The sequence below is a fragment of the Rana temporaria genome, chromosome 9, assembly GCF_905171775.1.
Source record: "Rana temporaria chromosome 9, aRanTem1.1, whole genome shotgun sequence".
NCBI classification, from domain to species: Eukaryota; Metazoa; Chordata; class Amphibia; order Anura; family Ranidae; genus Rana; species Rana temporaria.
The window spans coordinates 10,965,887-11,037,975 of NC_053497.1; the positions used below are offsets into that span (position 1 = coordinate 10,965,887).

The 72,089-nt window shown below is 48.0% G+C and overlaps 1 protein-coding gene across 2 annotated transcripts; it reads right to left on the reverse strand.

Moving 5' to 3' along the window:
• Positions 1–1,790: 1,790 nt before the first annotated feature.
• LOC120913080 (cyclic nucleotide-gated olfactory channel-like) lies at positions 1,791–50,852 on the reverse strand. Of its 2 annotated transcripts, none has more exons than XM_040322774.1 (8): positions 50,740–50,852; positions 41,210–41,401; positions 38,768–38,878; positions 33,831–34,010; positions 25,458–25,568; positions 23,801–23,907; positions 17,297–18,060; positions 1,791–2,501 (listed from the first exon to the last, which is right to left on the reverse strand). In XM_040322774.1, exons 2-8 carry the CDS (start codon positions 41,323–41,325, stop codon positions 1,890–1,892), a joined length of 2,001 nt encoding a protein of 666 aa, XP_040178708.1. In that variant the 5' UTR covers positions 41,326–41,401; positions 50,740–50,852; the 3' UTR covers positions 1,791–1,889. The 2 variants fall into 2 exon arrangements, with proteins under 2 accessions (XP_040178708.1, XP_040178707.1); XM_040322773.1 differs by having other exon boundaries at positions 41,210–41,404.
• Positions 50,853–72,089: the final 21,237 nt, after the last annotated feature.

Sequence of the window (72,089 nt, forward strand, 5' to 3'; positions counted from 1 at the left end):
ATCGGCGTATCTTGCTCATTTGCATATTCTACGCCAAAATCAACGGAAGCGCCACCTAGCGGCCAGCGTAAATATGCAACTAAGATACGACGGCGTAAGAGACTTACGTCAGTCGTATCTTAGCAAAATTCCGGCGTATCTTGTTTTCTGAATACAGAAAAAAGATACGCCGGAGCATCCTAGAAGTTATCAACAAATACGCCGACGTAACTTCTTACTGAATCCGGCCCAATATATATTTTTTTTTCTAACACCCTAGAGCAGTGGTCTCCAAATTGCGGCCCGGGGGGCCAAATGTGGCCCTTTGCCTGCCTTTATCTGGCCCTTGGGGCACTATTCCACCAACTCACATCAGCGATGGAGCACGAGTCACGCAAGACCCCTTCGTCAGGCATGTCACATGCCTGACGAAGGGGTCCTGCGTGACTCCGAAACACTGCACTCTCCTTGTGTTGTGAGTCACAACTTGTAATCATGCAATAAATTATCCGTTTGGACGCTATTCACGCCGTTCCATGGTGTGCTGGCAAATATCTTCATTGTGACTTAAACCAGTATCCAGCTGTTTGTTGCCGCAGCACCCAAATTTGAGAGCTCATCCAGGAAAGTGTGCGATGGGAATATGAAGTATGAGTACTGAGGCCGGGCGCTGTGATGTTTTTTCCAAAAAGTTATGTACAGCAACTGCGTCTAAAAAAAAAAAAAATGTTTTTAATAAAAACAAAGGTCTTGTTAAAAAAAATGTCATTAGCATGTTTAACCACTTAAGGACCCCTTCACGCCGATATACGTCGGCAGAATGCCATGGCTGGGCACATCCACGTACATGTACGTTGCCTTTTAAGCCCAGCCGTGGGGTCGCACGCGCGCGCCGCCGGCGCGTGCACGCGACCCGGTCCGAAGCTCCGTGACCGTGGCCGCGGGACCCGATCGCCGCCGGTGCCCTGCGATCGCTCCCCGGAGCTGAAGAACGAGGAGAGGTGTGTGTAAACACAGCTTCCCCATTCTTCACTGTGGCGCTGACATCGATCGTGTGTTCCCTGTTATAGGGAAACACGATCAATGACGTCACACGTACAGCCCCGCCCCCCTACAGTTAGAAACACAGATGAGGTCACACTTAACCCCTTCAGCGCCCCCTAGTGGTTAACTCCCAAACTGCAATTGTCATTTTCACAGTAATCAGTGTATTTTTATAGAATTTTTTGCTGTAAAAATGACAATGGTCCCAAAAATGTGTCAAAATTGTCCGATGTGTCCGCCATAATGTCGCGGTCACGAAAAAAATCGCTGATCGCCGCCATTAGTAGTAAAAAAATATTTTTTTATAAAAATGCAATAAAACTATCTCATATTTTGTAAATGCTCTAACTTTTGCGCAAACCAATCGATAAACGCTTATTGCGGTTTTTTTTTACCAAAAATAGGTAGAAGAATACGTATTGGCATAAACTGAGGAAAAAAAATGTTTTTTTTATATATTTTTGGGGGTATTTATTATAGCAAAAAGTAAAAAATATAGATTTTTTTTCAAAATTGTCATTCTATTTTTGTTTATAGCGCAAAAAATAAAAACCGCAGAGGTGATCAAATACCACCAAAAGAAAGCTCTATTTGTGGGAAAAAAAGGACGCCAATTTTGTTTGGGAGCCACGCCGCACGACCGCGCAATTGTCAGTTAAATCGACGCAGTGCCGAATCGCAAAAACTGCCCAGGTCCTTTACCTGCATAAAGGTCCGGGTCTTAAGTGGTTAAGAAGGGATGTAGAGATGGACCATAGAAGGCAAAATATAAGCAGATTAAACTTTATTATAGATTCAAAATAAGTTTCACATAGGAAAAATTTTTATGCAGCAGGGATATAATTTTATTAGTCGATCCTTTTCCTTTACATCTCATCTGAGGACACGTCTCGCCCCTGAAAGTCCTTCAATCGCCCCTCTAGGAGGGTGACCGTCTGCTTGAGGCTTTGCTGATCAGAACTGTATTCTCGAAGTAGACGAGCGAAACGGGTGTGTAACAGGTCCACATTGGATTCCAGAAGCTCCAATTTTTCTTCTGGAGATTTACCCGTCATCACATTTGTCTCCTTGGTCTCATCAAGCAGGCCTTCCTTGGTCAGTATTTCTCTTCCTCTCTCTTCCAAGATCTTCTTGGCATCTGGATACTCTACCAAAGCTTCCATCAGGTCGCCCTTGGAAAGGCAGAAAAGGTCCGAGTACCCGAGGCTCCGAATACTGGCAGTCCTTCGATTTCCCATCTTACTCCCTTCGATATTGAGGATACTAATCTCACCAAAACAACTCCCTGAAGTGAGAACGGCGTACTGAGTTATTCCATCCTCCGCGACCACAGCGAGCTTCCCCTCCTTGATTATGTACATCTCTTTGCCGATGTCCCCTTTACGGCAAATGTAATCGCCGGGGCTGAAAACTTGAGGACAGAGCTTCAGGACCAACTCAACCAAGAGACCGGCTTCGCAGTTCTGGAAGATCCGAACCTGGGACATAAACATAGGGCGTAAGTCAGAGATGCTAACGAATCAGAAACTTAAACATATGGGGCCAGATTCAGAACGGAGATACGACGGCGTATCTCCGGATACGCCGTCGTATCTCTGAGTGTGCGGGGTCGTATCTATGCGCCTGATTCATAGAATCAGTTACGCATAGATTTCCCTAAGATCCGACCGGCGTAAGTGTCTTACACCGTCGTATCTTAGGCTGCATATTTACGCTGGCCGCTAGGTGGCGCTTCCGTATAGTTACGCAAGGAATATGCTAATTAGGTATTTACGCCGATTCAGAAACGTACGTCCGGCCGGCGAATTTTTTTACGTCGTTTACGTTAGGCTTTTTTCGGCGTATAGTTACCCCTGCTAAATGAGGCGTAGCTAATGTTAAGTATGGACGTCGTTCCCACGCCGAGTTTTGAAAATTTTACGTCGTTTGCGTAAGTCGTTCGCGAATAGGGCTGGACGTCATTTACGTTCACGTCGAAACCGATACGTAATTGCGGCGTACTTTGGAGCAATGCACACTGGGAAATTCCACAGACGGCGCATGCGCCGTTCGTGAAAAACGTCAAATACGTGGGGTCACAGTTAATTTGCATAAAACATGCCCACATCAAACGCATTTGAATTAGGCGGGCTCACGCCGCCACACATACGTTACGCCGTCGTAACTAAGGGCGCAAGTTGTTTCTGCATACGGAACTTGCGCCCTAAGTTACGGCAGCGTAACGTATCACAGATACGTTACGCCCGCCCATAGATAGAGCATTCTATCTGAATCCGGCCCCCAGATTTTATTTCATAGTTACATCGGTCCAGCTTGGACTATTGTATGTACAGGGCCGTGCAAAAGTATTCACCCCCTTGGCTTTTTACCTATTTTGTTACATTACAGCCTTTAGTTCAATGTATTTTTAATCTGAATTATATGTGATGGATCAGAACACAATAGTGTAAGTTGGTGAAGTAAAATTAGAAAAATATACCGTATATACTCAATGTAACGGTATGGCCCGTGGGACCCAGAGGCTCTTGAAGGATGCTGGGTACTCCTGGTTCAGCTTCACCAATGACTCTTGGGTCTAGGGTCATCATATGTCCACTAGGGGCATAGGATGACTGAGAAATTATATCTTGAATTACATGAGATGGGACAGTAAGGATAATTCACAATGTATTGCAGGATATCTTGAAATATTACAGGTGGTTAATTCTGAACCCAACAGGTCAATAATAGTGTGATTCATTCAATGGTGGGACACATACTGTTAAGATGTTAATTGATGTTAATCACCTCCAGCTACCTGGCTGTAGTGATGAAAGCTTGCTGTGATTGCATTCTATTGTCTATCGTGTTAATTAAGTCTGGCTCCTAAGATATTTCATTGTGCTATGCTAATTGACACTGTATTGTGTGAAAGTCTATTGATGATAATATGTGATGTGAATTAGCACAATCTAAAGGTCAGATGTCCGACTTATGTTTACTAAAGGAATGTGGATTGTATAGAAGGTGAGAAAAGCTTATCACGGAGTCACAATGTCTGGGTAAATGATAGTAATTATCTCATGTAGATTCGGTGCCAGAAAGTCTGACTAAAAATGTGTATTGAGTTCCTTGTGTAATTTTGTGGGTGGAGTTGATTCATTGTTCACTTGGTTACTGACTGTATAAAAAGAGTCTCCGTTTGTCATTAAAATCTATTCGTTTGGAACCAGAGAACAGAGCTGTGTGTCTCGTTTTCTGGGGGAAATCCAATGGGTCCTGTCTGCTGGATTGTGGAGTGTCGGAAGCTGTCTTGGGTTGGTGGAATGGAAGATCGTAACGGCGCTAACCCCTGACCGTTACACTCGTTTTCAGCCCTTTTTTTAGGGTTGAAAATACCCCCCTCGGCTTATACTTGAGTCAGTGTACCTTGTACCTTGCGAGCGTCCATTGTTTACAAGTCGCGGCTTCCCCCTGGTCCCTTTTGTGATAGGAATTTCCCAGCAGACACTGTGTTCCGCCAATCACGGACGTCTTTTCATCCTCGGACAAGAGAATGTCCATGATTGGTGGAACACTGAACACAGTGTCTGCTGGGAAAACAAGTCTGAGGATGAGAAGACGTCCATGATAGGCTGCTGGGAAATGCCTATACGGAACAGGACCAGGAGGAGACCACGACTTTTGAACAATGAATGGACGCCCGCAGCCTGTAAAAATTTCAGGTACACTGACTCGGGCACAGGGAGGCTGCAATGGGCACTATTCTGAATCGGCTACAAAGGCTATGAATGTATTTTTCAGTAGCACATGGAGCTCATTGCCCTGAAGAGATTATCCATCCCAAATCACCTTTCCAGATAGCTTACTCAGTCACAACTCACATGAAAGAAGATCTGGCGATGTTTATTCGTCGTATGATCCGTAGAATGCAAGTTACAACAGGTAAAAGAACGATTCTTACATGCAGGTAGAAGAAACATACAGGTCACATGAAGTACAGCATTGAAATGACTGATACAGAAAAGAGGGGGAGGAGACTGAGCAGCATGCAAACTAAGGAATGCCACAAGAGTCAAACTAGATAGGGATAAAAGAGACAGTACATAATAAAAATAATATCATGTAACATGACACTCCCCGCCTGAAATCTTTAGATTTCAAAGTCTATTACATATATAAAGATAAGTCCAACTTGAACCTGTAGGGGAAGAAACGTTAAAGGTAAAACTGGTGTGTAAACCATAGATACGAGATACCCGCAAACACAAGAAGGTACGCAGTAAATGAACAATGAAACATGACGTCCAAAAAACAGATGGCTTGAGCCCTGCAGTCTATCGTTTGTAATCGTGGGACTTCAACAGTAGCACAGTCAATAGTGATATTGATATTCTCCCCGCCATAGCGGGTATAGCCGGTACTCCTGCCTAAGTCACTCATTATGACTTCAGCTATTTCCACTGCTAGCACAGCTGCACAAAGTTCAAGTCTGGGTATGGTATGTGCGGGTTTTGGTGTTAGCTTTGTCTTGCCTAGAACAAAGTTGCAGTGTATGTCTCCATTAACTCCTGAGGTCTTCAAATAGGCCACTGCAGCTATAGCTTCAACTGATGCATCAGAGAAAATATGGATTTCCCTCTGGACAGCGGCTGAGATGGAGACTGGGGCATAGCAACGTGGAATTTGGAGCTGTTCTAAGGTCTTCAGAGAACCTCTCCATTTCTCCCATCTTTGTTGTTTCTCAATAGGTAACGGAGTGTCCCAATCTATGTTATCGGTAGTAAGCTGTCTTAATAACATCTTACCTTGGATGGTGACTGGGGCTATAAATCCCAGTGGGTCGTAGATGCTGTTCACTACGGACAAGACTCCTCTCTTGGTGAAGGGTTTGTCACAGGTTGACACCTGGAAGGTGAATGTGTCTGCCTTGATGTTCCACAGCAGACCTAGACTTCTCTGTATAGGGGGTGTGTCTGACCCAAGGTCAAGGTCTTTCACACTGGCGGCATAGTCCTCAGGGTGAAATGCATTCATTAGCTCTTGGCTGTTAGATATAATTTTGTGAAGTCTCAAGTTTGCTACAGCTAGCATCTCCTTTGTTCTGGTAAGAAGATTAATTGCTTCTTTAGCAGTAGGAAAGGATTTGAGCCCGTCATCTACGTAAAAGTTCCTTTCAACAAATTGACGAGCATCGGATCCATACTCAGCTTCTCCAAGCTGAGCTGTCTTTTTTAGTCCATAGATTGCTACAGCTGGGGAAGGGCTGTTCCCAAAGACATGTACCCTCATTCGGTAATCAATTACCTCTTTGTTGATGTCGTTGTCCTTGTGCCATAGAAACCTGAGGTAATTCCTGTTATCTTCCTTGACGATGAAGCAGTGGAACATTTGTTGAATGTCGGCCATCACCGCTACAGGTTCTTGACGAAAGCGAATTAGGACTCCAATGAGGTTGTTGTTCAAGTTGGGCCCTGTGAGGAGCATGTCGTTAAGTGAGAAGCCTTCATGTTGGGCACTGGAGTCAAAGACAACTCTGATTTGGTCTGGCTTTCGTGGGTGATACACACCGAAGGAAGGGAGGTACCAGCATTCTTCTCCTTCTTTCAATGGGGGTGCGGGTTCGGCATGACCCCCGTCAAAGATATTCTGTATGAAGTCCACAAAATGTCTTTCCATCTCTGGCTTCCTGCTTAAGGTACGCTTTAAGGAGGAGAATCTTTTGACTGCTTGATGTAGATTGTTTGGTAGCTTCTCTCTCGGGAGGCGAAAGGGTAGGGGTGCTACCCAGCTATTGGAATCTTCCTGAAAGAACTCATTGTCCATTACTTTAAGGAATTCTTTGTCTTCTGCCGAAGGAGCCAACTTGTCGTCTTCACTGCTTACGTTGAAAACTGTAGAACCAAAGCTGTCATCGTAGGTGCGGGAAAGGTTTGTGTTGCAATGTCGCAACTTGCAGCTAGTTACCTTCTCCTTTACCCAGTAGTGATGTGGGCATGGCTCAAAGTGAGTATTACGACCATTTGGCAATACATTTGTCTTGAATGAAGAAATGTTAGTAGGCCTTTTCATTTTGCCTATACAGACGTTGCCTATGATGACCCAGCCTAAGTCCAGGTACTGGGCGAATGGGGCCTCTGGAGGTCCGCTGACCTGCCTGTGTACCTTGTGGATCCTTAGAATATCTCTTCCCAGCAGAAGAAGGATTTTAGCATCTTTGTCAAGTGGTGGGATTTCACTGGCTATTGACCTTAGATGAGGGTGGTAGAAGGCAACTTCTGGTGTAGGTATTTCTTCTTTGTTGGCTGGTATCTGGTTACACTCTACAAGTGTAGGTAAGGGTAATTGTAGGTTATTTTCTAGGGAGGACACAATAAATCCATGAGCCCTTCTTCCAAAAACCTCTGTAGTTCCACTACAAGTGCCTAATGTGTAAGGGTGAACCTCTCCTTTTGTGCAAAATAGATCGAACAGTTCGGATCGTGCAAGCGATCGATTGCTTTGATCGTCTAAGATAGCATACACCCTTAAAGTCTTTTCTGGCTGATCCTTGTGATGAATATTCACTAGGCATATTTTAGCGCAAGATTTGTCACAGTGGTCTTCCCCACAGACTTCAGTGCACGAAGAAAATACCATGGTGGAATTAGGTACGTGATCTGTACTCTTCCCGCTGTGGTTCTGCCCAGGAGGAAGGTCTGCATGTTGTGAAGGATTGGACTCAAGGGGATGGAGTGCTTGCACATGGTCCTCGGAACCGCACTCTATGCACTTGATAGGAGTTTTACATTCCTTGGCAAAGTGATCGGTGGAAGCACAGCATCTATAACATACCCCAAAAGTCTTTAGGAGTTCCTTTCGTTCTTGTAGGGGCTTCTTTCTGAAACCGATACATTTTTTGAGGGGATGAGGCTTCTTGTGGATGGGACATAATCGGTTTGGGTTTTCGATCTTGCCACTCTTGTTTGGGGCGGGAGTGGGAATAATGTCTGTCTTCCTAACGGACACGGGACCTCTGCGGTTCCTGTAGCTAGTATGTAGGTTGTCACCTTTAGGTGAGGGAGTATTGAACTCGCTGAATGCAAAACTAGGATCGTTCTTGGTGTCAGCAATGTTCCTGACGAAATTGCAGAAGTAGGAGAACGGGGGAAAGGAAACCTTGTTTTCCCGTTTGTATGATGACCCAACTTGGATCCACTTTTCTTGTAGGCCATGCGGAAGCTTGCAAACGATAGGGTTAACTCCTCGAGCAGTGTCCAGGTAACTGAGGCCAGGTAGCTTAGGGTCAGTTTTGGCAAGCTGGACTTCGAGAAGAAGGTCGCTGAGTCTCTGGAACTCTATATTGTCCTTACCAGATATCCTTGGGAAATTTTCCAATCGTTTGAGCAATGCATTCTCTATGGCTTCAGGACTACCGTAAGTCTGTTCTAGACGCTCCCATGCTGCGGTGAGACCTGCAGTTGGATTGTCGATGTAAACTGACCTGAGGCTCTTGACACGTTCTGTTGACTGTGGGCCAAGCAACCCGATCAGCAGATCCAGCTCACGATCGGCAGTAAAACCGATACCGCCTAATGTAGTTTTGAAAGCGGCTTTCCAGCTTCTATAATTTTCAGGATGGTCGTCGAAGTTTACTAGGCCTGACTTGGCGAGCTCATGTCGAAGTAAGTACTTTACTACCTCTGTTGCCTCTGACTTTACATAGGAGGTTGCTGGTTGATTGTTGTGGATAGCATTGTTTATGGTATCGTTGCAAAGAGACGTGGGAAGATATGGTGCAGCAAGGGCATTCAGCTGAATTGTTGGGTGAAGGTCTGGAACAGTACTGTTAGCAGGAGGCTGGCGACTTGCTTGCGGATTAGTGTGCCGTTTTGTGACATATGCGGGATCAGCATGACAGTCGGGAGCTGCACTGGGGTGGGTTTGCATGTAGGAAGTGGCTGGAACAGCTTTTACCTGATGATGTGGTGAAGTCCTTGCGTTGCCGTGAAACGTGGAGGTAATTGAGTGTTCACTGCTGTGGTTTAGAACATAGTTCTTAGTGCGTTCAAAAGGATCTTCTACATCTGCCTTGACGCTGACCCTTTCGCTAGCATCTTCATCTGCACCGATAGCTTGTTCCAAAACCTTTAGTTTTGCTGCAGCTGCCTCGTAGTTGCTCTGTTCCTTTAAAGCTTCAATTGCTGCCCTTTGACGTGCCGTTTGAGCTTCTATTGCTGCCTTTTGATGCGCTGCCTCGGTTTCCATTACTGCCTTTTGATGCGCTGCCTCGGTTTCCATTTCTGCTCTCTTTTTTGCATATGCGGCCCGTACCTTGATAGCCTCTGCTTCGGCGCGGGCATTTATTAGCTGTTCACTAAGCGTTGAGTGCCTTGAACTTCGGGATCTAGAGGAACCTTTAGAACGTCTGGTGGATACAGATTTGTGAGATACAGTGTCCCGTGGCAGCATTAATTTTGCTTCTGCCTTTGCTTTAGTTCGCTGGATAAAGCTTTCTCTTTCCTCATTAAGAAGCTGGGCATTGTTAAGTTGCTCTAAGGACTCCTCAGTGTTGATGCTTTGCAGAATAGTTTTATATTTCTTGCTTGTAGTCTGGTACAGTTCGTATGAAGCAGAGAGATGCTTTATGGCGCCCTCTAGTTGCAGTACCTCATGGCTGGGACATGAAATCACATCAATGTGGGTGAGGATTTTATCCCAAATCTGCTTTAAACTGGTTGCTAGTTCAGTTCTCATGGATTCATAGTTCTCTTTAACCTTCCAAGTGGGTTTCACAGAGCGTTTGGTCAATGCAGTGGACTCTGGGTCCTCATCCTGGCTTTCTCTGTGTGAAGCATGCTGTGGTGTTTCATCACACACTGAGCCCTTTCCACTCATGATGGCCTGCAGTACACAGGCTTGACTGTAGCAGTGAAGAGTGTCTGTATACTGTGAGGAGCTGTAACGAGCTGTGCTGGGGTTGTATGCAGAATTCTCATGCAATACACACAGTTACACTTCACTATGATCTGTCCTGTGACGCAGTTATCTCTGTGCAGGCTGCTGGATACGTTCTTTTACTATTCTGAATCGGCTGCTAAGGCTATGAATGTGGTTTTCAGTAGCACATGGAGCTCATTGCCCTGAAGAGATTATCCATCCCAAATCACCTTTCCAGATAGCTTACTCAGTCACAACTCACATGAAAGAAGATCTGGCGATGTTTATTCGTCGTATGATCCGTAGAATGCAAGTTACAACAGGTAAAAGAACGATTCTTACATGCAGGTAGAAGAAACATACAGGTCACATGAAGTACAGCATTGAAATGACTGATACAGAAAAGAGGGGGAGGAGACTGAGCAGCATGCAAACTAAGGAATGCCACAAGAGTCAAACTAGATAGGGATAAAAGAGACAGTACATAATAAAAATAATATCATGTAACATGACAGGCACAGTTAGGTGGCAATGGGCACAGTGGCAATGGGCACAGTGGCAATGGGCACAGTGAGGTTGGGCACAGTGAGGTGGCAATTGGCACAATGAGGTTGGGCACAGTGAGGTTGTAATGGACATAGTGAGGTTGGGCACAGTGAGACTGCAATGGGCACAGTGAAGCGTGCAAATGGGCATTGTTGACCCTCTTTTCCGCTTACAGTAGCTGCTGCATTCTCACCCTAGGCTTACACTCGAGTCAATAAGTTTTCCCATTTTTTGTGGTAAAATTAGGTACCTCGGCTTATACTCGGGTCGGCTTATACTCGGGTCGGCTTATACTCGAGTACATACGGTATACATAAAACTATTTATCAGAAATAAAAAAATGGATAATTGGCATGTGCGTATGTATTCACCCCCTTTGTTATGAAGCCCATAAAAAGCTCTGGTGCCACCAATTACCTTCAGAAGTCACATAATTAGTGAAATGGTGTCCACCTGTGTGCAATCTAAGTGGCACATGATCTGTCATTACATAGACACACCTTTCTGAAAGGCCCCAGAGGCTGCAACACCTAAGCAAGAGGCACCACTAACCAAACACTGCCATGAAGACCAAGGAACTCACCAAAAGAGTAAAGCCCCGTACACACGATCGGACCTTTGTCCGACCAAAATCACATTGTAATTCTGACGGAATTCCATCAGAGTAAAATAGAACGTGTTCTCTATCTAAACTCCGATGGAGTTCATCTGAATTTTCCGATGGGGCATACACACCGTCGGAATTTCCGATGGAAAAAGTCCGTTTGTCTTTTTCCATCGGAAATTCCGACCGTGTTTACGGGGCTTAAGGCACAATGTTGTTGAGAAGTACAAGTCAGGGTTAGGTTATAAAAAAATATCCAAATCTTTTATTATCCCTAGGAACCCCATTAAATCTATCACAACTAAATGGAAAGAACATGGCACAACAGCAAACCTGCCAAGAGACGGCCGCACACCAAAACTCACAGACCGGGCAAGGAGGGCATTAATCAGAGAGGCCTAAGGTAACCCTGGAGGAGCTGCAGAGTTCCACAGCAGAGACTGGAGTATCTGTACATAGGGGGACAATAAGCCGTACGCTCCATAGAGTTAGGTTTTATGGCAGAGTGGTCAGAAGAAAGACATTACTTTCAGCAAAAAAACAAAATGGCGCATTTTGAGTTTGTGAAAAGGCATGTGGGAGACTCCCAAAATGTAAGGAGGAAGGTGCTCTGGTCTGATGAGACGAAAATTGAACTTTTTGGCCATCAAAGAAAACGCTATGTCTGGTGCAAACCCAACACATCACGTCGACCAAAGGACACCATCCCCACCGTGAAACATGGTGGTGGCAGCATCATGCTGTGGGGATGTTTTTCAGCAGTCGGGACTGAGAGACTGGTCAGGGTTGAGGGAAAGATGGATGGTGCTAAATACAGGGATATTCTTCCTGTGTGTGATTTGAGGCGAGGATGAAGGTTCCATCAGGACAATGACCCCAAACACACTGCTAAAGCAACACTTGAGGGGTTTAAGTGGAAACGTGTAAATGTGTTGGAATGGCCTAGTCAAAGCCCAGACCTCAATCCAATAGAAAATCTGTGGTCACAAGATTGCTGTTCACAAGAGCAAACCATCCAACTTGAAGGAGCTGGAGCAGTTTTGCCAGGAGGAGGAATGGGGCAAAAATCCCAGTGGTGAGATGTGGCAAGATCATAGAGACTTATCCAAAGAGACTTGGAGCTGTGATAGCCGCAAAAGGCGGCTCTACAAAGTATTGACTTTAGGGGGGTGAATAGTTATGCACATTGGACTAGATTCAGCAACGATTTACGCCAGGGTATCAATAGATACGCCGCGTAAATTCAAAGCTGCGCCGGCATATCTTCTTTCTGTATTCAGAAAGCTAGATACGCCGACATTAGCCTAAGATACGACTGGCATAAGTCTCTTACGCCGTCGTATCTTAGGGTGCATTCTCACGCTGGCCGCTAGGTGGCGCTTCCGTCGTTTCGGTGTAGAGTATGCAAATTACCTATTTACGCCGATTCACAAATGTACGTGCGCCCGGCGGTAGTTTTTTACGTCGTTTGCGTAAGGCTTTTTCGGCGTAACATTGCTCCTGCTATTAGGTGGCGCAGCCAATGTTAAGTATGGACGTCGTTCCAGCTTCGAAATTTGAATTTTTTGCATCGTTTGCGTAAGTCGTTCGCGAATAGGGCTGGACGTAATTTACGTTCACGTCGAAACCAATGACGTCCTTGCGACGTCATTTGAAGCAATGCACACTGGGATATGTACACGGACGGCGCATGCGCCGTTTGTAAAACACGTTAATCATGTCAGGTCATCACATATTAGCATAAAACACGCCCCCCTTCCACATTTGAATTACGAGGGCTTACGCCGGCCCCATTTATGCTACGCCACCGCAACTTACGGAGCAAGTGCTTTGTGAATACTGCATTTGCACCTGTAAGTTGCGGCGGCGTAGCGTAAATACGATACGCTGTGCCGCCGTAAGAAGGGGCGCAGCTACCTGAATCTAGCCCATTGACTTTTTCTGTTATTTTGTCCTATTTTGTTGTTTGCTTCACAATAAAAAATAAAAAAACATCTTCAAAGTTGTGGGCGTGTTCTGCAAAAGAAATGATGCAAATCCTCAAACAATCCGTGTTACTTCCAGGGTTGTGAGGCAACAAAACACGAAAAATGTCAAGGGGGCAGTGTTGCCAACCGTCCGTATTTTTACGGACAGTTCGTAAAAACGGGCACTTTTTTCCCCCCGTTCGTAAATGTTCGTGGTTGTGGGAATGTGCCAGTAAAAATAGCCGAGATCGGTTCGGCTTGGAACTGCGCATGGAGATTGAAGGCAGGGGGTGATGGTGGCTGCGGTGGCACCGCAGAGGGGGGTGGAGGCAGGGGGAGATTGGAGGCAAGGGGTGTTAGTGGCAGGGGGTGATTGGAGGCACTGCAGAGGGGGATGGAGGCAGGGGGAGATTGTGGCACCGCAGAGGGGGGTGAAGGCAGGGGGTGTTGGTGGCAGAGGGGGGATGAAGGCAGGGGTGATTGGAGGCAGAGGGCCTGGGGGAGATTGGAGGCAGGGGGTGATTGGAGGCACGGGGAGATTGTGGCACCGCAGAGGGGGGTGAAGGGAGGGGGAGATTGGAGGCAAGGGGTGTTAGTGGCAGGGGGAGATTGTGGCACCGCAGAGGGGGGTGAAGGCAGGGGGTGTTGGTGGCAGAGGGGGGATGAAGGCAGGGGTGATTGGAGGCAGAGGGCCTGGGGGAGATTGGAGGCAGGGGGTGATTGGAGGCACGGGGAGATTGTGGCACCGCAGAGGGGGGTGAAGGGAGGGGGTGTTGGTGGCAGAGGGGGATGAAGGCAGGGAGTGATCGGAGGCAGAGGGGGATGAAGGCAGGGGGGTGATCGGAGGCAGAGGGGGATGTGACTAAATAATTTGCCCTTATTATATCGAAAATAACAAAAATATGTTTTTTTACCTTAATATCTACCTTAAATCACATTGCTATTTGCCCAGCGTATTTGTTTGTAGCCTAAATACTGAAATTTGCACCTAAAAATGTATTTTAGTAACTTTTGTGAAACGCCAGTAAAAACGTGGCTGTGCCAGTAAATTTCGGGTGTCGTGCCAGTAAATTTCAATCTGGTAGGTTGGCAACACTGCAAGGGGGGTGAATACTTTTGCAAGGCACTGTATGCATGTTACATACCTGTGGGATCCCTGTGGAAGTTGGAAATCATTGTAGTATTTGCAGCTACTAGAGTGATTGCCGAGATGCCTGGCACAAAAGCTCCCATCACTTAAAGGTCTTTTCAAAAAAGTTTATTGGTTACCCAACGAGTCTCAGGACAAAAGCCCCCCACTTCTGGGTTTAAGCAGCAGAGGTTATTAGCGTCAGAACGGAATGCACTAAAGCAGTGGTCTCCAAACTGTGGCCCGGGGGCCAGATGTGGCTCATTGCTTACATTCATTAGGCCCTTGGGACACTATTCCTCCCACTATTCCTTCTACACCAACAATGGGGTATAATGCCTGTCACTCATACCAATGCTAGGGTACTATTCCTCCCACAGACCCCATCAATGGGGCACTATTCTTCCCACTGACACCAATGATGGGACACTATTCCTCCCACTGACACCAATGATGGGACACTATTCCTCCCACTGACACCAACTGCAGGGCCCTATTCTTCCTACTGACACCAATGATGGTCACTATTTCTTCCCCTGGTACCAACAATGAGGCACTATTCCTCCCACTGACACCAATAATGGGACACTATTCCTCCCACTGACACCAACTGCAGGGCCCTATTCTTCCTACTGACACCAATGATGGTCACTATTTCTTCCCCTGGTACCAACAATGAGGCACTATTCCTCCCACTGACACCAATAATGGGACACTATTCCTTCCACTGACACCAATAATGGGACACTATTCTTCCCACTGACACCAATGATGGGACACTATTTCTCCCACTGACACCAATGATGGGACACTATTCCTCCCACTGACACCAATAATGGGACACTATTCTTCCCACTGACACCAATAATTGGACACTATTCCTTCCCCTGAAGGAGACCCCTGCACTAGAGGACCTGTGTTAAGGCTTGATAGCATCATGCTGCGTACACACGACCGTTTTTTGGTGATGTGAAAAATTACATTTATTTTTAATGTCATTAAAAACGATCGTGTGTGGGCTCCAGAGCATTTTTCGTGACGTTAAAAATGGCCATTAAAAATTTAGAACCTGTCGTTTTTAACGTCGCGAAAAATGGTCGTGTGTAGGCTTTAACGACGTGAAAAAAACGCGCATGCTCAGAAGCAAGTTATGAGACGGGAGCGCTCGTTCTGGTAAAACTACCATTCGTAATGGAGTAAGCACATTCATCACGCTGTAACAGACTGAAAAGCGCGAATCGTCTTTTACTAACACGGAATCAGCAAAAGCAGCCCCAAAGGGTGGCGTCATCCGCATGGAACTTCCCCTTTATAGTGCCGTCGTACGTGTTGTACGTCACCGCGCTTTGCTACAGCATTTTTTTTTCACGATCGTGTGTAGGCAAGGCAGGCTTAACAATAAACGGGTTGAAAAAAAAAGTAGTTTTTTTCTAGACCATTAAAAATGGTCGTGTGTACACGGCATAAGAATCAGTGGCGGCTGGTGCTCAAAATTTTTGGGGGGGCGCAAACGGAAAAAAAAATTGCAGCCTCACTGTGCCCATCAAATGCAGCCACTGTGCCATCAATTGTCACCACTGTGCCATGCCATCAAACGCAGCCACTGTGCCATCAATTTTCACCACTGTTCCATGCCATCAAACGTAGCCACTGTGCTATCAATTCGCACCACTGTGCCATGCCATCAAACGCAGTCACTGTGCCATGCCATCAAACGCAGCCACTGTGCCATGCCATCAAACGCAGCCACTGTGCCATGCCATTAAATGCAGCCACTGTGCCATCAATTGTCACCACTGTGCCATGCCATCAAACGCAGCCACTGTGCCATGCCGTCAAACACAGCCACTGTGCCATCAATTGTCGCCACTGTGCCCTTTAATTGTCACCACTGTGCCCTTTAATTGTCGCCACTGTGCCCATTGTCGTCACTGTGCCCTTTAATTGTCGCCACTGTGCCCATTCATACCGCTGTGCCAATTGTCGCCACTGTGCCCATTGATGTCACTGTGCCCTTCGTCGCCACTGTGCCCTGTAAAAAGCCTTTCCCCCCCCCGCCAGGCACTTACCTTTACTGGAGTCAGCCATCCACGTCCCTCGATGTCTTCTCCCACCCTCGATGACGCTTCAGCCAATCAGGTTACCAGTAGTCGGAACCGGTCAACCTGATTGGCTGAGACGCCTGTCAGTCTTATCCAAGGAACGCACCCCCGTACGTTACCTGGATAAGCTTCCGGATACTGAGGGCTGTACTCGGAAAGCCTATCAGAGCCGCTGGCTCTGATAGGCACTTCCGTACAGCCAACCAGCTGCCGTTATTCAGGTGACCGGCGCTCAAGGTCCGGCCATCTGAATAGACCAGCGGCAGCAATAACATCGATTCATGCAATGCAAGAATCTATGTTATTAGACTCTGTGGCGGTGCGAGAGACAGAGGGGGCGGCGCTCCAGCGCCCCCTATGGACGAACCGCCACTGATAAGAATGGCTGGCTGCATTTCTCCTGAAACAAGTTGCCCAATAAAAGTATCAATATCAAATATTCTCAAAAACATATAAAAGTATTTGCGGTATCCTGGAAATTGAAAATTAGAAAACATATACAGTGGAACCTCCGATTGCGAGTAACGCGGTAACGAGCGTTTTGCAATACAAGCACTGTATTTTTAAAAATCCTAACTCGGGTTCGCGAGTGTTGTCTCACAAAATAAGAAGGATTCAGGCCAAAGCGCTGTGCAGTACCACATTTGGCCTGAGGTGGGGGGGCACTGGAGACGAGTAGAGCCGATCGGCGCCGTTCGGAAATGCACGGAAAGGCCAGAGGACAGCTCGGCTGATCTCGGCAAACCTTGGGAACTGAGTCTTTCTGAGGTTTGCCGAGGTCAATTGAGGTGTCCTCGGGCCTTTCCGGCCATTTCCGAGGCTCACCGGCGCCCCCCACCTCTGGCCGCATGCGGTATTGCATACCATTGAAGTCAATGCGGAACTAATTATTTCCGTCTCCATTGACTTCAATGGTGAAACTTGCTTTGATATGAGAGTACTTTGGATTACGAGCATTCTCCTGGAACGAATTATGCTTGTAATCCGAGGTTCCACTGTATATTTGATTTGAAAGAAATGGACCCACCTTTTTTAAAGTTTCCAGATGAACATTTATGGCAATTTCGGCTCTCAGCTTGTCAGGGAGATTCTTCAACACCTCCTTTTCATCCACTGTCTTCTCCACCGTCCATAGGTAGTCAAACCATCGGATGACCCGGACCTCCAAATCCTTACTTACTTTTCTAAACTGCATGTAATGCTTGACGGCGTCTACCTTAGCCTGGAACTCCGTCCTCGTGGCATTCATGTTTGAGATCATGGAGCCCACATTACCAACGATGGTGGCGAAGATCAGAACCCCAACCAAAAAGTCAAAAATGACAAAAACATACTCGATATCGATTTCGGGGGGAGGGGTGTCCCCGATGGTGGTGAGAGTCAAAGTGGACCAGTACAGGCAGTAGGCATATTCACGAGTCAGGTAACCGTATTCGGGATCGGTAATATTCGGGTAGACCCATGAATCTGTTCCAAGGCCAATGCCCTTAGATATAGCGTAATAAACGCAGCCATTCAAATGGATAATAAGTATGATGTATAACACTAGGGTAAAGATTCTAAAGATATTGGGGTAACTGGTCCGAGTCTCCGTCTGGCTGAAGCATTCGAACATGCGCGGGATGTGCAGAAGTCTGTTGAAGCGCAGCTCCGGGTGATGGACTCCGAGTGCCAAGTAACCGAGATCGGTTGGAAGGATCGAAAAAACGTCCAGTTTAAACTGCAAGGTTCGGACGTAGTTGTCATTCAGCATTTTTGTATCTCGGACCAACATTCCCTGCTCCAAAAATCCTTAAAAAAAAAAAGGATAGAAGAGAAAAAGGTATATAGTCAATCTGAATTTCAGATGCTTACAAGGTTATAATGTTAATGCCGCGTACACACGATCGGAATTTCTGACAAGAAAACCGTGGATTTTTTTTTTTCCGATGGAATGTTGGCTCAAACTTGTGTTGCATACACACGGTCCAACCAAACGTTCACACTACGACGAGCCAAGAAAAATTTAAGTTCCATGGGCCAGATCCACATAGAATTGGACAGGCGCAGCGTATCAGAGATACGCTACGCCGCCGTATCTTACCTGGCTTTAAGTCGAATCCAGGAAGATTTTGCGCCGAAAGTTACGGCGGCGCAGTGTATCTCTCGGCGCGTAATTCAAATCGGCGGGTAGGGGGGCGTGATTAATTTAAATGAAGCGCGTTCCCGCGCCGATTGAACTGCGCATGCTCCGTTTCTAAATTTCCCACCGTGCCTTGTGCGAAATGACGTCGCAACGACGTCATTTTTTTTAACTTAGACGTGAGTTACGTCCATCCCTATTCACGGACGACTGAGGCCCCGTACACACGACCGAACATGTCCGCTGAAACTGGTCCGCTGAAACTGGTCCGCTGACATGTTCGGTCGTCTGTATGGCCGACCAGACAATTTTCCGGCGGATCGGACAGGTTTCCAGCGGACAAATGTTTCTTAGCATCCAAGAAACATGTCCGCTGGAAGCCTGTCCGTCGGACATGTTCGGTCGTCTGTACAGACTCACCGGACAGGTCCGATCGGCTGCCATCCCTCGCATGCGTCGAAGTGATTTGACGCATGCGTGGAAGCATTGAACTTCCAGGGCCGCGCACGTCACCGCGTATCGTGTACGCACGGATTTCTGTTTGATGGTGTGTACAACCACCAGACAGAAATCTCCGGGCGGACATGTCCGCTGAAAACGGTCCGGCGGACCGTTTTCAGCGGACAGTCCGTCTGTGTGTATGAGACCTTACGCAAAAAAAAATAAAAAATTCAAATTTCGACGCGGGAACGACGGCCATACTTAACATGGCCAGTCTATCTATACGCCACAAAATACCAGCTTTAACTATGCGCCGGAAAAAGCCGACTAGAGACGACGTAAGAGAATGCGACGGCCACGCGTACGTTCGTGGATCGTCGGAAAAAGCTCATTTGCATACCCGACGCGGAAAACGACGCAAACTCCACCCAGCGGACGCCGAAGTATTGCATCTACGATCCGAAGGCGTATGAAGTCGGATCGAACACAGAAGCCGTCGTATCTTGGTTTGAGGATTCAAACTAAAGATACGACGTGGGAAATTTGAAAGTACGCCGGCGTATCAGTATATACGCCGGCGTACTCTCTCTCTGGATCTGGCCCAATGATTCCGAGCATGCGTAAGATTTTTGCGCTTCCGAATTGCATAACAGGCGATCGGAATTTCCGACAAGAACTCTTTTTGTCGGGAAAATTTTAGAACCAGCTCTCAAATTTTTGCTGACAGAAAATGTCCGATGGGGCCTACACACGGTCCGAATTTCTGACCAAAAGCTCACATCAAACTTTTCTTGTCCGGAAATTTTGATCGTGCGTACGCGGCATTAGCGTTAGGAAATAAAATCTGACATAGGTTTAAAGCGGAGTTCCACCTAAAAATGGAACTTCCGCTTAATCCACTCCTTGCCCCCTTACATGCCACATTTGGCATGTAATTTTTTTTTGGGGGGGGGGGAGTGGGGGGGGGGGGTCAGGAGGAGTGGGACTTCCTGTCCCACTTCCTCCTTCCGCCGAAGGGGCTGGTAAGACGAATAGCTTAATCGCCTTATTGCAGCCCCTCCCTGTAGGCGTGCGCCTGTCCAATCGCGCATGCGCAGTGGGTGCCCGGCCGTGAAGCCGAAAGCTGTCACTGCCGGGTGCCCACACTAGGAATGTCACTGAGATGCCGATGCGCGTGCCTGGCGGTCGCGATGACCGCCAGGTACAATCAGGCACTTACGCTGAAAATTTGCGGCGGTGTAACGTAAACGGGATACGTTATGCCGCCGCAGTTCTACGAGAATCTGGCCCCATAATTTTTGCGCAAACCAATCACTATGGGCCAGATTCACAGAGATTTACGTTACTCCGCGGCGGCGTAACGTATCCCATTTACGTTACACCGCCGCAGGTTTACAGCGTAAGTGCCTGATTCACAAAGCTCTTACCTGTAAACTTGCGGCGGTGTAACGTAAATGCGATCGGCGCAAGCCCGCCTAATTCAAATGGGGCGGGCACCATTTAAATTAGGAGCGTTCCCACGCCGAACGTTCTGCACATGCTCCGTGTTTAAATTTCCCGACGTGCTTTGCGCGAAATTACGGCGCGTTTACGCTGTAAACCTGCGGCGGTGTAACGTAAATGGGATACGTTACGCCGCCGCAGGTAGGGGGCGTGTTGTAAGGTAATGAATTTACGATTCATTACCATACATGTAAATGAAGCGCCGATCGTACGGCGCATTCCCGCGCATGCTCAGTATTACGTCGCAAATACTCCTTGCTTTCGACGTGAACGTAACCTACGCCCAGCCCCATTCTGAATCGGCTTACGCAAAAGACGTAAACGACGTGAAATTCGACGGCTGTCCCGACGTCCATACTTTTTGGTGGTTTATCTTTACGCCTGAAAAACGCCTTACGTAAACGGCGTAGCTTACTGCGTTCGTGAATAGGCACATCTTGTTAATTTACATATTCTCGGCGTAAATCGACGTACACGCCCCAAGCGGCCAGCGTAAATATGCAGCTAAGATACGACGGCGTAGAAGACTTACGCCGGTCGTATCTTAGCAACAGATAAGCGTATCTCAGATTGAGAATACGCTTATAGATACGACGTCGCCGCATTCAGACTTACGAATGCTCTACTGATACGCCGTCGTAAATCTTTGTGAATCTAGCCCATTGTGGGGTTTTTTTTCAAAATTTTCGAATTTTTTTTGTTTATAGCACAAAAAATAAAAACCGCAGAGGTGATCAAATACCACCAAAAGAAAGCTCTATTTGTGGGGAAAAAAGGACGCCAATTTTAATTGGGAGCCACGTCGCGCAATTTTCATTCAAAGCGTGACAGTGCCGAAAGCTGAAATTTGAGTACTATGCAAAGTTTAAGGGCACTGTGCAATCTGGGAAGCACCGTGGGAGGTTAGGTGATCTGCAATCCCATTAGGAGGAAGGTCTCAACCCGGCAGTAGACCACCAGCCTGCGTAGCTTGAGTGGAGAAAAGATGACCCACACTTTGGTCGTTGCTCTTAAAAAATATATGGATTTATTGTCAAGCCACAGTAGACAAACGCAAATAGGAAAGGTTGACGCGTTTCAGCCTATAAGGCCTTAGTCATAACCACATAGCTTGAGTACAGTGGGGTAGATTCAGAAAGCAATTACGCCTGCGTATCCATAGATACGCAGCGTAATTGCTAAGTAGCGCCGGCGTATCTACTTTCTGTATTCAGAAAGCTCGATACGCCGACTGTAGCCTAAGATACCACTGGCATAAGGCTCTTATGCCGTCGTATCTTAGGGTGCATTCTGACGCTGGCCGCTAGGTGGCGCAACCGTAGTTGTCAGCGTAGAGTATGCAAATTGCATACTCACATCGATTCACAAACGTACGCGCGGCCGGCGCTCGTTTTTTACGTCGTTTGCGTACGTCGTTTTCGCCGTAAGGCTGCTCCTGCTATTAGGAGGCGCAGCCAATGGTAAGTATGGACGTCGTTCCCGCGTTGCGATTTTCAAATTTTGCGTCGTTTGCGTAACTCGTTTGTGAATGGCGCTGGACGCCATTTACGTTCACGTCGAAGCCAATGACGTCCTTGCGACGTCATTTACCGCAATGCACGTCGGGAAATTTTCTCGACGGAGCATGCGCAGTACGTTCGGCGCGGGAACGCGCCTAATTTAAATGATCCACGCCCCCTACGGGATCATTTAAATTACACGCGCTTACGCCGGCCTCTTTTACGATACGCCGCCGCAAATTACGGAGCAAATGCTTCGTGAATGAAGCGTAGCTCCAGTAATTTACGGAGACGTAGCGTAAAAACGATACGCTGCGCCGCCGTATCAGTGCGCGCCCCTACCTGAATCTGGGCCATTGTTTTTTTATATACACAGAGGGCCAGATTCAGGTAGAATCGCGGCGGCGTAACGTATCGTAGATACGTTACACCGCCGCAATTTTTCATCGCAAGTGCCTGATTCACCAAGCACTTGCGTGAAAAATTACGCCGGCGGCCTCCGGCGTAAGCCCACGTAATTTAAAGGGGCGTGTGCCATTTAAATTAGGCGCGCTCCCGCGCCGGACCTACTGCGCATGCTCCGTTTCGAAATTCCCGCCGTGCTTTGCGCGAACTGACGTCATTTTTTAGATCGGCGACGTGCGTAGCGTACTTCCGTATTCCCGGACGTCTTACGCAAACGACGTGAAATTTTAAAATTCGACGCGGGAACGACGGCCATACTTAATACAGCACATACGTGTGCTGTGTAAAGTTAAGGCACCAAAAACGACGACTAACTTTGCGACGGGAAACTAGACTAGCAGCGACGTAGCGAACGCGAAAATCCGTCGTGGATCGCCGTAACTCCTAATTTGCATACCCGACGCTGGTTTACGACGCGAACTCCCCACAGCGGCGGCCGCGGTACTGCATCCTAAGATCCGACAGTGTAAAACAATTACACCTGTCGGATCTTAGGGCTATCTATGCGTAACTGGTTCTATGAATCAGCCGCATAGATACTCTGAGGCCCCGTACACACGACCGAATCTATCCGCTGAAACTGGTCCGCCGGACCAGTTTCAGCGGACAGATCCGGTCGTGTGTAGGCCCGAGCGGACAATTGTCCGGCGGATCGGCCAGTTTCCAGCGGATCAAAATTTCTTAGCATGCTAAGAAACATGTCCGCTGGAAGCCTTTCCGTCGGACATGTTCGGTCGTCTGTACAGACTCACCGGACAGGTCCGATCGGCCGCCATCCCTCGCATGCGTCGAAGTGATTTGACGCATGCGTGGAAGCATTGAACTTCCAGGGCCGCTCACGTCACCGTGTATCGTGTACGCGCAGGATTTCTGTTTGATGGTGTGTACAACCACCAGACAGAAATCTCCGGGCGGACATGTCCGCTGAAAACGGTCCAGCCGTGTGTACGAGGCCTTACGCAAAAAAAAAAAAAAATTTAAATGTCGACGCGGGAACGACGGCCATACTTAACATGGCCAGTCTATCTATACGCCGCAAAATACCAGCTTAAACTATACGCCGGAAAAAGCCAACTAGAGACGACGTAAGAGAATGCGACGGCCGCGCGTACGTTCGTGGATCGTCGGAAAAAGCTCATTTGCATACCCGACGCGGGAAAACGACGCGAACTCCACCCAGCGGACGCCGAAGTATTGCATCTACGATCCGAAGGCGTACGAAGACGTACGCCTGTCGGATCTAACCCAGATGCCGTCGTATCTTGGTTTGAGGATTCAAACTAAAGATACGACGTGGGATATTTGAAAGTACGCCGGCGTATCAGTAGATATGCCGGCGTACTCTCTCTGTGGATCTGGCCCATTGTTTTTTATATACACAGAGTTACAGAGAGAATTAATTGACGGCTAACACAGTACAATACTCAGCTTCTGCTAGATATACCAGAAAAGGTTCACATTATTCTGATAAGCTTATTTATTAGTAGCTGTCTAAACTCACCTGTACGGAATCGGATTACGATGTCCATGATGTATATGATGTCACATATATAGTCCAAGGTAAGCCATACTATAATATAACTGGTTTGAAGGTCATCAAAGCAGGCCCTGCCAAAGAGCAAGAAAGAACTATTATTCGGAGAACAGAAAAGGGCTGTATGTAAAATTAGGTGCATTTTATAAAAAATAACTTGTAGGAGGTCAAAACGGCATCTTTAGAGATAACACAGGAAGTGTGAATTTGTGTGTCAGTGTTAAGCCTCGTACACGCGATCGCACTTCCATCGGACAAATCCGTGGACAAGTCCGTGAACTGGTATGCATGTACACAGCAGAACATTTTCAGCCAACATACACAAACGTAGTGATGCACTAGAAGTACGGTACTACGTGCTTTTTAAGCTCTTTAGCGCCACCCTTTGGGCAACTTTTGCTAATCTTGTCTAAGGCCTCGTACACACGACCGAATATGTCTGCTGGAACTGGTCCGCAGCGGACATGTTCGGTCGTCTGTACGTCCGACCGGCGGATCGGACAGGTTTCCAGCGGACAAATGTTTCTTAGCATGCTAAGAAACATGTCCGCTGGAAGCCTGTCCGTCGGACATGTTCGGTCGTCTGTACGTCTTACCGGACATGTCCGCTTGGCCGAAAGCCCTCGCATGCGTCAAAGTGATTCGACGCATGCGTGGAAGCATTGACCTTCCAGGGTCGCGCACGTCGCCGTGTCATCGTCGCGGCCACGTCACCGCGTATCCTGTACGCGGGGATTTTGGTTTGATGGTGTGTACAACCATCAGACCAAAATCCGGCAGCGGACATGTCCTATGAAAACGGTCCGGCGGACCGTTTTCATCGGACAGTCCGTCCGTCTGTACGAGGCCTAAGGCCTAAGGCCTCGTACACACGACCGAACATGTCCGCTGAAACTGGTCTGCGGACCAGTTTCCGCGGACATGTTCGGTCGTCTGTACGGCCGACCGGACCGTTTTCCAGCGGACATTTGTCCACCCGACCGTTTTCCGGCGGACAAAAATTTCTTAGCATGCTAAGAAACTTGTCCGCTGGAACGATGTCCGCCGGACATGTCCGATGGTCAGTATGACCGATCGGACATGTCCGCTGGCCCGAGAACCCGCGCATGACGTCGAAGTGATTCGACGCATGCGTGGAAGCATTTAACTTCCGGGTTCACGCACGTCGCCGCGTCATCGTCGCCTTCACGTCGTCGTCACGTCACCGCGTATTCTGTCTGCGCGGATTTTGGTTTGATGGTGTGTACAACCATCAGACCAAAATCTCCGAGCGGACATGTCCGATGAAAACGGTCCGCGGACCGTTTTCATCGGACAGATCCGGTCGTGTGTACAAGGCCTTATGGTTAGCATTGCTTCTGAGCATGCGTGTTTGTACTTTGGATTTTAGTCCAACGAATTTGTGCACACACGATCGGATGACCCAACGAAACACATTTGTTGTCGGACAATTTGAGAGCATGACCAGCCAACTTTGTTGTCGGAAATTCCATTTGTTGGCTGAAAATGTTCTGCCATGTGTTTGCATACCAAGTTCACGGACAACAACGGCCAAAAATCCACGGATTTGTCCGATGGAAGTCCGATCGTGTGTACGAGGCTTTGGGTTGCAACCCAGACTTACCTCACTACTAATAGGAACCAGTTATACAGCACAGGCACAGCTATGACGATAAGCCACCGATAATACCATTTTCCTGCAGGGTCAACCACAAATCGTTCCGATAACTTCACCCTGTGATCAAAAGAAGAACACATGTTGACTCTTGGCGACTCATCCAGGAGGTCATAAAAGAACCCAGAACAACATCTAAAGACCTGCAGGCCTCACTTGCTTCAGTTAGGTCAGTGTTCATGATTCTACAATAAGAAAGAGACGGGGCAAAAATGGCGTCCATGGGAGAGTTCCAAGGCCAAAGCCACTGCTAACCAAAAGAACACAAAGGCTCATCTCACATTTGCCAAAAAACATCTCGATTATCCCCAAGACTTTTGGGCAAATATTCTGTGGACTGATGAGACAAAAGTTTAACTTTCTGGAAGGTGTGCGTCCCGTTACATCCGGCGTAAAATGAACCCAGCATTTCATAACAAGAACATCATACCAACCAACAGTCACACATGGTGGGGGTAGTGTGAAGCCTCGTACACACGATCAGTCCATCCGATGAGAACGGTCTGAAGGACCGTTGTCTTAGGCCCCATACTCACGAGCAAACATGTCTGCTGAAACTGGCCCGCAGGCCAGTTTCAGCAGACATGTTTGGTCGTGTGTGGGCGCGAGCGGGCCGAATTCCAGCAAACATTTGCCCGCCGGGCCTTTTCCCAGCAGACAAATATTCCTGGACTTGTTTTAAAACAGCCCGCTGGAATTCTGCCCGCTCGGACATGTACGGTCGTCAGTACAGACCTACCGTACATGTCCAGGCGCCCGCCGTCCCTCGCATGCGTCGAATGACTTCGACGCATGCGTGGAAGCATTTTAAAGGCGGGCCGCCCACGTCGCCGCGTCATTGTCGCGGCGACACCGCGTCATCGACGCGGCGACACCGCGGACACGCCCCGCGTATTGTTTACGCGCGGACTTCTGTACGATGGTGTGTACAACCATCGTACAGAAGCCCTCTGGCAGACATGTATGGTGAAAACGGTCCGACGGACCGCTTTCACCATACATGTTTGGTCGTGAGTACCCGGCCTTAGGTTAACTGATGAAGCTGACTGATGGTCCGTCGCGCCTACACACCATCAGTTAAAAAAACGATTGTGTCAGAACGCGGTGACGTAAAATACAACGACGTGCTGAAAAAAACGAAGTTCAATGCTTCCAAGCATGCGTCGACTTGATTCTGAGCATGCGCGGGTTTTTAACCGATGGTTTTGCATACTAACGATCGGTTTTGACCTATCAGTTACAATCCATAGGTTACATTTAAGGCCGGGTACTCACGAACAAACATGTACGGTGAAAGCGGTCCGCCGGACCGTTTTCACCGTACATGCCTGCCAGAGGGCTTCTGTACGATGGTTGTACTAACCATCGTACAGAAGTCCGCGCGTAAACAATACGCGGGGCGTGTCCGCGTCGTCGCCGCGACGATGATGCGGCGATGACGCGGAGACGTGGGCGGGCCTGCCATTTAAAGGCTTCCACGCATGCGTCAAAGTCATTCGACGCATGCGAGGGACGGCGGGCGCCTGGACATGTACGGTAGGTCTGTACTGACGACCGTACATGTCCGAGCGGGCAGGATTCCAGCGGACGGTTTTAAAACACGTCCACGAATATTTGCCCGCTGGAAAAAAAAGGCCCGGCGGGCAAATGTTTGCTGGAATTCGGCCCGCTCGCGCCTACACACGACCGAACATGTATGCTGAAACTGGCCCGCGGACCAGTTTCAGCATACATGTTTGGTCGTGTGTACAGGGGCCTTAAAGCAAGTTCTCATTTTTATAACCTAAGGTTAAATAACCTATGGGGCCCACACACGATCGGTTTGGACTGATGAAAACGGTCCAGCAGACCGTTTTCATCGGTTTAACCTATCGTGTGTACGAGGCCTGATGGTCTGGGGCTGCTTTGCAGTTTCAGGACCTGGATGATTTGCCATAATTGATGGAAACAGACCAGCTGTAGCAAGGTGTCACTTTGGAACGTAGCTCATGGACTACAGTTTGTGCTTAATAGGAACTTAGCTCCCTCCGGTGTCCATTTATTATATTGCTGCAATTTGTTTTGTACAGTTATGATGAAACAATGCATGATGGCTATCGTAGTACAGAGAGACAGAGACTCTATTAGGCCTCGTACAGACGACCGGACAGTCCGCTGAAAACGGTCCGCCGGACCGTTTTCAGCGGACATGTCCGGCCGGAGATTTCTGTATGATGGTTGTACACACCATCATACAGAAATCCGCGCGTACACGATACGCGGTGACGAGGCCGCGCTGTGACGATGACGCAGCGACGTGCGCGGCCCTGGAAGGTCAATGCTTCCGCGCATGTGTCAAAGTGATTCGACTCATGCGAGGGATGGCGGCCGCTTGGATATGTACGGTGAGTCTGTACAGACGACCGAACATGTCCGACGGACAGGATTCCAGCGGACATGTTTCTTAGCATGCTAAGAAACATTTGTCCGCTGCAAAACGGTCGGCTGGACAAATGTCCGCTGGAAACCTGTCCGGTCGGCCGTACACACGACCGAACATGTTTGCTGAAACTGGTCCGCACAGCAGTGATCTTTATCTACAGGGTGGGCCATTTATATGGATACACCTTAATAAAATGGGAATGGTTGCTGCCATGGTCACCACCCATCTTGAAAAGTTTCCCCCTTACATATACTAATGTGCCACAAACAGGAAGTTAATATCACCAACCATTCCCATTTTATTAAAGCGGGGGTTCACCCTATCAACGAAAACAAATTTTTTTTTTTTCTTTTACCCTAAAATCAGGCATTGTAGCGCAAGCTACAGTATGCCTGTCCCGAATTTTTTACCCCCGTACTCACCTTGTACGCGTAGATCGAAGATACCGGGGAATGGGCGTGCCTATGGAGACGGAGGATGATTGACGGCCGGCTCTGGCGCGTCACGCTTCTCCGGAAATAGCCGAAATAGGCTTGGCTCTTCACGACGCCTGCGCATAGCCTGTGCGCAGGCGCCGTGAAGAGCCGAGACCTACTCCGGCTGTCTTCGGGGAGAGTGACGTGCCAGGGCCGGCCGTCAATCATCCTCCCTCTCCATAGGCACGCCCATTCCCCGCGGGAGCCGAAATCTACGATGTCAGATTACAAGGTGAGTCCGGGGTTAAAAAAATCAGGACAGGCATACTGTAGCTCGCGCTACAATGCCTGTCTCGATGGTAAAATCAAGTCAGTGAGGGTGAACTACCGCTTTAAGGTGTATCCATATAAATGGCCCACCCTGTACATTCCACCGCAACCGGAGTTGCCTATCCACCAGCATCTTGGGAACGGCTGCGCAGAGGAACGGGGACTACAAGCCGCAGAGAGTCTGTGAACCGAGACATTCCGGACGGAACGTACCGGCGAGACGAGGCCTCATTTGGTGAGAGGGCACCTGCCCACCAACATAAATAACTGTGTTACAGGAAGGTGGTTCCTGTAGACTCACTTGTACTTTCTGGAAGTTGCAGTGCCCCAAGTAGGGACACCTTGCACCCGGGAGAGGCATAGCGATTGGGAGGATTAGCGTTTCCATCGCCAACATGTTATATACTTTGAATGTTTGTTTTCTTCATACCTCTCGTTGGGATACAAGTTACTAAAGTGCACCAACCAAAGCTAGAAGAAGACCACTCTAAGCCTGAAGGAACAATGGTTAGTTCAGTTCGATGTTTAAACTGACCAAGCAGAACACGTGTCAGTGGAACTGTCCGCTAGAGGGAGCCAAAGAGCATACAAACTTATATATATATTAGTGCTGTCAAACGATTAAAATTTTTAATCGCGATTAATCGCATTAATGTCATAGTTAACTCGCGATTAATCTATCTAATTTATGACGAATTTCCCCACAAATATCGCACAATTCTGCAAGTGATTATAATTTATGATCGCTGTTTTCTAGCTGATCTAAAACCGTTTTTGACATAAAGGGACACTTTTGGACAATCTACAGTTTTCAGGCAGAAAGAACAGTTTTTATTTTTATAAAAGTACATGCAGTACACTGGGCAGACCACTAGGGACAAGGGGGGTGTGTATTTTTTACATACAGTACTGTAATCTATAAGATTACAGTATACTGTGTGTATTGTGTTTGTTTACTTTTTTGAATTTGGCGCCGTTCTCCGCTCCCGTGCGTCGTAACGTCGCAGGGAACGGAGATCGGCGGCACACAGACACTGTGAATCGAGCGAGGAGGACCCGCCGAGCGAGGAGGACCCGCCAAGCGAGGAGGACCCGCTCGATCACACAGCGGGGTGGCATCGCTGGATCCAGGGACAAGGTGAGTAACTTGCCTGTGAATCCAGCGAGAAGGTAAGCCGCGCCACGCCGCTGCACACTCTGCACGTCCACCCCGAGCGCTCCAGCGTTAATCGCGCGATAAAAATATTGACGGCGTTAACATGGGTTTGCGTTAACGCCGTTAATATCGCGTTTAGCGCACAGCCCTAATATATATATATATATCTGTCTGGATCCATTTGTATAGTTATTTGCTGTTTCTGGGAGCTGGGTGAGACCGGATGGAGAGGTGTTCCATTGCTGACATTGGCCCAGATTCAGCATAGCTTGCGCTATATTTGCGGGGGAACAGGGCAACGATTTTGCCCTGCGCCCCCGCAAATATTTTGCGCTGCCCTCGATTCACGGAGCAGTAGCTCCGTGAACTGCGAGGGCGCGCCGGCAAATTTGCCCGGCGTAAGCGCGCGCAAGTTAAATGATCCCGCCGGGGGCGGGAATCATTTAAATTAGGCGCGCTCCCGCGCCGAGCGTACAGCGCATGCTCTGTCGGGAAACTTTCCCGACGTGCATTGCGGCAAATGACGTCGCAAGGACGTCATTTGCTTCAAAGTGAACGTGAATGGCGTCCAGCGCCATTCACAAAACACTTACGCAAACGACGTAACATTTGAACGTCGCGACTCGGGAGCGGCGGTATACTTTAGCACAGGCTGCCCCTGCTATTAGAAAGGGCAGCCTTGTGCTAAAGTAGCCGTACGGAAACTCCGTACCTGGCTTGCACGGGGCCCGCGCTATATTGTGAATCAGTGGTAGTATGCAATTTGCATACTACACGCTGATACACAATGGGAGCGCCCCCTAGCGGCCCCCGCAAGAATGCAGCCTAAAATCTGCGCGGCATAAGAGCCTTATGCCGCGCAGATTTTAGGCTGCAGCCGGTGTAACGAGGTTCCTGAATCAGGAGCACTCGTTACACCGGAGCAAGTAAGCAATTGCGCTTTGTAACTCATGGTTACACGGGCGCAATTGCTTCTTGAATCTGGGCCATTGTGGTATTGGGAAATTGCTCCGCTGCGTACTTACTCAGGTCCGATTTCTGGTTATGTTTGATTGGGCTCTCTTTGTATAGTCTAATTCTGAGCCTATCACATAATCCCATACCATTGACTCTTCCGATCCCTGTTTGAAGCCAACTGTTACTGTTTAAACCTGCTCTATTATTTTCTTCACCAAGTAAACACTCTATTCTTGGTTAAACTGTATCTTGTGTGGAATCTTGTCTGTTACAGTGGTGGAGCAGGTGACCAGTATAAGGTAACAGTATTTAATTGCATTTATATCACTCTATGGCAGCGGTCTCCAAACTGCGGCCCCAGGGCCGGATGCGGCCCTTTGCATGCCTTTATCCGGCCCTTGGGAATTCCTCCTACAGATATGAAGCACTATTCCTCCCAATGATATGGGCGATGGGGCACTATTCCTCCCACTGACCCCAATGATGGGGCTCTATTCCTCCCACTGATTACAATGATGGGACACTATTCCTCCCACTGACACCAATGATGGGGCACTATTCCTCCCACTGACACCAATGATGGGGCACTATTACTCCCACTGACACCAATGATGGGACACTATTCCTTCCACTGACACCAATGATGGGACACTATTCCTCCCACTGACACCAATGATGGGACACTATTCCTCCCAATGATACCAATGATGGGACACTATTCCTCCCACTGACACCAATGATGGGGCACTATTCCTCCCACTGACACCAATGATGGGACACTATTCCTCCCACTGACACCAATGATGGGGCACTATTACTCCCACTGACACCAATGATGGGACACTATTCCTCCCAATGATACCAATGATGGGACACTATTCCTCCCACTGATACCAATGATGGGACACTATTCCTCCCACTGATACCAATGATGGGACACTATTCCTCCCAATGATACCAATGATGGGACACTATTCCTCCCACTGATACCAATGATGGGATACTATCTCTCCCACTGACCCCAATGATGGGGCACTATTCCTCCCACTGATTACAATGATGGTGTACTATCTCTCCCACTGACACCAATGATGGGGCACTATTCCTCCCACTGACACCAATGATGGGACACTATTCCTCCCACTGACACCAATGATGGGGCACTATTCCTCCTACTGACACCAATGATGAGACACTATTCCCCCCCACTGACACCATTGATGGTATACTATCTCTCCCACTCACACCAATGATGGGACACTATTCCTCCCACTGACACCAATGATGGGGCTGTATTCCTCCCACTGACAACAATGATGGTACATTGTTCCTCCCTATGACACCAATGATGGGGTATTATTCCTATAACTAATACCTTTATTGATGGGGCACTATTCCACCTACTGACTACCGGCACTATATATTTTATTTATTTTGTATTCCTACTGACCACAGTCCGGCCCCCGTAACGTCAGAAGGACAGTAAACTGGCCCTTTGTTTAGAAAGTTTAGAGACCCCTGCTCTATGGTATCATTGTGGTGCCCAACTGCCAGTGGGTTTCACAATCACAGTGTTGTCCAGTTGTGCCAAGGGAGGGTTGGAGCCAAACTTCTGGGGTTGATAGGCAAAACATCTGGGGTTGATAGGCAGAGCGTAGACCCAAATCTAAACCAGCAGCTCCTACGGGGGTAGTGCTACACAGAAAATGCTGAAGGAGAATGTCTGCCCATCAGTTCATGACCTCAAGCTCAAGCACACTTGGATTTTGCAAGATACACACCAGCAAGTCCACCTTTTTAATGGCTCAAACAAACCAAAATGTAGGTTTTGGAGTGGCCTAGTCAAAGTCCAGACTTAAATCCGATTGAGATGCTGTGGCATGAACTTAAACAGGCCGTTCATGCTGAAAAAACCCTCCAATGTGGCTGAATTAAAACAATTCTGCAAAGAAGAGCGGGTCACAATTCCCCCACGGCGATGTGAAAACGACTTGTTTCCAGTCATCGCAAAACGCTTGAATGCAGTTGTTGCCGCCAAGGGTGACACAACCATTATTAGGTTTAGGGGGCAATTACTTTTTCACATGGGGTCAGGCAGGTTTGGACAGCTTTTGTCCATTTAATAAATGAAATTATTAAATGGACAAAAGCTGTCCAAACCTGCCTGACCCCATGTGAAAAAGTAATTGCCCCCTAAACCTAATAACACATACGTTACGCCGCCGTAAATAAGGGCGCAAGTTCTTTCTGAATACAGAACTTGCGCCCAAAGTTACAGCGGCGTAACGTATCGGGGATACGTTACGCCAGCAGAAAGATCCGCTGATCTTTCTGAATCTGGCCCTATAAATTTTGCGCAAACCAATCGATAATCGATGGGGTCAGGCAGGTTTGGACAGCTTTTGTCCATCTAATAAATGAAATTTTCATTTAAAAACGGCATTTTGTATTCACAGTGGAACCTCGGATTGCGAGTAACGCGGTTAACGAGCATTTCGCAATACGAGCGCTGTATTTTTCAAAATTCTGACTCAAAACGAGCAGGTTTTAAGCCACAGCGGTGTGCAGTACTGCGTTTGGCCTGAGATGGAGGGGGGGTGCCGGAGCCGATCGTAAATGCTCGGAAAGGCTCGGAAATACTCAGTTCCCGAGCCTTTCCAAGGTTTTACAAGGTCATCCGAGCTGTCCTCAGGCCTTTCCGTGTGTTTCCGAGGCTCTCTGTTGCCCCCCCACCTCTGGCCATGTGCGGTATTGCATGCCATAGAAGTCAATGCGGAACAAATTATTTTCATTTCCATTGACTTCAATGGGGAAACCTGCTTTGATATGCGAGTGCTTTGGATTACAAGCATTCTCCTGGAACAGATTATGCTCGTAATCCGAGGTTCCACTGTGCTCGGGTTATCTTTGTGTAATATTAACATTTGTTTGATGATCTGAATCATTTTAGTCTGACAAATATACAAAAAAATAAAAAATAAATCAGGAAGGGGGGGCAAATACTTTTTCACAGCGCTGTATATACAATATTTTCATCTTACTTGGGGGTTGTCTTTTTTTCTTCTTTGTTTTCTTGAGTTTCTTTCCCCTTTCCAGTATTTTCTTCTGCTGCTTGCGCTTCAGGTCCGCGGAATCGGTCTAGAAAGGAATCGGGCCTTTGATCTTGATCACGTAGGCTTCTGTGGGCCCATTCCCGCAAGACCACCACTAGGCGCACTATCCTAAGAAGGTTACATAAAGAAAGTTTGATCACACAATAGCATGGGCGTCCGCTCCATAGGGCAAGGGGGGGGCAATTGACCGCCCCTGGAAAATCGAGAAGGTGTTGAAGAGCCCGCGGGGGCTGTCTGAGCGGTCCCGGGCCGGATGTCTCACAGACAGAACGAGCAGAATGAAGCCGTCTCCCCCTCCAGTGTTTATGTGTACACAGGGGGAGGGAACCTGCTGTGACCTGATCTGAGGTACTGTATGGGATGGGGGGAGGGGAGGTCCGTCTGTGCTAAAGGGGGGGTTTGTGCTGAATGGAGGGGTCTGTGCTGAAGGCGGCAGCATACTAAGACATTTTGGACAATTTCATGCTCCTAAATTTGTGGGAACAGCTTGGGGACATGGATGATTGAGTTTGGGGTGGAGGAACTTGGCTGGCCTGCACAGAGTCCTGACCTCAACCCAATAGAACACCTTTGGGATGAATTAGAGAGGAGACTGTGAGCGAGGCCTTCTCGTGCAGCATCAGTGTCTGACCTTGCAAATGCTCTTCTGGAAGAATGGTCAAACATTCCCATAGACACACTCCTAAACCTTGTGGACGGCCTTCCCAGAAGAGTTGAAGCTGTTATAGCTGCAAAGGGGTAGCCAACTCAATATTGAACCCTACGAACTGGGATGCCATCAGTGGCTGCCCGTCCATAAGGGCCACCCTAATCTACACAGGGCGCCGGACGCATGGATTTCAACGATTTTTTTTTTTTTTTTTAAGCACATGATTAGAGCCTGCGGCTCTAATTGGTTTAAAAAAAGGGTGGGCTAATGGAGTTCGGTCTCGGTTACCGTAAGTGGATTAAGTTGCTATATGCTAACCCTCGAACGGCTGTTCGGCTGGGTTTTAAGATATCCCCATTCTTCCAAATTGGTCGGGGTACAAGACAGGGATGCCCACTCTCTCCATTCCTTTTTGCGTTAATGATGGAACCTATAGCCAGGGCACTTAGGAAATCGGGGGAGGGGGGGAGGTCCGAATTGGAACAATTGTAGAAAGTGTGGCGCTCTATGCAGACGACCTGCTGCTATTCCTTAGGGATCTGGGGGTGTCGCTTAAGGCAGCCTTACAGATTCTGGACACGTTTGCCTCCTTTTCGGGCCTGCGTGTGAACTGGAGCAAGTCCTCTATATTACCTCTAGGTCCCGAGGCCCCGCTGCAGCGGGACGATGCGCTACCGCTGCTGTGAGTATCCTCTATTACGTATCTGGGGGTTAAAATTACTGCTGATATTACTGATTATATAACTTTAAATCTTCTCCCGCTAGTGGTTACTCTGAAACAACGGGTCCAGGCCTGGAAGAAATTACCCCTTTCGCTACTTGGAAGAATTAACCTGCTTAAATTGAAATTTTTACCTGTTCTCCTATACTACCTGCGTCACTCCCCTGTGTGGATTCCCAAATCGTTCTATACATCACTGAATGGTATAATAGGGGCTTTTATTTGGTCGCCTCAGTCTCCCCGAATAGGTGTTAAGGTCCTCCAAGAACCTTGGGGTCAGGGGGGCTGGCACTCCCAGATTGGCAGAAGTATTATCTGGCTGGCCAGATGGTTTTCGCTGGTTGCTAGCAGACGAGGGGGACACGGCCACTATTCTGGAGGCGGCACTGTTGGGGTCGTATGAAAGTCTTAGGTTGGCTCTGTACAGAGGCCCGAAATCTACCTTACCTTTGACTACCACTATGAGGGCTACCATTAGGGCATGGGAGGTTGCTACCACCATGGTCTCGCCTTCATATCTGGGAGTCTCGCCCTCGGCTCCTCTGTGGTTAAACCCAAATTTGCCGGACTTTTGCTCTCTTCCAGACCCAATGATCTGGGCCTGTGGGGGGGTCAAACTGCTGGAACATGTTACTAGAGAGGGAGACCTAATTTCATTTTACCAGCTAAAGGCCAGGCATAACCTGCCTAACTCCTTTTTCTTTATTTTTATCTGCAGCTGCGCCATGCTTTTCAGGCTCAGTTCGGGAGCCGTAGGGTAGAGTCTCTTCCCTCGGCTCTGGAGAATTTATTAACTACTGAGGATTTGTCTAAAACCCTGTCCACAGTGTATAAGGCCATGTTTACCAAAACTCCTATTGGGGTGTCCAGGTGTAGAGAGAGATGGGAGAGTGAGATTCCTGACATTCAAGGGGAGGACTGGGAGGACATGTCGGACCACCCCTTCAAACATCTGGTCTCTGCTAGGGATCGTCTAATCCAATTTAAATTTTTACATCGCATTTATTATACCCCAGCCAGGTTATCACGTATTTACCCCGCTAGTACCGGTCAGTGTTGGCGGTGTAATTTTACCCCAGCGGGCTCGGAGCACATATTTTGGACATGTCCTCAAGTTCAGAACTTTTGGGCAGGGGTGGTTGAGTGTCTGTCGGGAGTACTTCTCCCGAGTGTTCCAGTTCCTCTGACTGCTAGGGTCTGCCTCATCGGTTTGGTTGAGGAGGTAGTTCCCTCCCTGGCACATCGTACCCTTTTGAATATTGGGTTGTTTTATGGCAGGAAGGCTATTCTACTGAAATGGAAAAACTCCAATGCCCCTACATTATCATTTTGGAAAGGACTAGTCAACTCTGTAATACACATGTACAAGGCCACCTACAGGTCGAGGGGTTGTGATAAGAAAATCAGGAGGGTTTGGCAGACATGGTTAGACTCATCGGATACTGTGGGTTAGAGCTGCAGTTTGACTCTCTGAGGGTTCCGCCACTTCCTGGAGTCTACGCTAAATAATTATGCTTTACAACGACTTATGCACCTCTGGCACTTATAGAAGGCTTCCGTTTTATTTTATTGTATTTCCTTCTTTATTTTTCTGATCTGAATATATGGATATGACCTGATTCTGAATTTATTGAGCTAAAACTACCTGCGGGCACTATACTTTCTGGATCGCCCATAGTGTTTCTCTGTTGGACTGCTATGGGAGGGTGGTTGGTCAAGGTTGGGGTTGGGGTCAGGGGTGGGGGGTGGGGGGAGGGTATACGTCGGTCAGTTGTAAATGCTGTTAGTTGGTGTGCCGGCCCTGCGTGGCCTGTGTCTAGGTGGGCATGTTGCCTACCTGGTGTGTGTGGTTGTTTTTTTGTGTTTAAAAAATCAATAAAAAGAATAACAAAAAAAAAAAAAAGGGTGGGCTCGGGGCACAGAGCACTGCGCCCTCAACCCACCCAGTTGTGTGACAATAGGAAATTTATATTTGCTACTATCTTCCTGATTCTCCTCCCGGCGAAAATCAGGAAGCGGGTTATGACCCAATTAGCCGAGAGGAGAAGCAATCGTATTGGCTGCTGAGGATAGGGTGACCACATTTCCAAACTACCATTCAGGGACACCCTCCCTTCCCAAAAATCAGCTTGTGCTGTAACGAATCACAGCACAGTGATTGGACACAAGAGGCGGGATTTATGATTTTTCCAATCACAAGCAGGGGGCGGGGATTGTGCTCCTCCAGGCATTCCCGGCCAGGACAAGTACTGTCGGTGAGTAAAGCGGTGATGTGGCGGCCTATTTTGGGGGTAATAGTTTGGCTTGGGGGGTGGCTGCGTCACACTGTATTGTCCTGGAATGAAGGTGCCCGGGACAGACCTGCAAAATGCGGGACTGTCCCGGGGGAAATGCGGGACACGTGGTCACCCTAGCTGAGGAGGTAAAGCCTCTGCGAAGCCAAAGAGGAGGAGACGCAGGGAGAAGCCGCCCAGGAGGAAGTGCTGTCCGCGACCTGGATGGGGTAAATGTAGCAGCAAAGGGCGGGGCGAACTCAATTTTTAACCCTACGGACTAAGGCCCAGATTCACAGCGGAGATACGACGTCGTATCTCTCAGAGTATCTATGCGGCTGATTCATAGAATCAGTTACGCATAGATATCCCTAAGATCCGACAGGTGTAATTGTTTTACACTGTCGGATCTTAGGATGCAGTACCGCGGCCGCCGCTGGGGGGAGTTCGCGTCGTAAACCAGCGTCGGGTATGCAAATTTGGAGTTACGGCGGATCCACGACGGTTTTTCACGTTCGCTACGTCGCCGCCAGTCTAGTTTCCCTTCGCAAAGTTAGTCGTCGTTTTGGGTGCCTTAACTTTAGTCAGCAAACGTATTGCTGTCGAAAGTATGGCCGTCGTTCCCGCGTCGAAATTTAAAATTTCACGTCGTTTGCGTAAGCCGTCCGGGAATACGGAATTACGCTACGCGCGTCGCCGTTCGAAAAAATGACGTCACTTCGCGCAAAGCACGGCGGGAGTTACGAAACGGAGCATGCGCAGTAGGTCCGGCGCGGGAGCGCGCCTAATTTAAATGGCACATCGCAAGTGCTTTGTGAATCAGGCACTTGCGATGAAAACTTGCGGCGGTGTAACGTATCTATGATACGTTACGCCGCCGCACTTCTACCTGAATCTGGCCCCAAGACTGTGCAGAATGGGGGGGCTGTGCTGAAGGGGGGGGGTCCACCTGTGCTGAATGGAGGGGTCTGTGCAGAATGGGGGGTCTGTGCTAAATGGAGGGGTCTGTGCTGAAGGGGGGGTCTGTGCTGAATGGGGGTCTGTGCTGAAGGGGGGGTCTGTGCTGAAGGGGGGCCTGTCTAGGCTATATTTATACGGACTTATTTTGGGTCACCTCACCATAACATCTCTGGTTGTCTCATTACTGCTGCATTAACAACCCCACCAATCCGCAGAGTACTGTATACTGTATATAATGTATATTATCATTCCTGTGTCTTACCTGGACAGAGCGCCCCTCCCTCTAAAAGACGCCTGTGACGCCCCATCACCATGATCTTGGGAAACGACCCTTTGTAGCTCGGAAGAGGTGTCATCGCAGACCGATAAAGCCCTGAGGGTCATAAAACATAAGACAGAAGATGTAGCGATATCGTTATCAGTTGATAAATACTTTGTACACTAAATGGAGTTAATAAATAACTAGTTGGGGGGGGGGGGAGTGTAATTTTATTATAAAATGATATGACACCATATTAAAGGATTAGCGTGCTTTCATGTAGCTGCGGAGGCTCCAGAGACGTTCCCAGAAAAGACGATGAGCATCCGCTGCCTGGGTGTGGTCAGGGACATCAAATATTGTGTCAGGAATTGGCCATCAGGTTCAGATAATTGTGCCCCCCCCCCCCCCCCCGGGGAAATTTTCAGGCAAGCAGGATATCTCCCGCCGCGGGGGGAAACTTTTAATGGCGACCACGGCTCGCACACTATTTTTCATTCATCGGTAAGCTACCCGTTTTGGCACGCGGTGACGTAAAACACAACAACATGCTGAGAAAAATGAAGTTCAAAGCTTCCGAGCATGCGTCGACTTGATTCTGAGCATGCGTGGATTTTTAACGGTTGGACTTGCCCACAGACGATCGTTTTTTTCTATCGGTTTTTTAACCATCAGATAATTTTAAAACAGGTTCTACGTTTTTTCACCGATGGGGAAAAAAAAAAACAATGGGGCCCACACACGATCGGTTCGTCCGATGAAAACGGTCCATCGTGTGTACGCGGCATAAGTCTCAGCAACTATTCTCCTTGCCCCCAACCTTTCCTTTCTTACTTGAGTATTATGCCTTTTAAATGAAGCCATACTCCACTTTTTGCTTAACTGACAATTGCGCGGTCGTGCGACGTGGCTCCCAAACACAATTGGCGTCCTTTTTTCCCCACAAATAGAGCTTTCTTTTGGTGGTATTTGATCACCTCTGCGGTTTTTATTTTTCGCGCTATAAACAAAAATGCAGCGACAATTTTGAAAAAAAACAATATTTTATACTTTTTGCTATAATAAATATCCCCAAAAAATATATAAAAAAAGTTAGTTTAGACCTATACGTATTCTTCTACATATTTTTAGTAAAAAAAAATCGCAATGAGCATATATTGATTGGTTTGCGCAAAAGTTATAGTGTCTACAAAATAGGGGATAGAATGATGGCATTTTTACTAATATTTTTTTTTACTAGTAATGGCGGCGATCAGCGATTTTTATCGTAAGTGCGACATTATGGCGGAAACATCGGGTGCTTTTGTCGCTATTTTGGGACCATTGTCATTTATACTGTGACAAGTGCATTAACAATGCCCTGATTACTGTGTAAATGTCACTGGCAGGGAAGGGGTTTAACACTAGGGGGCGAGGAAGGGGTTAAGTGTGTCCTAGGGAGTGATTCTAACTGTGGGGGGGGGCTGGGCTACCAGTGACACAACACTGATCACTGCTCCCGATCATAGGGAGCAGTAGATGTCTGTCCTGTCACAAGGCTTGTTTACAAAGGCATCCCCCCCTTCTGCAGCTCCGTGACACGATCGCAGGACACCGGCGGACATCGAGTCCGCAGGTCCCGCAGGGGCACGGAACTCTCGGCAGGGGCGCACTCGCCCGCACGATGCAGAATTCAAAGCAATGTATATATATATGTTGCTTTGCGCAGCCGTGCCATTAGTCGTGAAATGGTCAGCAAGTGGTTAACCACATTTGTTTTACATTTCTGCTATGGGCCTACAATGCTTTCTTTTGGGTTTATTATGCAATTAGTAGAACAAAAAAAAAAAATTGTAAAACTAAAAAATAAATACTTTTTTTCTACTTTGGAAAATATGACACTAAAAACATAAAAAAAAAAAAAGAATAATAATGAAGTTTAAATATTAATTGTAAGAAAAACTATAGCTAAACAAATAATCAGCTAAGGAGAGAAGGGGAAGAAGGAGTTAGGCCCCTTTCACACAGGTGGAATAATCTGGCCTGCCTGACAGTTTTTTTGACCCTTCGTTGTCCTCTATGGAGCTGCAGGAGTCAATGGAAAAGTGTCCGTTGACGCCCGTCAACATCCGGTCCTGTCCACTAAACTTCCCCTCCCGTCTAAATGGACAAGTAATCTGTTTACATTCGAATGCCCATAGAGGACAGCGGGCTGCGTCACAGACAAGCCATCCGCCTGCCCAGTGGGGATCAGCGGACAGATTCCCCTCTGAGCAGGCGTACTCCGCCGTGTAAAAAGGCCCCTAATTGTGGCTGAATAGAGTAGGACGTTAAGCTCATCCTTGGATCTGCAGATGAATGAAGCAGAGTAAATACAAAAGTAACAATGTTATATTGTATCTTTGTGTGTTATGTCTGAACAATATTTATGAACAAGGTGTCAGAAAATCTAGAGAGTCTACTCACCTACTGCCACAGTTGTCTGTGGACTCTTCCTGCTCATTTTCACTTGGCGTCTTATTGGCTGACCGCGGGTGTAAGTTGGGGGAGGAGTTTTTCTGAAGATTTGTCTGGCCAGTCATCCTCCATGGGAGCGTTCAGAGAACATCAGTACAGGGGAGCGAGCGTTCAGAGAACATCAGTACAGGGGAGAGCCTCCTGCTGGGGGGTGAATAATATTAGTTTCATTATTTTTTTAACCATTTATAAAACCTGATAATGTAATTTTGGTTATTGATACATGATATTGGGTGTCCCTATTCTTGTTTTCCTTGCTACAGAATGCAGTCCCTTTGATATCTTATATTTTTGCTGAATCCTTTCCGTTCCATCTCCCTTCTCTTTCCTTTCCTTTCTATTTCCCTTCTATCATCTTTTCATTTTCCTTCTCCCTTCTCTTTTATTTCCTATTTCCCTTCTATCATCTTTTAATTTTCCTTCTCCCTTCTCTTCCCTTTCCTTCTCCCTTCTCTTTCCTTTCTTTCTCCCTTCTCTTTCCCTCTTTCCTTTCCTTCTCCCTTCTCTTTCCTTTCCTTCTCCCTTCTCTTTCCTTTCCTTCTCCCTTCTCTTTCCTTTCCTTCTCCCTTCTCTTTCCTTTCCTTCTCCCTTCTCTTTCCTTTCCTTCTCCCTTCTCTTTCCTTTCCTTCTCCCTTCTCTTTCCTTTCCTTCTCCCTTCTCTTTCCTTTCCTTCTCCCTTCTCTTTCCTTTCCTTCTCCCTTCTCTTTCTTTTCCTTCTCCCTTCTCTCTCCTTTCCTTCTCCCTTCTCTTTCCTTTCCTTCTTCCTTCTCTTTCCTTTCCTTCTTCCTTCTCTTTTCTTTCCTTTCTATTTCCCTTCTATCATCTTTTCATTTTCCTTCTCCCTTCTCTTTCCTTTCCTTCTCCCTTCTCTTTCCTTTCCTTCTCCCTTCTCTTTCCTTTCCTTCTCCCTTCTCTTTCCTTTCCTTCTCCCTTCTCTTTCCTTTCCTTCTCCCTTCTCTTTCCTTTCCTTTCCTTCTCCCTTCTCTTTCCTTTCCTTCTCCCTTCTCTCTCCTTTCCTTCTCCCTTCTCTTTCCTTTCCTTCTCCCTTCTCTTTCCTTTCCTTCTCCCTTCTCTCTCCTTTCCTTCTCCCTTCTCTTTCCTTTCCTTCTTCCTTCTCTTTCCTTTCCTTCTTCCTTCTCTTTTCTTTCCTTTCTATTTCCCTTCTATCATCTTTTCATTTTCCTTCTCCCTTCTCTTTCCTTTCCTTCTCCCTTCTCTTTCCTTTCCTTCTCCCTTCTCTTTTCTTTCCTTTCATTTTCCCTCTTTATTTTTTTTCATTTATCTCTTTTATTCCCTTCTTCCTTCCCTTTCCCTTTCCGTTCTCTTTCATTTTCTTTCCTTCTTCCTTCACGATCCTTTCCTTCTTCTTCTTCTTCTTATATTTTCTTCTACCTTTCTTCCCTTCCATTCTATTTATTTTTCCTTTCATTTCCCTCTCTCTTCCATTCCATTCCCTCTCTCCTCAAATCCCTTCTTTTTTTATTTTCCTTGCATTCATGATTTCCTCTCTCACTTCCCCCTCTCTCTTCCCTTCTCCCTTTCTTTTCTTTTCTTTTCTTTCCATTCCTTCTCCTTGCTCCCTTCTCTTTCCCTTTACCTCCTCATTCCTTCTCCCCTCTCTTTCATTTCCTTTCCTTTCCCCTTCTCTCTTCTTTTTATTTCCATTTTCCCTTCTCTCTCCTTTCCTTTCTATTTCCATTTTCCTTCTCCCTTCTCTTTCCTTTCTTTCTCCCTTTGCTTTACCTTTTTTTCCCTTCTATTTCCTTTCCTTTTATTTTCCCTTCTCTCTTCTTTTTATTTTCCTTCTTAACTTCCTTTCCTTTCCTTCCTTTCTTTCTCCCTTCTCTTTAATTTCCTTTCCTTCGCTCTTCTCTTTAAAGCAGAGGTTCACCCAAATAACATCTATATCCACTTCCCGCCCGGTCAATAGTCAATTGACATCCGGGAAGTGGTTGTGAAATCCTGACTGGACGTCTATTGACGTCCTGCAGGATTACATGGCGGCGCGCGCCCGTGGGGGCGTGCAGTGCGGCGATCGGTGATGCGGGGTGTCAGTCTGACACCCTTCATCTCCGATCTCGGTAAAGAGTCTCCGGCGGAGGCTCTTTACCACGTGATTAGCCGTGTCCAACCACGGCTGATCACGATGTAAACAGGAAGAGCCGATCGGCGGCTCTCCTGACGGGGGGGGGTTTGCGCTGATTGTTTATCAGCGCAGCCCCCCCTCGGATGTCAACACTGGACTACCAGGGAGTGCCCCCCGGTGCTCAATATAGCACACAAATGTAACAAAAACAATAAAAACAATAAAAAAAATTAACACAATCGATGCCAATCAGTGCCCACAAATGGGCACTGACTGAAATTATGCCCAGCAATGCCATTAGTGCCACCCCTCAGTGTCCATCAGTGCCACCCAGTGTCCATCAGTGCCACCTCTTAGTGCCCATCTATGCCCAGTGCCCACCTATCAGTGCCCATCTGTGCCACCCATAAGTACCTATCAGTGCCACCCATAAGTGCCACCCATGAGTGCCCATCAGTGCTGCCAAAGAGTGCCCAGTGCCGCCTATGAGTGCCCATCAGTGCCACCTATGAGTGCCCATCAGTGCCGCCTATGAGTGCCCATCAGTGCCGCATACCAGCGCCGCCTATCAGTGCCCATGAGTGCCGCCTATCGGTGCCCATCAGTGCCACCTCATCGGTGCCCATCAGTGCCGCCATATCAGTTCCCATATTCGAAGAAGAAAACTTACTTATTTACAAAAAAAATTAACAGAAAAAAATAAAAACTTAATTTTTTTCAAAAATGTCTGTCTTTTTTTAGTTGTTGCGCAACATGTAACAGTCTGCATTTTTTTTTTTTTTTTAGGCTGTACATACCTTCTAATCTATATTTGCAATCCGACTTCCGGGTACTCACTCCCGCGGGAGTAGGCGTTTCCAAGCTGAGCCGCAATGTAATCTGGGAGTTCGCCCAGATGATTAATGTCTATCAGAAAATGTTCCCCCCGGCGGATAAGGCCCCCCCCTTGTATTGCGTAGGCGCGTCGCGAGAGTCACGGAGTTTCCGAAAGGAGCCGAACATGATGTAAAGCTGCGCAGTCAGCTTTACACAGCTCCTGGTCAGTGCGCAGGCGCCGTGTAGAGTTAACTCGCGGCTCTACATGTTCAGCTACTTTCGGAAAAACTCTGTGACTCTCGTGACGTGCCTACGCAATACGGGGGGGGGGGGCCTTATCCGCCGGGGGGAACATTTTCTGAAGGACATCAATTATCTGGGCGAACTCCCAGATTACATTGCGGCTCAGCTTGGAAACGCCTACTCCCGCGGGAGTGAGTACCCGGAAGCCGGATTGCAAATATAGATTAGAAGGTATGTACAGCCTAAAAAAAAAAAATGCGGACTGTACATGTTAGAAGAGCACTTGTGAGGTCAGGGACTGATTTTGGAGAGAAGGCTCACAGTCTCCGCTCTAATTCATCCCAAAGGTGTTCTATTGGGTTGAGATCAGGACCCTGTGCAGGCCAGTCATGTTCCTCCACCCTAAACTCGCTCATCCCTGTCTTTATAGACCTTGCTTTGTGCACTGGTCCAAATCATTTGGTGGGGGAGGGGGTATTATGGTGTGGGGGTTGTTTTTCAGGGGAGGGGCTTGGCCCGTTAGTTCCAGTGAAGGGAACTCTTAAAGTGTCAGCATACCAAGACATTTTGGACAATTTCATGCTCCCAACTTTGTGGGAAGAGTTTGGGGACGGCCCCTTCCTGTTCCAACATAACTGCGCACCAGTGCACAAAGCAAGATCCATAAAGACATGGAGGAGCGAGTTTAGGGTGGAGGAACTTGACTGGCCTGCACAGAGTCCTGACCTCAAACCAACAGAACACTTTTGGGGTGAATTGGAGCAGAGACTGTGAGTCAGGCCTTCTTGTCCAACATCAGTGCCTCACCTCACAAATGCTCTTCTGGAAGAATGGTCAAACATTCCCATAGACACACTCCTAAACCTTGTGGACGGCCTTCCCAGAAGAGTTGAAGCTGTTATAGCGGCAAAGGGCGGGGCCAACTCAGTATTGAACCCTCCGGACTAATAGCTAGATTCACAAAGACTGGCATAACTTTGAGGCGGCGTAGCGTATCGTATTTACGCTACGCCGCCATAAGTCAGAGAGGCAAGTACATGATTCACAAAGCACTTGCCTCCTAACTTACGGCGGCGTAGTGTTAATGGGCCGGCCTAAGCGCGCCTAATTCAAATGTGGAACAGGGGGGCGTGTTTTATGTTAATGACTGGTGACCCGACCTGATTGACGTATTTTACGAACGGCGCATGCGCCATCCGTGTACATATCCCAGTGTGCATTGCGACAAAGTACGCCGCACGGTCGTATTGGTTTCAACGTGAACGTAAATTACGTCCAGCCCCATTCACAGACGACTTACGCAGACGTAAAATTTTCAAATTTCGACGCGGGAACGATGGCCATACTTAACATTACTATTCCAGCTATTTGATGGAATAACTTTAGGCCTGAAAGTGCGTTACATAAACGGCGTATCTGTACTGCGTCGGCCGGGCATACCTTCGTGAATAGGCGTATCTACTGATTTACATATTCTACGCCGACCGCAATGGAAGCGCCACCTAGCGGCCAGCCTAAAAATTACACTTTAGCATACGAGGGTGTAAGACACTTACGCCGCTCGTATCTGAGCCTAATTTAAGCGTATCTGGTTACCAGAATATGCTTAAATTAGCGCCGACGCAAATTATGACTTAGGCTGGCGTATCTACTGATACGCCAGCCTAAGTCTTTCTGAATCCACCTATAAGACTGGGATGCCAGTAAAGCTCATGTGCTTGTAAAGGCAGGTGTCCCAAAACTTTTGGTAATATTATATATATATATATATATCACCCTCCAGCAGATGGCAGTGCTGCAGCTTGTATGTTAAAGAGTTATAAGGATGATTAGAACACACGCTACACACGGTAAAATGGCTTTCGATCAATAGTTAAGATACAATCTTCCAATCATTGATTGTATCCTGTTCCACCAAGTATTCTTCTAATCTGATTGATTGAAATCCGATCGTGTTCATGAACAAAATATCTCTGTGCTTCCAACTGAGGCAAAGCAATTCATTATTTTCCCCGACTCTGATAGAAATCGATCGCAAGAGGAGTTATGGCAATTCGGTTGTTTGCAGATCTAATGCCGCGTACACACGGTCGTTTTATGTGATGAAAAAAAATGACGTTTTTAAAAACGTCACTTTAATTGACCGTGTGTGGGGAAAACGTCGTTTTATGTCTTCTAAAAAACGGCCAAAAAAATTTGAAGCATGCTTCAATTTTATGTGTCGTTTTTCAAAACGTCAACTTTTACTTCACAGAAATTGACCGTGTGTAGCAAAAACGTCGTTTAAAACGACGTTTTTTCACCCGCGCATGCCCAGAAGCTACTTCTGAAGCGAGCTTCAATGGAAAAACGTGGTGAACGTAACCTCACTTTGCTAGAACATTGTGAGAAAACGATGGTGTGTAGGCAACTTCGTCTTTGAAAATTGAAGTTTCAAAAACGTCATTTTTTACTTCACAGAAAATGTCGTTTTTTTTCATCACATAAAGTGATGGTGTGTATGCGGCATGATTGTTTTTAAAGCATTACACATTGATTGGATAATAAAATCGAAACGTGTATGGCCACGATAAATAGGGGTGGGCTGAACCGTCCCCCCCCCCTCCCCCCAGGGTTGGTTTGTTATGGCGGCATTCAGCGAATCTTATCGCGACTGCGACATTATGGCGGACACATCGGACACTTTTGACACCATTTTGGGACCATTGTCATTTTTACAGCGATCAGTGCTATAAAAATGCACTAATTACTGTGTAAATGCCACAGGCAGGGAAGGGGTTAAGTGTGATCTAGGGAGTGATTCTAACTGTTAGGGGGCGTGGCTACGAGTGACACGTCTCTGATCACTGTTCCCTGATGAGAGGGAACAGACAATCAGTGACATGTCACTAGGCAGAACGGGGAGATGTTGTGTTTACACCTGTCTCTCCCCGTTCTGCAGCTCTATGACCCGATCGCGCGGTCCCACGGGCACGGAGCTCGCGGCAGGGGCGCTTTGTCCAGCCATGCCGTTCTGCCGATGTAAATGTACAGGAGCCGGTCTGGAACCGGTTAAAGTGAAACAATAAAAATGAAACATTCCTTTAAATATTGTGTCGGGGGGTCCCCTTAGTCTGCCTGTAAAGTGGCGCATCTGTAAAATGTATAGAACATGCTGCAGCAAAACTGACATTTATAAAGAAATAATGACATTTAAATTGCAGACAATACAAAAATGTTACCAAAAGTGGGAGTCCCCCTCCAATCCATAGCAGGCATTTGACTCCACCCCCTTTTCCCCTTCCTGTGAATACCCCGCCTTTTTAATGAAGCGCCCATTAAATGCAGCCTCACTGTGCCCATCAAATGCAGCCTCACTGTGCCCATCAAATGCGCCTCACCAGCACCCATTAAATGCAGCCTCACTGTGCCCATCAAATGCGCCTCACCAGCACCCATTAAATGCAGCCTCACCAGCACCTATTAAATGCAGCCTCACCAGCGCCTATTAAATGCAGCCTCACCAGCGCCCATCACATGCAGCCTCACTGTGCCCATCAAATCGCCTCACCAGCGCCCATCAAATGCGCTTCACCAGCACCCATTAAATGCAGCCTCACCAGCGCCTATTAAATGCAGCCTCACCAGCGCCCATCAAATGAAGCCTCACCAGCGTCCATCAAATGAAGCCTCACCAGCGCCCATCAATGCAGCCTATCAGTGCCTATCAATTAATGTTTGCTTTCATTCGGGACACACACTATGGCTCCACCCCTGACTCCTCCCCATTTTCCCCTTCCTGTGAATACCCCGCCTTTTTAATGAAGCGCCCATTAAATGCAGCCTCACCAGCACCTTTCAAATGCAGCCTCACCATAGCCCATCAAATGCAGCCTCACTGTGCCCATCAAATGCTGCCTCACCAGCGCCCATCAAATGCAGCCTCACCAGCGCCCATCACATGCAGCCTTACTGTGCCCATCAAATGCAGCCTCACCAGCGCCCATCAAATGCGCCTCACCAGCACCCATTAAATGCAGCCTCACCAGCGCCCATCACATGCAGCCTTACTGTGCCCATCAAATGCAGCCTCACCAGCGCCCATCAAATGCGCCTCACCAGCACCCATTAAATGCAGCCTCACCAGCGCCCATCAAATGCAGCCTCACTGTGCCCATCAAATGCAGCCTCACTGTGCCCATCAAATGCAGCCTCACCAGCGCCCATCAATGCAGCCTACCAGTGCCCACCAATGAATGTTTGCTTGCTTCCATTCATTCGGGAGTCGGGACACAGACACACTGTGCGAACAGAGCGGCGGCTGCCTCTTGATGCTGAGACCGTGGGCTGGATTCAGATACAATGGTGTATCTATCCGCCCCGCGTAACGTATCTCAGATACGTTACGCCGCCGTAATTTAGGGCTCAAGTTCTGTATTCAGAAACAACTTGCGCCCTTAGTTACGGCGGCGTAACGTATGTGTGTCGGCTTAAGCCTGCCTAATTCAAATGTGGATGATGTGGGCGTGTTTTATGTATATTAACTGTGACCCCGCGTACTTGACGTTCGTGAAAAAATCCCAGTGCGCATGCTCGAAATTCCGCCGCAAATCGTCATTGCTTGCGACGTGAACGTAAATTACGTCCAGCCCCATTCGCGAACGACTTACGCAAACGACGTAAAATTTTCAAATTTCGTCGCGGGAACGGCGGCCATACTTAACATTGGCTGCGCCTCATATAGCAGGGGTAACTTTACGCCGGGAAAAGCCTAACGTAAACGGCGTAAATGTACTGCGTCGGCCGGGCGTACGTCCGTGAATTCGCGTATCTAGCTGATTTACATATTTCTAGGCGTAAATCAGCGTACACGCCCCTAGCGGCCAGCGTAAATATGCAGTTACGATACGACGGCGCGGATCTAATAGAAATCTATGCGTAACTGATTCTACGAATCAGGCGCATAGATACGACCGGCCGGACTCAGAGATACGACGGCGTATCTGGAGATACGCCGTGGTATCTCCTCTGTGAATCTAGACCCTAGTTGCTTGCTGCAGAGAGAAGAGAGTAGGCACACCAGTGGCCGGGCACCCTAGGCAGCAGTGTGCCCTAGGCGGCTGCCTAGTTTGCGTAGTGGTAGCACCGGCCCTGCATGAATTGAACTTGCATTGGCCAACGCAGGCTCAATGCACCCGACATGAATGAACATTAAGGGCCAGATTCACGTAGCGCAGCCGATCTATGGATCCGCTCGATCTACCTGATTTAAGATCCGCTCCCGCAAGTTTGGGAGGCAAGTGGGTAATTCACAAACCACTTACCTCCAAACTTGCGGCGGCGGATCGCAAATCCCCCGGCGGAATTCAAATTCCGCGGCTAGGGGGAGTGTACTATTTAAATCAGGCGCGTTCCCGCGCCGATTTAAATGCGCATGCGCCGTCCGCGAAATTTCCCGGCGTGCATTGCTCCCACTGACGTCGCTAGGACATCAGTGGTTTCGACGCTTACGTAAACTACGTCCGTCCGTATTCGAGAACGACTTACGCAAACGACGTTAAAAAATTCTAATTCGACGCGGGAACGCCGGCTATACTTAACATAGGCTGCGCGTCATAGAAGCAGGGGTAAGTATACGCCGGGAAAGCCGCTACGGAAACGACGTAAGAACACTGCGTCGGGTCCGCGTACGTTCGTGAATTTGCGTATCTCGCTGATTTACATATTATTCAACGTAAATCAGCGGGAACGCCCCCGGCGCCATTTTCAAATTGAAAATGAGATCCGACAGTGTAACACTGTCGGATCTAGCCCTATCTATGCGTAACTGATTCTATGAATCAGGCGCATAGATAGGACCAGTGTAAGTCAGAGATACGATGGTGTATCTGTAGATACACCGTCGTATCTCTTTGTGAATCTGGCCCTAAGGCTGCATTCACACCTTAGCGCGGCGTTTTGTACCGCGATTTGCCGCGACAAATTGCAGCGTTTTGTACCGCGATTTTCTGCGACAAATGCATCGTTTTTTACGCTGGAGGGGTGATTTAACATTGTCGGCTATGCTGAACGCCGAAGCCGCCTGAAAAAAAGGGTCAGGGACTTGTTTTGAGCTTCAGGCGTACGGCGTTTCGGCGTTCGGCGTGGAGATGTGAACCATCTCCATAGAGAACAATGTTAAATCACCCCTCCAGCGTATTTCAGGCTGCAATAGCGTCGGGCTTCAGGCGTTAAAACGCCTAGGTGTGAATGGAGCCTGCACGAAAACTCCTCCTGATATAACACATTATAAATGTAACCAGACGGAAGAATATCCACCATCACCATCGCCGCACCACCCACATAACCAGCTCACCTTCATGCCGCCTCCTTACTTGCCGCCGTTACCCGGTCTTCAGAAATGCCGATTATCGGCTTATCCATAAAATTTCCAAAGGTGTTCATAATACAAAAAATAAAAGTGTCGGGTCTGAACCGTCTCCGTCCCCAGGATGTGATCTTCCCGTGTATTCTTCTCATTCTACATCACAGAACCTCTTGTGCTTGGCGTCCGCTCACATCCTTTGGCCGTCCCACCAATTGGTTTTTGTTCGGCATTTCAGATCTTCCTTTTCATCTTTCAACCTTTGATCCAGCCGACTGTTCTTTATTCGTGACTCTTCTGTTTTTTCCCCCCCCCCCCCCCCTCGCTCTCTCCTTCCCTCCACCTTTCTCCTGTTTGTTTTCATGTTAATGAAGGAGACTAATTACTCTCTAGAGTCCGAAATCCACGCCTAGAGGCTCAGCTTCACAGCGTAATGGCATAGTGATTAGACCTACCTCTTCTGCAGAGATCCTAGGTAGGGTGGCCACACACAAGCACAATTCTGTTTGCAAAAAGACCAATTCATTCGATTTTCTAATACATGGGTAGCTAGATTCAGAAAGAGTTAGGCCGGCGTATCAGTAGATAAGCCGACCTAACTCAGAATCTGCGCCGACTTATGTTTAAGTGTATTCTCAAACAGAGATACGCTTAAACATATCTAAGATACGACGGCTTGCGCCATCCTATCTTAGATTGCAATATTTCGGATGGCCGCTAGGTGGCGCTTCCATTGCGGTCGGCGTAGAATATGTAAATCAGTAGATACGCCTATTCACGAACGTACGCCCGGCCGACGCAGTACAGATACGCCGTTTACGTAACGCTTTATCAGGCCTAAAGTTATTCCATCAAATAGTTGGAATAGTATTGTTAAAGTATGGCCGCCGTTCCCGATTCGAAATTCGAAATTTTTACGTTGTTTGCGTAAGTCGTCCGCGAATAGGGATTTACGTTGTTTACGTCCACGTCGAAATCAATAGGCCCGTGCGGCGGACTTTGCCGCAATGCACACTGGGAAATGTAGGCGCCCGGCGCATTCGCAGTTGAAAAAAACGTCAATCAAGTCGGGTCAAGCCTCATTATCATAAAACACGCCCCCTCAGACAAATTTGAATTAGGCACCCTTACGCCCGCCCGCTTTAGGCTACGCCGCCGTAACTTAGCAGTCAAGTACTTGCCTCGCTAACTTACGGCGGCGTAGCCTAAACACGCTAAGCTACGCCGCCTTAAAGTTAAGGCAATCTTGCTGAATCTAGCTAGGGGTGTCTAAACTTTCAAAACAAAGGGCCAGTTTACTGTCCTTCAACCTTTAGGTGGGCCGGGCTTAGGGTTGCCACCTGTCCAGGATTCTCCCGGACAGTTCGGGTTTGGAATCGTGCGTCCGGGTTTCAGACTGCCTGAAACCCGGACACATTATTTAGACTGGACTATGGCTTCCCAGCGGTCCTCAAATGGTTAAGCTTGTGCATTGTTGGTTCACTTACCTTTTCCTTCCATTTCCCTTCTAAATGTTTTTTTTTTCTTTGTCTGGATTTCCCACTTCCTGTTCCTCCTCAGTAAGCTTGCCCCCATCATCCCAGCTGTTCTGGCTGGGGGTTAGTCAGCGTGCTCGCCCCCTCCCTTGGGACTACATCCTGTGAACACAGCGTCTCCTCACAGGGATGTAGTCCCAAGGGAGGGGGACGAGCACGCTGACTAACCCCCAGCCAGAACAGCTCGGATGATGGGGGCAAGCTTACTGAGGAGAAACAGGAAGTGGGAAATCCAGACAAAGAAAAAAAAACATTTAGAAGGGAAATGGAAGGAAAAGGTAAGTGAACCAATAATGCACAAGCTTAAAGGAACCTTTTTAGAAAATAAAAAACAAACCTTAACAACCCCTTTAAATGGTTAAGGGGACGTGCAGCGCGGCGATCAGTCCGACACCCTGCATCTCCGATCTTGGTAAAGAGCCTCCGGCGGAGGCTCTTTACCACGTGACGTGATCAGCCGTGTCCAATCACGGCTGATCACGATGTAAACAGGAACAGCCGTTGATCGGCTCGTCCTCACTCGCGTCTAACAGACGCGAGCAGAGGCGAGCCGATCGGCGGCTCTCCCGACAGGGGGGTTTTGCGATGATTGTTTATCAGCGCAGCCCCCCCCCACGGATGCCCACACTGGACCACCAGGGAAGCTGCCAGGACCACCAGGGAAGCCCCAAGCATGTGGATGGCCAGGTACATCCCCCATGGCCATCCACATATGCAAATTTATGCCAAATATGTGCCAATCAGTGCCCACAAATGGGCACTGATTGGCACCATTGTGAAACACCCATCAGTGTCATCAGTGCCACCCATCAGTGTCCATCAATGCCACCTATCATTGCTCATCCGTGCATACATATCAGCGACCATCAGTGCCCATCCATGCCACCTATCAGTGCCACCCATAAGTACCCATAAGTGCCACCATAAGTGCCCATCAGTGCCGCCTATTGGTGCCCATCAGTGCCACCTATTTGTGCCCATCAGTGCCGCCTATGAGTGCCCATCAGTGCCACCTATCAGTGCCACCTATCAGGGTCCATCATCAGTGCCCTTAACTGTCACCTCATCGGTGCCGCCATATCAGTGCCCGTCACTGAAGTAGAGAACGTACTTATTTACAAAAAAATAACAGAAACAAAGAAAACCTTTTTTTCCTCTCGAAATTTTCTGCCCACCAAAAGAAAGCTCTATTTGTGGGAAAAAAATTATAATTTTTTTTTTTGGGGTACATCGTTGGATGACCGCGCGATTGTCATTCAAAGTGCAACAGTGCTGAAAGCTGAAAATTGGCCTGGACAGGAAGGTGTATAAGTTCTCGGTATTGAAGGGGTTAAGGACCCACCATTCTTTATCGTCCAAGAGCAAGACCTTCATCCCGACCAGAAACCCAAAAGGAGCCCCTTTTCTATTAATCCCATTAAAAAAGTCCACTGGACCCCAGTTTCGTTGCTTTGAAGTGCCAACCAATGAGCGTCGCTGTCCCTCGTTGACCTGCCTACGTCGATCTTTTGGTGCTGTTGGTGGGCGGGGCAAGTTTAGTGACGTCATAATTGCTACAAGGTTTATGTTCTGCAGCACAAAGAACAACAACAACAAGCACAGCTCTGGAAGGATGGAGGGAGGAGGGAAGACACCTGAGGAACCTTCTCTATGACGGGCCCCTAACTTATTGTGGCTCCTCTGCTGACTTGGCCGGTTCCTCAGGGAGGTCATCAAATATGGTTGAGTCCCAGACCTCGCATCTCCTGCCAAGTAAGAACAAAACAAGCGGTGGAGGAACCGCGGCCAGGAATCCCCCGGAGACGCCGCTGGCATTGTTGTAAGCTGGAAGGATACATTTCACATCTCTGGAGGACGTTCCATTGCTATGGAGAGCGTTAATGAGACAATGACTCAGACCTGAACACACAGCAGAACCTTGGTTTGAGAGCGACTTGGTTTGAGAGCGTTTTGCAAGACAAGCAACATTTTTTAAATACATTTTGATTTGATATACAAGCGATGTCTTGATATACAAGTAGCGTCATGTCACCGCAGAGTCAGACTCACTGTGCCCCACATTGCAGGCTCAACATGCCCCACATTGCAGACTCACTGTGCCCCACATTGCAGCTTCATTGTGCCCCACATTGCAGCTTCATTGTGCCCCACATTGCAGCTTCATTGTGCCCCACATTGCAGACTCACTCTGCCCAACATTGCAGACTCACTGTGCCCCACATTGCAGACTCATTGTGCCCCACATTGCAGCTTCACTGTGCCCCACATTGCAGACTCACTGTGCCCCACATTGCAGCTTCATTGTGCCCCACATTGCAGACTCACTGTGCCCAACATTGCAGACTCACTGTGCCCCACATTGCAGCTTCATTGTGCCCCACATTGCAGACTCACTGTGCCCAACATTGCAGACTCACTGTGCCCCACATTGCAGACTCACTGTGCCCCACATTGCAGCTTCACTGTGCCCCACATTGCAGACTCATTGTGCCCCACATTGCAGACTCATTGTGCCCCACATTGCAGACTCACTGTGCCCCACATTGCAGACTCACTGTGCCCAACATTGCAGACTCACTGTGCCCCACATTGCAGCTTCATTGTGCCCCACATTGCAGACTCACTGTGTCCAACATTGCAGACTCACTGTTCCCAACATTGCAGACTCACTGTGCCCCACATTGCAGCTTTATTGTGCCCCACATTGCAGCTTTATTGTGCCCCACATTGCAGACTCATTGTGCCCCACATTGCAGACTCACTGTGCCCCACATTGCACACTCACTGTGCCCCACATTGCAGCTTCATTGTGCCCCACACTGCAGACTCATTGTGCCCCCCATTGCAGACGTATTGTGCCCCACATTGCAGACTCATTGTGCCCCACACTGCAGACTCATTGTGCCCCCCATTGCAGACTTATTGTGCCCCACATTGCAGACTCATTGTGCCCCACACTGCAGACTCATTGTGCCCCCCATTTAAGACTAACTGTGCCCCACATTGCAGACTCACTGTGCCCCACATTGCAGCTTCATTGTGCCCAACATTGCAGCTTCATTGTGCCCCACATTGCAGCTTCATTGTGCCCCACATTGCAGCTTCATTGTGCCCCACATTACAGACTCATTGTGCCCCACACTGCAGACTCATTGTGCCCCACATTGCAGACTCACTGTGCCCCCATTACTGCCTCGTTGTGCCCCCATTAAAGACTAACTGTGCCCCCATTGCAGACTCACTGTGCCCCCATTGCAGACTCACTGTGCCCCCATTGAAGACTCACTGTGCCCCCATTGAAGACTCACTGTGCCCCCCATTGAAGACTCACTGTGCCCCCATTGAAGACTCACTGTGCCCCCATTGAAGACTCACTGTGCCCCCCATTGAAGACTCACTGTGCCCCCATTGAAGACTCACTGTGCCCCCATTGCACACTCACTGTGCCCCAATTGCACACTCACTGTGCCCCAATTGCAGACTCACTGTGCCCCCATTGCAGACAAATTTTTCCACCATTGCAGACTAATCGTGCTCTCATTGGAAATGCATTGAAATTTCCTCCGCTCTGCTCGCTCACACAGCCCCGCCTCCTCCTGACCCCGGGCCTGTGATAGACAACACATCCCAGCATTGGACCCGCCTTCTGTCTATTACAGACGCGGGGTCATTAGTAGGCGAGGCTGTGTGCGCGAGCAGAGCGGAGGAAATTTCAATGTAAGTTCTAACAGCGGGCTGTACCGCTCTGCGATCCGCGGCTCTCCTCTTCCTCCGTGCTCTCTGCCATCGTGGCGATCGCTGGGAGAACAGCTCCCGATGAACCCACGCCTGCCGCGGTGCTCGCCCCCCCTCCACTCCCAGGCAGCCCAGCTCCCTTCGCCAGATTTCATTTTTCACTGTAGGCGAGTGGAAAATTTGAGGTCTGGACTATAGACTGAAGGACTTATGAATAAATGGTTGTGGAACGAATCGTTGGAGTTTCCATTATTTCTTATGGGAATATTCGCTTTGATATACAAGTGCTTTGGATTACAAGCATGCTTCCGGAACAAATTATGCTCGCAATCCAAGGTTTTACTGTACAGGGCTGCCAGACAGCAAGTCAGAAAGAGGAGTTTCAGCTGAGTGCAGGAAGGGCGGGTACCTGAGGACCAGGATGGAAGACCTGTAACAGGAGAAGACATTTATAGATGTCCATCTATGGAAGGGTCGGGTCCGGGTTGGGCAGACCCTTAGCTGCTTGAGGCAGATGCTCCTTATTATCTTTTTTTAATATTATTGGGCCGGATTCAAGAAGCAATTGCGCCTGTGTAACCATAGGTTACACAGCGCAATTGCTTACTTGCCCCGGCGTAACGAGTGCTCCTGATTCAGGAACCTCGTTACGCCAACTGCAGCCTAAGATCTGCGCTGCATAAGGCTCTTATGCCCGCATATCGTAGGCTGCATTCTTGCGGTGGACGCTAGGTGGCGTTCACGTTGTGCTCAGTGTATAGTATGCAAATTGCATACTAACACCGATTCACAACGTTGCGCGAGCCCTGCGTACGCAATTTACGTCGTTTACGTACGGCGGTTTTAGCGCAAGGCTGCCCCTGCTATTAGCAGGGGCAGCCCATGTTACGTATACCCGTCGTTCCCGCGTCACGAAATTCGAATTTTACGTACTTTGCGTAAGTGAATCGTGAATGGCGCTGGACGCCATTCACGTTCACTTTGAAGCAAATGACGTCCTTGCGACGTCATTTGCCGCAATGAAAGTTTCCAGACGGAGCATGCGCGCTACGATCGGCGCGGGAACGCGCCTAATTTAAATGATTCCCGCCCCCTACGGGATCATTTAAATTGCGTGCTCTAGCGCCGGGCATTTTGCCGACGCGCCCGCGCAATTCACGGAGCTTCTGCTCCGTGAATCAAGGGCAGCAGAGCAAATTTGCGGGGGCGCAGGGCAAAAACGTTGCCCTGCGCCTCCGTAAATAATGGGCAATTCTGAATCCGGCCCAATATTATTATTTATGTGCTTTTTGAGAATCGTCCTTGGTCCAGTCCCACCACTTCCCGGGGTCCTCTTCTTCCTGCAGCGGGGTGGTCTTCAATAAAGAGAAATGTAGAGAATGGCACTTATGTAGTGATGAGGGTGCCAATCCCTGAACCTGAAGTGTGAAATATGGACCCGGGTCGCCAAAGTTTCTAAAAAAAAAAAGCCAGTTTATTGTCCTTCAGATATATTTTTTTTTGAGGGAGGGGGGGGGGGTGGACTGTGGCCAGTAAAAGTAGAAAATGCCCTGGCGTCATTGGGAGTAGAAATGGTGCCCCATCATTGGTATCAGTGGGAGGAATAGTGCCCCATCATTGGTATCAGTGGGAGGAATAGTGTCCCATCATTGGGATCAGTGGGAGGAATAGTGTCCCATCATTGGGATCAGTGGGAGGAATAGTGTCCCATCATTGGTATCAGTGGGAGGAATAGTGTCCCATCATTGGTATCATTCGGAGGAATAGTGTCTCATCATTGGTATCAGTGGGAGGAATAGTGCCCCATCATTGGTATCAGTGGGGGGAATAGTGTCCCATCATTGGTATCAGTAGGAGGAATAGTGTCCCATCATTGGTATCAGTGGGAGGAATAGTGTCCCATCATTGGTATCAGTGGAAGGAATAGTGTCCCATCATTGGTGTCAGTGGGAGGAATAGTGTCCCATCATTGGTATCAGTGGGAGGAATAGTGCCCTATCATTGGTATCAGTGGGAGGAACAGTGTCCCATCATTGGTATCAGTGGGAGGAATAGTGTCCCATCATTGGTGTCAGTGGGAGGAATAGTGCCCCATCATTGGTATCAGTGGGAGGAATAGTGTCTCATTATTGGTATCAGTTGGTATCAGTGGGAGGAATAGTGCCCCATCATTGGTATCAGTGGAAGGAACAGTGTCACATCATTGGTATCAGTGGGAGGAATAGTGTCCCATCATTGGTGTCAGTGGGAGGAATAGTGCCCAATCATTGGTATCAGTGGAAGGAATAGTGTCCCATCATTGGTGTCAGTGGGAGGAATAGTGTCCCATCATTGGTGTCAGTAGGAGGAATAGTGTCCCATCATTGGTGTCAGTGGGAGGAATAGTGTCCCATCATTGGTGTCGGTGGGAGGAATAGTATCCCATCATTGGTATCAGTGGGAGGAATAGTGTCCCATCATTGGTGTCGGTGGGAAGAATAGTGTCCCATCATTGGTATCAGTGGGGGAATAGTGTCCCATCATTGGTGTCAGTGGGAGGAATAGTGTCCCATCATTGGTGTCAGTAGGAGGAATAGTGTCCCATCATTGGTGTCAGTGGGGGGAATAGTGTCCCATCATTGGTATCAGTAGGAGGAATAGTGTCCCATCATTGGTGTCAGTGGGAGGAATAGTGTCCCATCATTGGTGTCAGTGGGAGGAATAGTGTCCCATCATTGGTATCAGTGGAAGGAATAGTGTCCCATCATTGGTATCAGTGGGAGGAATAGTGTCCCATCATTGGTGTCAGTGGGAGGAATAGTGTCCCATCATTGGTATCATTAGGAGGAATAGTGTCCCATCATTGGTGTCAGTGGGAGGAATAGTGTCCCATCATTGGTGTCAGTGGGAGGAATAGTGTCCCATCATTGGTGTCAGTGGGAGGAATAGTGTCCCATCATTGGTATCAGTAGGAGGAATAGTGTCCCATCATTGGTATCAGTGGGAGGAATAGTGCCCCATCATTGGTGTCAGCGGGAAGTATAGTGCCCCAAGGGTTGGATAGAGACAAGCAAAGGGCTGCAGTTTGGGGGCCTCGGCTTTAGCAGAATCCAAGCACAGCAATTATAAATGTGACCCCCTAACAGATCGGTTCTCCCGGTGATCGGTATATAATATACTCACCGATCATTTGGCTCTCATAGGAATGTAGCAAAGAACATTTCTGAATCTCCCATCACATGACTTAATGAGGCTCTCGGGGAGAATCGGGAAAAACAACTCACATGGTGAATGTTCTGCACTTTACATGGAAAAACAATCTTCTATCACATCCTACAGAGAGGAGAAATGAATGTAAAGCCGCAATTTGTTTTCATCTCATCGCAGTGCTGCTGATCTCCTGCCGTCTCTTTGCAGCGACCGCGGGTCCCACAAACGTCTCATGGAGAGGAAGAACGGGGAGGTTTTCCTAGTGACAGGAAACTGATCACAGCTTCCTGTAATCAGGAGCGGTGTCATGTCACACACACCCCATTCCCCCTACAGTTAGAATCACTCCCTAGGAGACACCTAACCCCTTCAGCGCCCCCTACTGGTTAACTCCTTTACTGCCAGTCACATTTGCACAGTAATCAGTGCATTTTTATAGCACTGATTACTGTATAAGTGACAACGGTCCCAAAATGGCATCAAAAGTGTCCGATGTGTCCGCCGTAATGTCGCAGTCGTGATAAAAATCGCAGATCGCCGCCATTACTAGTAAAAAAAAAAAATATTAATAAAAATGTCCAGTGCCGCCATCAGGAATTATGGGGCCCCTTACACAGCTTCAGGCATGGGCCCCCTGGAGCAGAGAACCATCTCGCTGCCGTCTGAAATTGAGAAGCGGGGGGGGGTGGCTGCCGTGAATTGAGAAGCTGGGGGGGGCCCTTTACAAAAAATAAAGAAATAAAGAAAAATATATATAAAAAAAGGGGGGGGGGGGTAGCCATCCAGGGCCCTGGGGACCTCTAGGCACTTTAATTAAAAGAAATTAAAAATATATATTTATTTTTTTTAAAAGGGGGGTTGCCATCTGGGGCCGTGGGGACCTCTGGGCCCTTTAATAATTTTTTTTATGAAAAGAGAAAAGAGATTACAAAAAAAGGGGGGTTGCCATCCGGGACCTCTGGCCCCTTTAATAAAAAATAAATTAAAAAAAACATATAAAAAAAATAAAAATAAACATTTATACAAAAAAAAGGGGGGGCGGGGTTGCCATCCAGGGCCCTGGAGACCTCTGGGCCCTTTAATAAAAAAAAATAAAAAAAATATATATAAACAAAAATAAAAAAATAAACATTTATAAAAAAAGAAAAAAAAAAGGGGGTTTGCCACATGGGGGGCCTCTGAGCCCTTTAATATATATATATATGAAAAAAAAGAACTAAAATAATATAAAAAAAAATATTTTTTTTTTATAAAAAAAGCGAGGTTGCCATCCGGGGCCCTGGGGACCTCTGGGTCCTTTAATAATAAATTATATATATATATATAAATAAAAAATAAAAAAAATAATAAAATATATAAAAAATATAAAAAAATATTTTTTTATGGAAAAAAATATGAAAAAAAGGGGGGTTGTCATCCGGGCCCCTGGGGACCTCCGGACCGCTAGAAAAAAAAATTGCCCTTTTAATAAAAAATATATATATTTAAAAAAATATTTTTTTTTTAAAAAAAAAAAAAAAGGGGGGGGTTGGCATCTTGGGGCTCTGTGGGCCTCCGGGCCCCTGGGGACCCTTTTTTTTAAAGGGGGTTGCCATCGGGGCCCCTGGGGACCCTATGAAACCGATTAATAAACGTTTAATGCGATTTTTTTACCAAAAATATGTAGAAGAATACGTATCGGCCTAAACTGAGGGAATTTTTATATATATATATATATATATATTTTGGGGATATTTATTATAGCAAAAAATATTGCTTTTTTTTTTTTTCAAAATTGTCTCTCTATTTTTGTTTATAGCGCAAAAAAACAAAACAAACGCAGAGGTGATCAAATACCACCAAAAGAAAGCTCTATTTGTGGGAAAAAAAAGGACGCCAATTTTGTTTGGGAGCCACGTCGCACGACCGCGCAATTGTCTGTTAAAGCGACGCAGTGCCGAATCGCAAAAAGGGCTCTGGTCTTTGGCCAGTGAAATGCTCCGGGGCTGAAGTGGATAAGCTGCAGAGGCGGCAGACAGTAGAGTACAGATCGAGTGTGTATGTGGTCGCACAGCGGTGATATGACGTTTCTGCAGGGCCGTCTTTAATGTTGATTGGACCCTGGGCAAACATTTTCTTGCCTTGCTCTGAGACGTACAATAAATATCAGCTAGACTTAAAATCAGTTCACTGTATCAGATCAGGCAGCGCTTGCGATTGGTTGCTAGAGGTTACAGCATATCATTACCACTTACTGACTGGTTGCTAGAGGTTACAGCACACATTACAGCTCACTGATTAGTTGCTAGAGGTTACAGCACATGATTTCTTCTTGTTGATTGGTTGCTAGAGATTACTGTACAGTAATACTGCTCACTGATTGGTTGCTAGAGGTTACAGCACATCATCTCTTCACTGCAGAGGGGCATGATATACATATGAATGCCGCCGCTATTTACATGTGAACACATGGGCCCAGATTCTGAAAGGACTTACGACGGTGCAACGCAATGTAAGTCCTAATCCGACCCGTCGTATCTATGCGCCTGATTCTTAGAATCAGTTACGCATAGATATCCCTTAGATCCGACAGGTGTAAGTCTCTTACGCCGTCGGAATCTAAACTACAATTTTTTTTTTTGCCCGCTAGGTGGCGCTTCCGTCGAATTCCGCGTCGAGTATGCAAATTAGCTAGATACGCAAATTCCCGAACGTACGCGCGGCCGACGCAGTAAAGTTCCGACGTTTACGTTAGGCTTTTCCCGGCGTAATGTTAGCCCTGGTGGCGTAAGTGCAGCGCAACAATGTTAAGTATGGCCGTCATTCCCGCGTCAAAATTTTAAAAAGTTACGTCGTTTGCGTAAGTCGTCCGTGAATGGGGCTGGACGTCATTTACGTTCACGTCGAAACCAATGACGTCCTTGCGACGTCATTTGGAGCAATGCACACTGGGATATTTTACGGACGGCGCATGGGCAGTTCGTTCGGCGCGGGGACGCGCTTGATTTAAATGATACACGCCCCCTACCCACCGAATGTGAACTCCGTCGGGTGATTTACGCTACGCCGCCGCAACTTACGGAGCAAGTGCTTTGAGAATACAGCACTTGCCTGTGTAAGTTGCGGAGGCGTAACATAAATCAGATACGTTACGCCCACACAATTTTGCGCGGCTGTACGTGAACCTGCCCCAGGGTCCGCAGTTGAGTCATCTGTACACAACAATAGGGCAAAGCTGGGCAGCATTAGTAGCAGCCCTTCACACTGAGATATCAGAACACAGCACAGGACTAAAACTTTAAGGGACATGGGAATTTAGTCTGAGGTAGCTGCTTTGGGTCCCACAACAATGACAAGGCCCCCTTTGCCCTGCCATAAAGACGGCCCTGCGTTTATGGGGTTCAAATATGGCGGTTATATGGCGTTTCTGGGGTTCAGATATGACGGTGATATGGCGTTTCTGGGGTTCTGATATGTCGGTGATATGGCGTTTTTGGGGTTCAGATATGGTGGTGATATGGCGTTTTTGGGGTTCTGATATGGTGGTGATATGGCGTTTCTGGGGTTCAGATATGGTGGTGGTGATGTAGCATTTCTGGGGTTCAGATATGGCAGTGATATGGCGTTTCTGGGGTTCAGATATGACGGTGATATGGCGTTTCTGGGGTTCTGATATGTCGGTGATATGGCGTTTTTGGGGTTCAGATATGGTGGTGATATGGCGTTTTTGGGGTTCTGATATGGTGGTGATATGGCGTTTCTGGGGTTCAGATATGGTGGTGGTGATGTAGCATTTCTGGGGTTCTGATATGTCGGTGATATGGCGTTTCTGGGGTTCTGATATGTCGGTGATATGGCGTTTTTGGGGTTCAGATATGGTGGTGATATGGCGTTTTTGGGGTTCTGATATGGTGGTGATATGGCGTTTCTGGGGTTCAGATATGGTGGTGATATGGCGTTTCTGGGGTTCGGATATGGTGGTTCTGTGGTGTTTTTGGGGTTCAGATATGGCAGTGATATGGCGTTTCTGGGGTTCAGATATGGAGGTGATATGGCGTTTCTGGGGTTCAGATATGTCGGTGATATGGCGTTTCTGGGGTTCAGATATGGCGGTGATATGGCGTTTCTGGGGTTCTGATATGATGGTGATATGGCGTTTCTGGGGTTCTAATATGGCAGTGATATGGCGTTTTTGGGGTTCAGATATGACGGTGATATGGCGTTTCTGGGGTTCGGATATGGTGGTGATGTAGCATTTCTGGGGTTCAGATATGACGGTGATATGGCGTTTCTGGGGTTCGGATATGGTGGTTCTGTGGTGTTTTTGGGGTTCAGATATGGCAGTGATATGGCGTTTCTGGGGTTCAGATATGGAGGTGATATGGCGTTTCTGGGGTTCAGATATGGCGGTGATATGGCGTTTCTGGGGTTCTGATATGATGGTGATATGGCATTTCTGGGGTTCAGATATGGCAGTGATATGGCGTTTTTGGGGTTCAGATATGACGGTGATATGGCGCTTCTGGGTATCTGATATAGCAGTGATATGGCATTTCTGGGGTTCTGATATGTTGGTGATATGTCGTTTCTGGGGTTCTGATATGGCGGTGATATGGCGTTTCTGGGGTTCAGATATGGCAGTGATATGGCGTTTCTGGGGTTCTGATATGTCGGTGATATGGCGTTTCTGGGGTTCTGATATGTCGGTGATATGGCGTTTTTGGGGTTCAGATATGGTGGTGATATGGCGTTTTTGGGGTTCTGATATGGTGGTGATATGGCGTTTCTGGGGTTCAGATATGGTGGTGGTGATGTAGCATTTCTGGGGTTCAGATATGGCAGTGATATGGCGTTTCTGGGGTTCTGATATGTCGGTGATATGGCGTTTCTGGGGTTCTGATATGTCGGTGATATGGCGTTTCTGGGGTTCTGATATGTCGGTGATATGGCGTTTTTGGGGTTCAGATATGGTGGTGATATGGCGTTTTTGGGGTTCTGATATGGTGGTGATATGGCGTTTCTGGGGTTCAGATATGGTGGTGATATGGCGTTTCTGGGGTTCGGATATGGTGGTTCTGTGGTGTTTTTGGGGTTCAGATATGGCAGTGATATGGCGTTTCTGGGGTTCAGATATGGAGGTGATATGGCGTTTCTGGGGTTCAGATATGTCGGTGATATGGCGTTTCTGGGGTTCAGATATGGCGGTGATATGGCGTTTCTGGGGTTCTGATATGATGGTGATATGGCGTTTCTGGGGTTCTAATATGGCAGTGATATGGCGTTTTTGGGGTTCAGATATGACGGTGATATGGCGTTTCTGGGGTTCAGATATGGTGGTGATGTAGCATTTCTGGGGTTCAGATATGACGGTGATATGGCGTTTCTGGGGTTCGGATATGGTGGTTCTGTGGTGTTTTTGGGGTTCAGATATGGCAGTGATATGGCGTTTCTGGGGTTCAGATATGGAGGTGATATGGCGTTTCTGGGGTTCAGATATGGCGGTGATATGGCGTTTCTGGGGTTCTGATATGATGGTGATATGGCATTTCTGGGGTTCAGATATGGCAGTGATATGGCGTTTTTGGGGTTCAGATATGACGGTGATATGGCGCTTCTGGGTATCTGATATAGCAGTGATATGGCATTTCTGGGGTTCTGATATGTTGGTGATATGTCGTTTCTGGGGTTCTGATATGGCGGTGATATGGCGCTTCTGGGGTTGGCGGTGATATGGCGTTTCTGGGGTTCGGATATGGAGGTGATATGAAGTTCCTGTGGATCAGAACTGAAGATTCGCACTCTTATATTAAAGTCCAGGTACAATTTTATTCCAAGGACAAAATGCTTACAAAAGCAACGCGTTTCATAGGCAGTTTCCTAGGCAGTCACCAGGGCTAAAATGCAATACAAAAAAAAATGAAAGCGGAGCTCCACCCAGAAGTGTGGGTACTCATTGGGGTCTCTAAAAAGACGTCTCAGGCATTTGCACAGCCACTGCAAATAACTAATTCATGTGATTGTCAGCGCCACCTAGTGGCTATAATGTGCTATTTTTCTGAAGTACCTCAGTCAGAAAAATAATCTGCATTATGGCCACCAGATGGCGCTGACGATCATAACAGATAAACATCATAGACACATTACAGGGATTATTTACAGAACATTTTTCTTTCTTTAAATAAACCCCCATTGTATGTATTTCTGTCTTCCAGCTTTACCTCCCCCATCCAGCATCGCACAATTACCGCAGCGCACGTTGCCAAGTTCTGCGCGACACTTTTACTTTTCCATTCCAAACTATTTGGGTTCCATGAAAGCATCGTGGTAATTTGCATTGTAATTCCTGATTGCTGTCACTCTGTCTCGTGTTTCATCTCTGCTGTAATTCACTAAAAAGCCGATGGAAAGCGAATCGCGTCGCGATGAACCATCAAGGGAACGGAATAAAATAAAAGTGATGGGAACTTCACAGCAATGCTTCTCACATAAAATCATAAAACCTAATTTTGTCGCCCCCATTGGCTCCACCCCTGACCCCACCCCCTTTTCCTTGCCCATGTAAACTGCACCTTTTTAATGAAGTGCCCATGAAATGCAACCTCACCCGCGCCCATCAATGCAGCCTCACCAGCGCCCATCAATGCAAACTCACCAGCACTTATCAATGCAACCCCACCAGCGCCCATCAATGCAAACTCACCAGCACTTATCAATGCAACCCCACCAGCGCCCACCAAATGCAGCCCTACCAGTGCCCATCAAATGCAGCCCTACCAGTGCCCATCAAATGCAGCCTCACCGGTGCCCATCAATGATGTTTGCTTGCTTCCATTCATTCTGGAGTCAGGACACAGACACAGTCCTCCGCTGCCGCTGCGCCTCTGACACTATGGGGGAGATTTATTAATCCCGGAGAGTGAAAAATCTGGTGCAGTTCTGCATATAAACCAATCAGATTCAAACGTCAGCTTCTTCAATTAGACTTTGGCAAAAAAAACTGCAAGCTTATTGGTTTCTATGCAGATTTTGTACTCTCCACTTTCAGTAAGTAACCCCCTCTGTGTGAAACGGAGCGGCGGCTGCGGCTGCCTGCTGATGCTGAGACTGCAGAGAGAAGAGAGTAGGAACACCAGTGGCCGGGTGCCCCTAGGCGGCTGCCTAGTTTGCCTAGTGGTAGCACCGGCCCTGCTTACATGTAGGCTGTGTGCAGCCTGTCCGAAAAAAAAGAAAGAAATTCTAGTAACTCCTGGTATTTTTTTCCTCAGGAGGAACAGACCCACCCAGGACCAATCCACCAGTAAGAGAGAAGTCAGGATAGGTGTGACCCACATCATAGAGACCGCAATGTGGTGTGACCCTCTCATGAAGACTCTGGTGTAGGTGTGACCCGTGTGGAGATCCCAGTGTGATGTTATTCTATCATAAATACTATGACGTAGGCGTGACCCCCCCCACCCCCCCCTCATTGAGACCCCAGTGTGGTGTCACCCCTTCATGAAAACAGTGGTTTAGGTGTTGCCACTACTATGCCCATCAAACGCAGCCACTGTGCCATCAATTGCCACCACTGTGCCATCAAATGCAGCCACTGTGCCCATCAAACGCAGCCATGGTACCCATAAAATGCCACCACTGTGCCATCAAACGCAGCTATTGTTCCCATCAATTGCTGCCAGTGTGCCCATTAATTGCTGCCAGTGTGCCCACCAATTGCCACTACTGTGCCATCAATTGCCACTGTTTTGCCATCAATTGCTGCCAGTGTGCCCATCAATTGCCACTACTGTGCCCATCAATTGCTGCCAGTGTGCTCATCAATTACCGCTACTGTGCCCATCAATTGCTGACACTGTGCCCATTCATTTGCTGACACTGTGCCCGTCAATTGCTGCCAGTGTTCCCATCAACTGTCGCTACTGTGCCCATCAACTGCTGCCAGTGTGCCTCTCAACTGCCGCTACTGTGCCCATCAACTGCTGCCAGTGTGCCCATCAATTGCCGCTACTGTGCCCACCAATTGCTGCCAGTGTGCCCATCAAGTGCCTACTGTGCCCATCAAATGCTGCCACTGTGCATCCCCCGCCTGGCACTTACCTTGTCTCGGTGGGGCAACGGGTCACGGCGATGTCTTCCACGCTCCTCAATGTCTTCTCCCACCCTCTGCTATGATTGGACGCCAGGCGTCCATAAAGTGCATGTGTGCCCTTTATGGACGCACTGCCACCAGGTATGACCCCATCATAAGGAGACCCAGTGTAGGTGTGACACAAATTTTAGAGATCTCAGAGTAGCTGTGAACCCATCATGGAGACCTTGGTTTAGGTATGACCCCATCATAGAGAGACACAGTGTAGGTGTGACCCTAAGTATAGAGATCCCAGTGTAGGTGTGACCTCCATCATGGAGACCCCAGTATATTCCTCATAGTTGTGACCATATAGTGTATCTCTAAAGGGTGACCACATTTCCAAACTGCTATTCAGGGACACCCCCCCCCCCCACATCCACCTTCCCCCCCAAAATGAGGGGGGGGGCAATGTGGTCTCAGGGATGGAAAATTGGTGTGATTTGTTGGGCGAATGGCTGGTGTTAGCACATAAATCATCCCGACACCATGCTAAATCTGGTGTCAGGATGATCAAATCACATTATTTCTATTACCACATTGTAATATATCATGAAATAGTTCAACTCACCATAATGCAGAATCAGTTGGAACCCTGAGCTTGGCACTTGCAACCAGATGCAGTGTACCACTTTCCACCCGTAGCCTGCCACCAGATGCAGTGTACCACTTTGTAGCCTGCCCCCAGATGCAGTGTACCACTTTCCACCCGTAGCCTGCCACCAGATGCAGTGTACCACTTTATAGCTTGCCACCAGATGCATTGTACCACTTTCCACCCGTAGCCTGCCACCAGATACAGTGTGCCACTTGCCACCCGTAGCCTGCCCCCAGATGCAGTGTACCACTTTCCACCCGTAGCCTGCCACCAGATGCAGTGTACCACTTTATAGCCTGCCACCAGATGCATTGTACCACTTTCCACCCGTAGCCTGCCACCAGATACAGTGTGCCACTTGCCACCCGTAGCCTGCCACCAGATTCCGTGCGCCACTTCCCACCCATAGCCGGCCTCCAAATACAGTGTGCCACTTTTCACCCGTAGCCTGCCACCAGATGCAGTGTACCACTTTCCACCTGTAGCCTGCCACCAGATGCAGTGTACCACTTTGTAGCCTGCCACCAGATGCATTGTACCACTTTCCACCCGTAGCCTGCCACCAGATACAGTGTGCCACTTGCCACCCGTAGCCTGCCACCAGATGCAGTGTACCACTTTATAGCCTGCCACCAGATGCAGTGTACCACTTTCCACCCGTAGCCTGCCACCAGATGCAGTGTGCCACTTGCCACCCGTAGCCTGCCACCAGATGCAGTGTACCACTTTATAGCCTGCCACCAGATGCAGTGTACCACTTTCCACCCGTAGCCTGCCACCAGATGCAGTGTGCCACTTGCCACCTGTAGCCTGCCACCAGATACAGTGTGCCACTTGCCACCCGTAGCCTGCCACCAGATACAGTGTGCCACTTGCCACCCATAGCCTGCCACCAGATTCCGTGTGCCACTTGCCACCCATAGCCGGCCTCCAAATACAGTGTGCCACTTTTCACCCGTAGCCTGCCATCAGATGCAGTGTACCACTTTCCACCTGTAGCCAGTTACCAGATGCAGTTTGCCATTTACCACCTGTAGCCTGCCACCAGATGCAGTTTGCCATTTACCACCCATGGCTTGCCATCAGATGCAGTATGCCCCTTGCCTCCCCCAGCTGTGTCACTTGCCAGTTGCCACCCATGTTCCCCTATGTCACCTTCATTACTCTCTCATTACTACTTGTGTGACTGTCACCTTCTTCTTCATTGCTTCCCCCCCCCCCCCCCCCACCTTCCAAGTTCCAATATTCCGCCTGGTGACACTAAGTGGTCCCTCAGAAAGTGAGTCGGGCTGTGGGCGAATGGAGGAGTCAGGCACTCGGGCAGCCAGCGATCTGATCCAGCAGCAGCACACAGAACAGACACCAGACGACTAGTCCCACTCCCTGCTGCTGTCACTCCCTCTGCATGTTGCTTGGCGGTGGGCCGCAGGCGCCAAGAAAGGAGGTGGGTGGAGAGGAGACACTGCCCGGAGAGTGAAGATCACGCCAGTCCCTGGTTGCCGGAGAAGGAGGAGGTGCCGAGGTGGGTGGAGACAGCAGTGCAGCACTAAGCGCGGGCCTTGCTCCCGGCCTCACTGTCTGAGAGATTGAGAGTCAGTGATGTCACTGGTTGCTGGACGCCAGGCGGGCCGGCCCTACCAACCAGCTCCGGAAGTGTAGAGAAATGTAATTACTAGTTAGTAGGTGGTGGCTGTGACCTCAATTTAATTCTGGGACACTGTATTGTCCCGGAATGAAGGTGCCCGGGACCAGGGACAGAGGTGGCAATTGCAGGATAGTTCCGGGCAATCCGGGACATGTGGGCACCCTAAGGTCAAAATGTTAGAGATTAGGGGCCAGATTCACCAAAGAGATACGACGGCGTTTCTCCTGATACGCCGTCGTATCTCTGTTTCTATCTATGCGGCTGATTCATAGAATCAGTTACGCATAGATATCCCTAAGATCCGACAGGTGTAATTGTTTTACACTGTCGGATCTTAGGATGCAATACCGCGGCCACCGCTGGGGGGAGTTTGCGTCGTAAACCAGCGTCGGGTATGCAAATTAGGAGTTACGGCGATCCACGACGGATTTTCGCGTTCGCTACGTCGCCGCTAGTCTAGTTCCCCTTCGCAAAGTTAGTCATTATTTGACCTGCCCTAACTAATCGTATTGCTGTATAAAGTATGGCCGTCGTTCCCGCGTCGAAATTTAAAATTTAACGTAGTTTGCGTAACACGTCCGGGAATACGGAAGTACACTACGTGCGTCGCCGTTCGAAAAAATGACGTCACGGCGCGCAAAGCACGACGGGAATTGCGAAACGGAGCATGCGCAGTAGGTCCGGCGCGGGAGCGCGCCTAATTTAAATGGCACACGCCCATTTGAATTGGCCCGCCTTGCGCCGGAGGCCGCCGGCGTAGTTTTCATTGCAAGTGCTTTGTGAATCAGGCACTTGCGATGAAAACTTGCGGCGGTGTAACGTATCTACGATACGTTACGCCGCCGCTCACCTACGTGAATCTGGCCCTTAATAATTAACATAACAATTCCACCTACGTTTTTGGCTCAGGAAGTATAATCAAAGAACGACCCGAGAGGTACCCAATCCTTCAGTGTGTAAAGCAGTGGTCTCAAAGTACCGGCCCGCGGGCCATTTGCGGCCCGCGGACCAGTTATAAATGGCCCTCAGGCAGGGTGGAAGTGAGGGGAGCAAAAAAAAAAAAAAAAAAAAAATTTTTTTTTTTTGTTTTTTTTTTAGCTGGTGCCATCTGGTGGTGAGCCGTTGGTATTACAAGTTATTACCACCAGATGTGAGCTGGCGCCATCTGGTGGTGGCCGTTGGTATTACAAGTTAAGCATTACAAGTTAAATAGCAATTCTAATGTCATTTTACACTGCCACCTTCTTCCCTCTAATTAGAACCCCCAAACATTATATATATTTTTTATCCTAACACCCTAGAGAATAAAATAGCGATCGTTGCAATACTTTCTGTTACGCCGTATTTGCGCAGCGGTCTTACAAGCGCACTTTTTTGGGAAAAAATTACACTTTTTTTAATTAAAAAATAAGACAACAGTAAAGTTATCCCCATTTTTTTTAATATTATGAAAGATAATGTTACGCCGAGTAAATTCATACCCAACACGTCACGCTTCAAAATTGTGTCCGCTTGTGGAATGCCGACAAACTTTTTTACCCTTTAAAATCTTCATAGGCGACGTTTAAAAAAATCTACATGTTGCATGTTTTAAGTTACAGAGGAGCTAGAATTATTGCTCTCACTCTACCAATCGCGGCGATACCTCACATGTGTGGTTTGAACACCGTTTACATATGCGGGCGCTGCTCACGTATGTGTTCGCTTCTGCGCGCAAGCTCGTCGGGACGGGGTGCGTTTTCTGGCTCCTAACTTTTTTAGCTGGCTCCTAGATTCCAAGCAAATTTGTCAAACCCTGACTTACACCAGTGTTGGTGGTAATAATGCGCTCGCTGACACCAGTGCTGGGGGTTAATAATGTGTTCGCTGACACCAGTACTGTTGTTTTTGAAGTTTGAAAGTTTGCATGCGGCCCCCATGGCATATGAGAACTTGTCTTGTGGCCCTCGGGTAATTTGAGTTTGAGACCCCTGGTGTAAAGTATCTAAGTGAGTCTGTTGTAATAAAGCAACACTGGTCTTTGATGACTTAATACGGGATAAAACATAATAGGATTATTGACGCCATTAACATTCCGAAGAAGGAAAATGAAATTGTATTTGTCACCGTCGATTACAATTGAAGCTTGGCCAAACTAATACTTGACAAGCCATAACTAAAGAAAAAAAAACACAAAAACTGCAAAAAATATTTCCTATGTAGTAAAGCTGAGCTCCATGCAAACAGCTCGAAATCCTGTACATTAAATGAAATACTGCAGCTGCTGACTTTTACCTGTCCAGGGCGCCCACAATGTCGGCAGCCGAAGCTGATCAGTCACTCGGCTCTCGGCTGCTGCCGCCTCCATCCTCGGTGTGGGAATCAGGATGTGAAGCTGCTGCACGTCCTCACTGGCCCCTGCTGTCTTCTGGGTAGGGTGACCACCCTACTGGCAGCCTTAGGCCTGGGGGGCAAGTCCAGTCAAGTGGGCCCATTGAACCTCCGAATAAGCTCACCATTCATGGCCCACCTGTTTTTTCAATGCAGCCTCACCAG

What these genes read in the sequence shown, in the direction of transcription:
- LOC120913080 (XM_040322774.1), bottom strand. Translation starts at nt 41,325, where the DNA reads ATGACTGGCCAGACAAATCTTCAGAAAAACTCCTCCCCCAACTTACAC. An exon ending in TGGTTCCTATTAGTAGTGAG is followed by an intron (nt 23,908 to 25,457) that starts GTAAGTCTGGGT and finishes GCTCTTTGGCAG; the next exon opens with GGCCTGCTTTGATGACCTTC. An exon ending in CGTAATCCGATTCCGTACAG is followed by an intron (nt 18,061 to 23,800) that starts GTGAGTTTAGAC and finishes TTTTTTTTTAAG; the next exon opens with GATTTTTGGAGCAGGGAATG.